The 72089-nt window shown below is 35.8% G+C and overlaps 2 protein-coding genes and 1 non-coding gene across 11 annotated transcripts; 1 reads left to right on the top strand and 2 right to left on the bottom strand.

Annotated features, from left to right (window-relative positions):
* Window positions 1-1550: 1550 nt before the first annotated feature.
* Window positions 1551-20696, bottom strand: LOC110672738 (uncharacterized). 9 transcript variants are annotated; one of them, XR_009148330.1, is made up of 5 exons: window positions 20513-20696; window positions 20170-20298; window positions 10435-13072; window positions 7057-7256; window positions 1551-1794 (listed from the first exon to the last, which is right to left on the bottom strand). XR_009148330.1 is itself a non-coding variant. In XM_058145906.1 (4 exons), the coding sequence occupies exons 3-4, from the start codon at window positions 11040-11042 to the stop codon at window positions 7217-7219; spliced, it is 648 nt and encodes a 215-aa protein (XP_058001889.1). In that variant the 5' UTR covers window positions 11043-13072; window positions 20170-20298; window positions 20513-20696; the 3' UTR covers window positions 6896-7216. The 9 variants fall into 8 exon arrangements, 1 of the variants encoding a protein (XP_058001889.1); XR_002498358.2 differs by lacking the exon at window positions 1551-1794 and having other exon boundaries at window positions 6896-7256; XR_009148332.1 differs by lacking the exon at window positions 1551-1794 and having other exon boundaries at window positions 6896-7256; window positions 20170-20357.
* Window positions 12414-12520, top strand: LOC131179815 (small nucleolar RNA R71). The gene has a single exon (XR_009148701.1). It is a non-coding gene; the product is annotated as a small nucleolar RNA R71 (small nucleolar RNA).
* A 9963-nt stretch (window positions 20697-30659) lies between the features above and the next one.
* Window positions 30660-37495, bottom strand: LOC110647168 (kinesin-like protein NACK2). Its single transcript, XM_021800872.2, has 15 exons — window positions 37181-37495; window positions 36494-36756; window positions 36179-36268; window positions 35962-36062; window positions 35553-35666; window positions 35380-35461; window positions 34927-34994; window positions 34596-34655; window positions 34396-34520; window positions 33813-34011; window positions 33333-33467; window positions 32827-32916; window positions 31833-32753; window positions 31126-31430; window positions 30660-31025 (listed from the first exon to the last, which is right to left on the bottom strand). Exons 2-15 carry the CDS (start codon window positions 36720-36722, stop codon window positions 30698-30700), a joined length of 2847 nt encoding a protein of 948 aa, XP_021656564.2. The 5' UTR covers window positions 36723-36756; window positions 37181-37495; the 3' UTR covers window positions 30660-30697.
* Window positions 37496-72089: the final 34594 nt, after the last annotated feature.

Below are 72089 nucleotides of genomic sequence, written 5' to 3' on the forward strand. Positions count from 1 at the left end.
AAATGAAAGCTCTTTGTAAGCAAGCAATAGATGAATGCACTAAAATCAGTGGGCGTCAAATTCTAGAGAAAGTACTAAAGTCAATATCTGGTTATGCTCGTGGACTTGGTTATGGGGTGAAGCCAATTAGTTCTAAAGATTTGGAATTTGAAGCTATTCTACAAGCTGAAAAGATGGCAGCTGAAAAACGAACCAATGAATTAACAGAGCAAATTAAAAATCAAGAACAACAAATAAAAAGTCAGCAGGCTACTATCAATGATTTGCGAGAATCACAAAATCAGCTTAAGGCTTTGTTTGAAGAATTCGTGCTACAGCGAAGGAGTGAAGGGAATGCAAGTACTATTGTTTGACTTAATATAAGCATTAATAGTTGAAATTTCTTTAGGATTATTTATACAATTTATTCTATTTTTTTTGACATTTTTTTAAACTTAATTTAAGCATTTGTAGTAGAATTTTTTATGGAATAATTTTATGCACTGTTTCTATGTCATTTTTGTGATACTTTTCAATGTAATAAAGATATTATTTTAAAAAATAATTTAGTAATTTTCAATTAGTTTTTTTTTTCATTATTATTTGTTATTATAGTAACTATGATAAGAAGGTTTTTGTCACATTTTTAATTAATGTCAAAAACAACTTTATCACTATAAAGATTTTGAAAAAATAAAATGACACCATTAAAAATTTTGACATATTTATTTTGCCAATAGTTAAAAAAACTTTTTGTCAGATTAAATAAAATATGATGAAAATAATTTTCACAATAATTATTTTGACAAATAAAAATTAGTTACTTTTTAATTTGTGAAAAACAAGTTCGTTACTATTACAAAATAGTATTTGTTCTAAATTGAATGCATAAAACCTATATTTTGTCACTCTTATAAATTTTAGATGTAATATATTTTGTTATAAAATATTAATTGTGATTAAATATTTTGTCATTTTCCCAGCTTTATGACAATTATATTTTTGTCAGAATTTCAATTGTGATGCACTAAGTTCATCACATTAATTATTTTTTGATAAATTTTTTGTTGTCACTATAAATGTTACAATAAAATATTTTTGTCACATTAAATCACAAGTGATAAAATTTATTTTGTCAAAATAACTATCATGACAATTAATATTTTGTCATAATTACATTTGTGAGAAATTTATTTGTCATTATTAAAATTTTGGCAAAATATTATTTATCACAATATAAAATTTTGTTACTATAAAAGTCAATAATTTTACCTTAAACATAAAAATATTGTGACAAAAGTTGGCTTGTTGTGATAAACTTATCTTCTTTTGAGACAAAGTATTTTGTCAAAATATTATAGTTTTAGTGACATGTTACCTTTGTCACTATAATTGCTAATTTATTTTCACAAAATTAAATTTGTCACCGTTTACTTATTAAGACGAGCTTATTTTGACAAACAAGATGACAAAATAAATTTGTCACAACAGAATTATTGTGATAAAAGAGGTATTTATAATGACAAAATATATTATTAGTATAAACTAAAATTCTTGTAGTGAGTGTTACATACATTATATATAATTTAATCACATATGAACTAACCAATTTATTAATTTACAACATATAAATATTCATTACAATTTTTTAGTTTACATTACACTATAAGAAATATTTATACTATACAAAATACATAAAATGACTAATGTGAGCCCTATCTACATGCATTGTTAAGGAGGTGACAACCTTGAACACTTTGCAGATCAGAACTCTAAAATCCTAGTTTAATATCCGCTAGGCTTTACCTTCAGTATCTGCATGAGGAAATAAATACATCGCGCTAAGCATTGCTGCTTAGTGGTGCGATAATATAATAAAGAAAATAATATACAATAAAGATAAAATCGAAGCAATATTTGAAAGCTCAAGAATTAATTTAATTTCATGTGAGATTTCTAATATTAATTTTCGGTTATCCTAATTTGTCCTTCTTTGAAAATGTTTAGTGTATAAACTTTACAGTAATGATATATATATACAACATTCAATTATTTAACAATATGAAATTTAGTCTTAATTTATTATGAGAGACGCAATTGTAATATTTATTTACGTTCTACTTCTTTTGCAAATCTTCGTATCATTTCACTAATTTATTTCTAGGTATTTTGAATCATTGCATAATAAATAAAATTTTAAAACTAATTCTAGTTTTTTTCTTATTCATTCATTTAATTCACATTATTCTTAACAAATTTCACTGCCCAAGTAACCTATGACAGGCTAATTAAACTGGATAAGTGGGTCGTTGGCACTGGACATCGCAGTGTCTCGGGCCGTCATACCATGGGACGTGTAAGCTCAGTATGTTAACAACGTATGTAGTCAGTATGGCTAAAAAGCCATGATAACATATCAGTATGGCTAAAAGCCATGATAACAAGTAATGGGGCATAAAAGTCATGAGTGCGGGCATAAAGCCATGAATACAGGCATAAAGCCTTATGCAGTACTGCTAAAATAATACTCTATTGGCATGCCAATCTATCCAATCTGACACATGTGTCTAGGCAATACATGGGCAAATAGGTACCATTAAGTGTTATTATGTTTTATTATTTCATTATTTCTTTATAAGCTCGAATAATAATTTATAATATTTCAATTCTATTCCTAGTAGAAATATAAATTTCTAAAATACAATTCTACATAATTTATGCATTCATTACAATTTATACATTCATTTGATCATTTGTATGATCACAATTCACATCAATTATCCTTCTATACCATTGTACTCAAAGTATTTTTCCTTTCTACAATAATAAGAACTAATGCCTTATTCATACATTAACATGATTTATTTATTCATTATACTATTTATATATCTTATCATTTGCAATTTAAGTTTTGGTCATTTGCATTAATATTATTTAGGTTACTATTCACTTAACCATTTCCCTTCAAAGATTGACTTTTTAATTCATAATAGATTTGTTAAGCCTAAGTTCACCAAGATACCACATTTTGCATTTTATTTTTGTTGGCATTGATTGCCAAACTTAATTCCTAGCCTCCTAGGTTTTATTTCAAATTTTTAGAATTTGAGGTCCAAATTCACTGTTCCATTGGACCTGGCTGCAGTAAAAATTTGATAAAACTTTCTTCATGAAAGTTGTTCCTTATTGTGTCTTCTTTAATTCCCTTTTTGAATCACTCCATTTTGAATTTTTTAGCTCAAGTTATGGCCATTTTACCATAACTGGCCGGATTGACCTGTACCCAGAATTCTGGGCAGAATTGGTTCTGCCAGATTTGGTGTCCTGACTTTGTTGCATAATTTCATTACGTTAAGTCTAGAATTTGAGTTTGTATTCTGCATTAAGGTTATTCTAAATTGTCTAAGCTTTCTATTGATATAAAATTCAAGTCAATTGGACATTTCTACACTGAGTTATGACAATTTGAACAAACACTGTTTATTTGGTCAATTGCTAGAACCAGTAGGTTGGTTACCTGAATTTGGTCAATTTTTAGGGTATTCTAAGTTTATTTTCTAGGCAAGGTTTCTTCATCAAAGTTGTGGCATTTTGTGTCTAGTTTCATGTCCAATTAGCTTTGCACCAATTGACCGTACACAACTCAAGTTATAGTTGCCCAAACTTGCTGGACTCACATCCAGCCCTGTAGGTCCTATGAGGTAGCATACCTAACCTCAAATCCAAACACTTCAATTCCTCATCAAACATAGCCAAATGGTCGCTAATTGACCATTAGGACTTCCATTCATCAACACATGAGCAAAACCCAAAATTTTTCCCAAACCCTAACTCCAAAATTCCAATTTTTGACATACACACACCAAACTCATACCAATCACTTTATCTATCATCTATACTCATCAAGAACATAAATAACCACTTAATTTCAGTAAAAACCAATAATTCTCAAACTTTCTCATGGCTGCCAACATTTAGAGGTTCCATTTACTCATGGTTTTCTTTTGATTTCATGTAATTTCTACTTAATTTAGCATGCTTATAAAGATTAAAGAAGGAAGAGAACTTGTTTTATGTACTAACCTTGTGTGAGCAGAATTTTCTCTTGGTTAATCCTCAATTTTCCTTCACTTTCTTCCCACTTTCCTTGGGTTTAATGGCTGGCTATGGAGGTTTATCAAGGCTGCCAACAATTTTGGTGAAGGAAGGTAGGTGTTTGGAAGCTTGGTGATGGTGCTTTAATGGTGGAAAGAAGGAAAAATAAAGGAAATAGAGAGGAGGTGTTGGGACATCAGATTATTGCTGGAGAAGAAGATGGATTTTTCCCATTTTTAACTCATTTATCTCTTGTAAGTAAGCTTGTCTAATTTTGATTGGCCAAGCACTTTTTAATTGCATCATCATTATGTCATTATTGAATTTAAATTTTGTTTTTCTTTCTTTTCTTTTTCTTTCTTTTCTTCTCATTTTTAATTTAATTTTCATAAATTTTTATTCATATTTTATGTTATATAATTCACTTACATAAATGGACAAGTTGGTCAAAAATTGTCTCTGAAGGTGAAATGATCAAAATGCCCTTCGTTTGGCTTAAGGAGCAAAAACAGTCTGTACCAATCTTAAAAATTTTCCTAACCTTTTCTTGGCATTCTAATGCTACCTAGGGCTCCGTAACTCTTCTCTGGTATCCCAAAAATTATTTCACAGGATTTCTCTATGGGTATAGGGTCGACAATTATCTTTACATTCGCTTCCCGTTAGGTTACCCATCACCGGGGCACCGGCTCATTTAACTTTGTTATATTTTATTTCTAAAATTTTTCCTTAATTTTTCTTATACTTATTTGAATCATTTATTACTTCTTACTCTAGTTTATATATAGTTCCAGACATTCTGATTGCCCGGCCTAACATTAATCACTGGAACAGTCGAATGCACGAACTAACTAAAGTGAGGGTGTTACAATGTCCCCCATCTACCAGCATATAAACATCACCCCTTTTTATACAAAATTTCATTTGAGTCATGATAATCCTGTCCATAAAGGACTGGCCAACCATAGATACCATAGCATACTGGTCAGGATTAAAACCAAAAGATTTGGCAATTATAGTCATCATCCCTCCAACAACTATACTACCAGCTGAATGCTTAGACACTATGTGTCCTATATGAGAACAAAGAAAATAAGAACCATTTATCTTTTTCTTCTCTTTCATGCACCATAAAAAGAATAATTCATTTTTCCCTACTACTCCATGACTGTGCCCTCTGCCTAATATAGTGTAAGACATGAATCTTTACAAGTATCTAAGAGCAGGGTCTTGGATAGCTGAGGCCTTAGCAGAACTAGGGTTGTAATATTTTCCATATAGTGCAATTGACTTCCAAAATGAAGGGGGGTCATAAATAGTCATTTTCCACTCAATCACTTTTGCACCATCATTACAAAAACCAAATAAAGCATTCACTTGAGTAGTGTCAAGTTCCCTGTCCTAACCTAGGCACCTGAAGGAAATAGTGTCCCTATGGTTATTGTTCATGGGCTGAAAATCCAATTGCAGGGAGCTTAAAAACTCAAATGTTAGTTTTTTAGAAGCAGGTTCTTGAATTTTAGCAAAATCACTCCAACCTATATTCTCTAAATATTCACTAACAGAGTCATAAAGCCCTATCTCCCTGAGACTGTGTTCATCAATGTACTTGGTGGCTAGAATTTTCTTTTTAGCAAGTGCTTCATAATTTTGCCTCATTTCAAAATCTCTAAAAGTCCATGGGAAAAATAAATTAACTTCTTACCGGATTGAGGGATAATTAGAGTAGTTTAAGACACTGTTGGGGAATGATGCTGAGGTGATTGAACCCTAGTTGGAGCAGAAGAGACTTGCGGTGAAATAGGACTTTGGGTAGCAGAGCGAGTCCTGGTACTGACTGGTTGTGGAGAAACAACCCTAGGTTGTTTCGGTGGAGCAAAGGAGCTAAGAACTGATTTTTTTTTCTTTTTAGTGTCTCATACACAGCTGAAGGGGCGAATTTTGTGTGTTTTTGGGGGGAAGGTGTGGCATTTTGGGTTGCATTATCGAGATTAGGGATAAAATGAGAGGATTGGCGTGGTGGAGAATTAGGGTTTGTATCGGGAATTTAGGGATTTAGGGCCGAAATGGGAATTTCGGGTCTAGCATCAGGTGGTGTAGGATTTAGTGTTAGGGTTGAAGAATTGCTGTTACTAGCCATTTTTATGGCTTGCAGCTTGGGTATATGGATTGAAGGTTGTTTAGTGTGCACCATGGAAGGAACAGTGAAGGTTTTGAATCGTGTTGTTGATGAGATGAAATAGAATGAGATGGCTAGGGTAAAGGTTTAAGTGGTGATATACCTAGGGTTTGACATGAGGCATGTTGAGAATAGTTGGGGGGTGACATGCCCTGTGTGATTTGGTGTAAGATCAATAACACGAGGCATGTTGGAATAAAAGAGAAAAGTGACATGCCCCATGTGATTGTACATGAGGTGCTACATGAGGCATGTGAGACCCCTTGAAACTATCGACAGGCTTTATATTTTTAGCAATTTAGAGTGCAAAGAATAGGTTTTGATGGTGACACTACCCCCAGCATACATCATGTTGAACCTAGTGCTAATGGACCTGATATACAACCCAAAAATGTGATCCTAAACACACTGAAACCAACCTCAAAACACAATTTGCACAAAAATTTCACTCAAAATCCAATTGAAACCCAATTAATCGCTAAGAACAATTAAAATTCATCAATCCACAAAACACAAACTAAAACATTATTCAAGTAATATTCACATTAATAATCACACCACAAGGAATAACACCCAAATTCAACCCCCAAACTCAACATTAAAAATTCATGAACGAGGAATAAAATTCTGTTGCAGACACTGTTCACAAAACCAAATTTCTATAGAATTGTACCATGAAATTTCACAAAATATCCAATGGCAAATATGTCAATCTCAGTGCAATACATCTAAATTAATTACCCAAAAGGTAAACTCAAAAGCATGTTGCTATTGATTACTATGAAAGTTCCTATATTTCTCACCAATTTCCTCAAAATTTTGGAACAAAAATGGTCTTCCACTCCACCATGTTGCTGTAATCAGACATAAAACTCAAATTAGTTTAGATTTAACTTTGTCAAAAACAACATGCACCATAGAAAACAAATATAAGGTTCAGCAACTTCCCAAACACTTATTCCTTCAATTCAGCATGCACATTTGCTTAAAAATCACCATTAATCTGCAGAAAGAAATTTTAATGTCAAATTTGAGTTCAATGGGGTATAAAATAAAACAAAATAAAAGAAAAATTAAGTATAAGGAAAAATTTTGGATTGCTTCCCAAAGAGCGCTAATTTTAGGTCATTAGCTTGACCATCCTTAATTTAGTTAATTGGTGGATCATCAAGGAAACAATTTGTTCGTTTCTCAATTGGCTGGCCTGTGATATAAATCTTGAGCCTTTGACCATTAACTTTAAAAATCCCAGAATTTTCACTCTAAATATCCATAGCTCCATGTGGATAAACTTTGACGACCTTAAAAGGGCCAGACCATCTTGATTTCAACTTCCTAGGAAAGAGTCTAAGTCTAGAATTATACAATAAAACTAGATCACCCTCTTTAAACCCCTTTCTTTTAACATACTTACCATACCAAAATCTAGTCCTTTCCTTAAAAATCCTAGCATTCTCATATGCATTCAGCCTTATCTCTTTAAGTTCATTTAATTGAAGCAATCTTTTCTCTCCAGCACCTTTTAAGTCAAAATTCAAAGTTCGGATTGCCCAATATGCTTTGTGTTCCAACTCAACGGGCAAATGACATGATTTCCCATAGACTAACTTAAAAGGTGTAGTTCCAATGGGTGTCTTGTAAGCTATCCTGTATGCCCACAATGCATCATCTAGTCTCAATGACCAATCCTTCCTTGAATGATTAACAATTTTTTTCAAAATTCTCTTCAATTCCCTATTAGATACTTTAACTTGCCCACTGGTCTGAGGATGGTAAGGTGTAGCTACCTTATGAGTAACTTCATATTTCTATAACATATTTTCAAACTGTTTATTGCAGAAATGAGATCCACCATCACTGATTATAGCTCTTGGAGATCCAAATCTAGTGAAAATAAACTTCTTCAAAAATATTACTACTACCCTTGCATCATTTGTAGGGGAAGTAATAGCCTCAACCCATTTTGACACATAATCCACACATACCAAAATATATTTATTCCCAAAAGATGATAGGAATGATCCTATGAAATCTATGCCTCAAACATCAAATAACTCAATCTCTAAAATTCCTTGTTGTGGCATTTCATTTTTCTTTGAATATTCCCCACTCTTTGACATCTATCACATCTCAAAATAAATTCTCTCACAATTTTGAACATGTGTGGCCAATAAAATCCAGCTTGAAGTACTTTAGCCATTATTTTATCCACATTAAAATGACCTTCATAGTCAGAAGAATGACAATGCTCTAAAATATTTCCTATTTTCGCTTTAAGCACGCACCTTCTAACTAGATCTGTAACACCCTAGGCAAATCCCACATTGGCAAAACACGGGAGAGATGCTGGGTTTATAAGTTGGCGGTTCATAACCCCTAGTGACGTGTTTTGAAATCGTGAGGGCTTCGGCCTAGAGCGGACAATATCACTAGTGGGCCTGGCCATTACAAGATCATCATTACATCTCTTAAATAACAATGGATCCTCCCATGCATAAAATTTCACATCATGCATAAATTTCTTTTTCTATTGATAGCTCAAATCTGGTGGGAGAACTCCACATGACAGGTAATTGATAAAATCTGCAAACCATGACAATGCAGCAACAACAACTAGTAATTGCTCATTTGAGAAAAACTCATCAATTGGCAATTCCTCTTCATTTTCATCTTTACTCTCATAATTAATCCTTGATAGATGATCCGCTATAACATTTTCAGCTCCATTTTTATCTTTAATTTGTAAATCAAACTCCTGTAGCAATAGAACCCATCTTATCTGTCTTGGCTTTGCTTATTTTTTATTTATCAAATATCTTATGGCAGCATGGTCTGTATAGACAATCACTTTTGATCCAACCAGATATGACCTAAACTTTTCCACAGTAAATACTACAGCTGAAAATTTCTTCTCAGTGGTGGCATAATTTACTTAAGCATCATCTAAAGTTTTGCTGGCATAATAAATTGCATAAGGCCTCTTCTCTTTTTTCTGACCAAGTACAGCTCCCACAGCAAAGTCACTAGCATCACACATAACCTCAAATGGCAATGACCAATCTGAAGGTTGCATAATAGGGGCTGTTGTTAGAGCTTCCTTCAACCTATTAAAAGAATCAAAACAAGCTTGGTCAAAATTAAAAGGAACATCATGACTTAACAAATTTGTAAGAGGTTTAACAATTTTTGAAAAATCCTTTATAAATCGTCGGTAGAACCCAGCATGCCCAAGAAAACTTCTAATTCCCTTCATTGAATTTGGTAGAGGCATCTTCTCAATCACTTCTACTTTGGTCTTGTCCACTTCAATTCCTCTATGTGACACCAAATGTCCAAGAACAATGCCTTCTTGTACCATAAAATGACATTTCTCCTAATTTAACACAAAATCTATTTTTTCACATCTTTTAAGCATTTTAGAGAGGTTAGATAGACAATTATCAAAAGAAAAATTATATACAAAAAAATCATCCATGAAAACTTCCATAATTTTCTCAATAAAATTAGAAAAAATGGCCATCATACACCACTGAAAAGTAGCTAGTGCATTATATAAGCCAAAAGACATTCTTCTATATGCAAGTGTGCCATATGGACATGTGAATGTGGTTTTCTCTTGATCACTAGGATGTATTGGGATTTGGAAAAAACCAGAATACCCATCCAAATAACAAAAATATGAATGTTTTGCTAACCTCTCTAACATTTGATCAATAAAAGGCAAGGGAAAATGGTATTTTCTAGTGGCGATATTAAGCTTCCTATAATCTATGCACATCCTCCATCCTGTGACGATTCTAGTCGGTATCAACTCATTATTTTCATTTTTCACAACAGTCACACCTCCTTTCTTAGGGACTACATGAACTGGGCTAACCCAACTACTATCAAAAATAGGATAAATGATCCCAACTTCAAGCAATTTCAAGACTTCTTTATTCACCACCTCTTTCATATTAGGATTCAACCTTCTTTCATGTTCTATGGTGGCTTTAAAATTATCCTCTAAAAGAATCCTATGCATGCACAAGGCAGGGCTTATACCCTTGATATCATCAATGGTATAACCAATAACTTTCCTATGTGCTCTTAACTCTCTCAACAATTTTTCAACTTGTACATCACTCAGACTTGCACTAATAATAACAGGATAAGTTGAATTAGGTCCAAGAAAAACATACCTTAATATAGATGGAAGTGGCTTGAGGTCTACTTGTGGTGCTTCCTTCTCATCTAGCAAAGGTGGTTGTGCAACTTTATGTTTCAACTCTTCAACTTGCAAAACTTGATCTCCTACAACTTCTTGAGTAGCCTTCAAAATTTCAGCAAAAGCTGTAACTTCAGGATTTTCATCCTTTGTTATTCTACTATGTACCAAATAATTCTCCAAAGGGTCCTTAGGATATCTTTTCCTAAATTCTTCTTCCACAATCTCATCAATAACATCCATCCTTAAACAAGGGTCAACTTCATGATGTTTCTTCAAAGCTTGATTCAAATTAAAATTCACCTCCTCTTCTCTAACTTTTAATATCAATCTACCATTCTTCACATTAATTATAGCCCCTGCTGTGGCTAAAAATGGCCTTTCTAAAATGATAGGTATGTGAATATCCTCTTCAATTTCAAGAACCACAAAATCTATAGGAATGAAAAATTTCCCAACTTTTAAGGGCATATTCTCCAAAATTCCTACTGGATATTTGATAGATCTATCAGCTAGTTGCAAAGAAATAGTTGTTGCCTTCAATTTTCCAACCTTCAACTTTTCACAAATGGAGAGTGGCATCAAACTTACACTAGCTCCAAGATCACACAATACCTTTTCAATACTTGTCTTTCCAATGTGACATGGAATAGAGAAACTTCTTGGATCCTTCAATTTCGGTGGGAGCTTATTCTACAAGAGAGCACTACACTCCTCTGTTAATGCCACAGTTTCATAATCTTCTAGTCTCCTCTTATTTGACAAAATTTCTTTCAGGAACTTATCATATGAGGGCATTTGAGAAATTGCATCTGTAAATGGAATGTTGATATATAACTTCTTCAAAACTTTCAAAAATTTCCCAAACTGCTTATCTAGCTTTGCTTTCTGAAATCTCTGAGGATATGGTAATGGTGGCTTGTATGGTGGTGGAGACACATACTTTTCCTCTTCTTCTTTTTCAACTTCCTTCTTCTTATTTGCTTCCTCATTGACTTCATCATGATTTGAAGTAGATTCATTCTTGTCTTCATCTTCTTTCTTTTTTTCCTCTTCTACCTCATCTTTCTTTCCTTCTCCCATAATTTTCCCACTCCTTAGGATCACTGCCTTGCAATGTTCTCTAGGATTCTCTGGTTGACTTGGAAGTTTCCCTTGTGCTTTGCTAGAAAAACTTGTTTGTTGAGCTATTTGATTTTCCAACATCCTATTATGAGTGGCAAACTGATATATCCTTGAAGTTAATTGTTGAATCATTTCTCCTTATTTTTTTGAGCAGCTAAGAAATTTTCTATCATAGACTTCAAAATTGAATCTTGGTCTGAAGACTGAACTGGTGGTTATGGAACAGGTGCATTTTGATTCCTTTGTGGTGAAAATCCAGGTGGTACTCTGTTTAGCTGAAAATTCTACTATTGTTGCTGGAAATTAGGAGGTTGTTAATAATTCTGCTATTGTTGTCCCTGTCGACCTCCCCAAGAAAAGTTAGGGTGATTTCTCAATGCTGGATTTTATGTAGTAGAAAAAGGATTACCAACTGGTTTCTGATTATAATTTCTAACAAAATCAACTTGCACATTTCCAAACTCTTGCCCATAAGAAGGAAAATCATTGACACAATGTATATTTCCTGGAGCAACATCTTCTGTATGACTAGATCCTCTAAATGAAGAATCAACCTTCATGCTTAACTTATCTATTTTTCTCGTCAAAGCATCAAATTTGGCATTGAATATACTCATGGCATCTAACTTATATACACCAGCTGATGGCTTTTTCATTTCATTCCTTTTACAACTCCATTGATAATTGTTGTGAGCAATTTTATCTAATGCTGAATAAGCTTCATCTTCTGACTTCTCCATAAGATCCCCTCCTGAAGATGCATCAATTATACTTCTAATTGTTAGAGAAACACCATTGTAGAAATGCTGGACTAGCATCCATTTAGGGATTCCATGATGTGGACATCTACTTTGAAGTTCCTTGTATCTCTCCCAAGCTTCATAGAGACTCTCATCATCCCTTGGTCTGAAAGAAGTTAATTCATTTCTCAATTTTGTAGTCTTGCTAGGAGGAAAGTATTGAGCCAAGAAAGCTTGTGATAACTCATCCCAAGTAGTTATTAAACCCAGCGATAATGAATGTAACCAGTACCTAGCACAATCCTTCAAAGAAAAAGGAAATAATCTCAACCGGATGGTATCATCTAATATTCCATTTATCTTCAACATGTCACTAATTTCAAGAAAATGTGCGAGATACACATGTGGACTCTCAGTCGGACCTCCCCCAAACTGTGATTGTTGAACCATTTGACAAAGTGAAGGCTTGAACTCAAAATTATTCGCTTCCACTCTAGGCCTTGTAATACTTGGTATAAAATCTTCAAAACTAGGAAAAGCATGATCATTAATTAATCTGTTATTGTTGTTTGCCATAGCTTCTATCACTTGTTGCTCTTAATGTTGCTCTTGCTGTCTTTGAATTCTGAGTTCAGTTTTTCTTCTTTTAGACTCTGCTCTCAAAGCTTTAGCTATCTTTTCAATCTCAGGATCAAAAATTAAATTAATTTCTGCACTTTTTGTTCTTCTTATATAAAAGATATATACCTGAAAAATCAAAACAAGAAAATCTCAAAGTAAAATATAAAAGCAAAGGAATTAAAATAAAAAATAAAATGCCCAAATTAACCAAACAATCAATCGTCTAATATCAAACAAAAACAAATCTCCGGTAACAGCACTAAAAACTTGATGCGTACTTCGCAAGTATACGGGTTATTCAAGTAGTAAAGAAAAAATATTGTCCCATAGAGATTTATTGTTTGAGTACCAAACTATAAAAGTCACGATTATTTAGGCTATCAATAATTTGTGCCAAAAATAGAGTAAGAGATGCAGCAAATTAAATTTAGAAAATAAGGAAATTATAATGAATTAAGCAATTAAAATTCTAAGCATTATATTAATTTACTAAAATTTCAGCAAGTAACTAAAACTTTAATTAATTAATGGCAAAATTGATTTCAGAGTTGAGGTTCATGAAGTAAATTTCATTGGGATTTGGATAGGCAAAACTAAGATCAAGGGAAATACAATTTTGAAGTAAGTTGATTCTGATTTCCTTTAATTTCTCTTTCAAGCAAACTAAAGAGTGTTTTAAAGGAGATTAAACCTCATTCTCTTGCGATGTTTAATTACCCAAAACCCTTTAAGCACTTTAATCAACTTAAAATTCCTCTTAACACTAGTTTATTTCTACTACTAGGTGATTAAGTTCATTATCTTTATTATCTATTATAGATTTTCACCTCTCGATCCTTCAACCTAAGATTAAGAACAAAATTCAAAGGGTACCAATAATGGGTATGTAAATAAGCACACAAGATAAGAATCAAAACTTATATATACTAAAATCTGGTTAAAACCAGTCTAAATTCACAAATAAAACTTAAATCATTACACCCAACTCTGAAATCCTAGGTATCTACTCATTCATGCTTGTATTTACAAGTGGTAAGTATGAAATAGAGAAAGAAAACATGAAAATAAGACTAAAAATAAAAGAACCCAGAAGAAGATGATCTAAATATCTGAAAATGTAAGCTGAAAATGTCACTCTGCAGGTGTTCTTTCTCCAAAAATAGTGTGGTTCCTTCTTTCCTTCCTCTTTTGATTTTTCTCTTTCTCCTTATGGTAAAAATGAGAATATGATGCTTATATATCCCCTCAAGGTTTGCCCTAAAAATAGTCTCTAAAGGTATAAAGACAAAAGGAGTAAAAAGTATAAAAAGAGAAAATTTTTCTATGTCAGCAAATCTGCCAGTGCCATCCCACATGCCTCATGTTGATTTAAGTTATTTTCAATATGCCTCATGTTGATTTGGAGGAGGAGCCTTTAGATTCTGCACGACCAGCTACATGAGGCATGTTAAAGTCCTTGAAACTTTCAGCGTGTTTTATTTCAAAATCTTTGTTTGCATGACCCAGTGTTGAATCTATATGCCTCATGTGGATTCCTGCTAGCTGACTCATATCTTTACACGACCTTCAACATAGGGCATGTTGAATCCTTTGAAAATCTCGACTGGTCTTCTTCCTTAGGCAAATTTTCTTCATTTTTCACACTACTTTAAGCTTCCAAATCACTTTGAATTTCTTCTATATGGATCTTTTTGCCTTTAAACCTTACTAAAACCTATCAAAAATATTAAAATTCTAAAAATCAAATATAATGAAATTAAAATTAACAAATTAACTAAAATAAGTATTAAAAGCATAAAATTACTAAACTAAAAAGGGCAAAATGGATGTAAAACTACCTTAAAATACCTATATAAAATTGGTTTATCAATAATTACTCCAATTTGTATCACAAAAGTACTGTAACTTTAATTTGATATAACATAAATTCCCTTTGATCTGTTTCTAATGGAGACTCTGGCCAAAAGTTAACGTGGATATGCTAGGTTGGCTTTAACAAAATAAAAAATTCTTCTCCCTCTTGATACGTGGCTTTAACATTCAATTTCTCTCTCATGTCATCTCCTTCCCTTCTCTCTCTCTTTCTATTCATTAACATGCTCTCTATCTCTCTGTTCATCAAATAATCCAAACCCTTTAAACAAAAAATAATCAACAACAAAACTAAGAAGTTGAATTTCAAGAACTCGATCGAGGCTGTAACACCCCAAAATTTTTAATTTTATGAGCATTTTTGGAATTTTAATTTTATTTAAATTTTAGGAAATTTTTTTTGAGATTTTTCGGATTTTAAAAATCGGGTTCGATTTTCCGAAAATATAAACTTTGATGAATTTTAAAAATTAATTTAAAGACCACGTGGCAAAACTAAAAATATATTTGGAGTCTACGTATTTTGAGTTTAAATTTTTAGGAATTTTTGGACCTTGTTTAGTAAAAATTCAAAATTTTGTATTCGAATCGAGCCGAATCGAGCGATCGGACCGGTCGAATCGGACCGGTCTTCTTCTCTTTTCTCCTCTCTCTGACCCTCTCCCTTCTCTCTCTCTTTTCTCTCTCCTCCCTCCTCCCCTTGCTGCGCCGCCGCCTCCCATGCGTCCCCACCTCGGCCCTTCCCCACGGCCGCTGAAGCGGCCTTGGAAGGGCGATCCGGCCACCAATTGGACGGGTCTTGTATCTAAAATCATCTACTCGTGAGAGCTTTCCATAGACACCAAGAACGCAGAAATCCATCGAGCGGTTTGTCCGATTTTTGCTCGGAAGATTTTAGCCCATTTCGACTTTTGGGCTAGATTTCTAAAACCGTGAATCACGAGAAAGCGAGGCTACCAGACGCTCCACTCGTCGAGAGCTTAACAACATAAATTTCAAATTTTGTTTTTGGTGGGTCCCAAGGAACCGCGGTGTTTTTAGAGCATTTAATGAGCTTAGAAAATGAAAAATTTATGTACTACCCCGTGTTATGGGCTTCGTGTAGGTATCCTCGATTCGCGGAAATTCCAAATTGGAAAAGTCTCGAATTGGACCGAGGTTTTGGCTAGCCCCATTGTCGGGCGTCGAGCGCGTTCGAAGTCGGAATCGGCAAAGGTAAACCGAACCTTGTTTTTACGTAATTTTCTATTGCTTAAATAGGATTAAAAATCGTAAGATATTCGTGGTAGCTTAGAAAATTACGATTCTTTTTGCAATAGCTTAGTAATATTGCTAAGGCAAAGTTTTAGAATTTTTAGAGTGATTTGGGCGCTTTTTGCAAAAATGATCAATTATAGGGACTAAATTGAAATTTTACATATTGTGATGGATGATTAATTTGATGGGCGGGAGGTGTGATATGATTGAGTTGTGGATATATGGATTGTGAGTATAGAAGTATGTTTTGAACCCTTTTGCGGGTTGGGTAGGTCCTAGGTATAGGGAGACTCTGTAGGATTTTAACACGACTTAGGGCGTAATTGGTCTTTTTCTTTGTTTGTATTGAGTCGATTATATTAAATAATTGTAATATAATTGTCGGACCTTCTTCCTGTGATTGTCGTCAAGTGCGTGAGTAAAATATTAATTTTAATTGTAATTTCGATATTATTATATGTTCAACATGTCTATGCATCACTTATATGCATATATTTATGTAGTTAAACTCTAGGCATGATTTATGATGCATTGATAAATGTTAAAGTGCCATGATGTTGTTGTGGTAATTTGGAGCAGTGTGCGTGCGTTGGCGTGCGTGTGATGTGGTGTGGACTATGGATAGGACGGGTAGTCACGGCTTGAGTTCTGGGACCCGATCCTTGAGGGTAGTCACGGCTTGAGTTCTTTTTGGGACCCTCGATTTGGCTTATTAAGCGAAAGTCGAGTTCTTGGCACCAAGTTGGATTTAAGAGAGCTGTATAGGGGATCAGCTTCCATATGTTATGATTGATGCTACAGGGTGCGTGAGTGCTCCAAATTACCTTTTTGATGTTATGATGTGAAAATGATGTTGATGTTGCATTTCACTCTACAGGGTGCATTAGTTTTAGATAGTTATAGAGATTATGGTTAAAATTGCTATTTTACTCACGCTCACTCTGTTCAATATTTTTGGAGGATTTTATTCTGGTTAACCTGCTTTTCTCCTTCGCAGGTTATTTATCAATATTTGTGTGATTTTATTTACTCCTAGAATTTCCGCATGTGTTAGAAGTATTTATTTGATTATGGTCTGTAATATTATTATCATGTTGGACCTGTAAACGTATAATGATATGCATGTTTGATGGATTGGATGAGGGAGCTGAGCTCCCATTTATTTTTATGAGGATATGAGTATGTGGAGGGTGAGCTGAGCTCCCCAATTGAGTATTTATTATGTTTACAGGTCGGGTGAGTCGAAAACTCCCCGTTGGAAAGTCCATTTTATGACCGGACTCTGTCCGTTTGTTTTCATGATATTGGGCCCAAATGGGCCTTAGAGTTGGGTTAATGAACAGTTAGGCTTACTACGGGCCTCGGGGGCTTTAGGCTGGCCCAGGTCCTAGTGCCGGTCCGGCCCATAGGTTGGGTCGTGACAGAGGCATCTGCACCATTGGCTTAAACATCCAGGACATGCAGCCTTAAACATGTCTGAATAAATCAATAGGCTACACATTCTGGGAATGTTAGACACGTAGCTACACTATATTTTCGGCTCCCAAAGGCCTAACATGCACTTTTGTGCACATCATTATCACCCACCCTTAGCTTTGTTGGGCACTATCTGTTCAGATTTATTGAGCAACCCATAAAAGTGCACATATTGTTGAGAATTGCTCTACCACTAGTGGCGATATGGTGTGTTTATGCAGGTATTTAATTAATAGACATGATTCGACCATCATGGAGATGGCCCAAGAACACAGAAATTTTGCGCTTTAGGTTGAAGCAGTTGGTGGAGGATTCCAGCTCCTTATAGGTGATACAAGGGGAAATAGATTAACAGAGTGGTGGTGGGGAAGGAATAAGGTTGTCGGGTCTTTTTCAATAGCTAATGATCTCAAGCACCTAGATTTGTAGTCGCTGTAACAAGCAAAATGATGAATAATAAGCACAATATTGTGAAGACTGAACATGAAATGGCGATTCGATTTGAATAATCTTCGTGAATCCAAGGAGGTGAAAAGCGAGATTTAGGCTAAAAATAGATGAATCACTTTTTTGGGTTTGAAGAATTGAAGCCGCAAACTGCATTCTTGGATTTGCAGTCTCTGCAATTTGAGAAGTTAGAATCTTGAAATTATCATACTCAACCTGGAGCCTATACGTTAAAAACTTGTCAAGAAAGCCTAGATGTCAAATTGATAAGCCTCTTTAGAGAGATGGAGGTGAGTAGATCCACAATCATGGATGAGTTGAGCTAGGTTCTTGATGAGCTTACATTCCCAAGGACAATGACTGTAATTGAGGAGATTTGGAAAGGAATAAGAGTGAACAATAGAGAAAATCGAAATGGCAAACTAAAGAGATGATGGAATGGGTAGGAACGGAAAGAGAAGTACAGTTGGTTTGAGTAGATGTTTTGGTGGATGTAGAGTGGGTTTAGGAAGAGAGAGTGCTGATGAATCGTAATGGAGGAGCTTGGGTTCTTGCCGTCTCCATCGATAAACAAGGCTGGGTATTGTGATAAATTGAGTTTAATGGTATTGCATTTGGGTATTCTAATGAATGATATTTATATTACATTTGGGTTTTTTTTTTCTTTTCAATGTTGATTTTCATTTGCATTTGGGTTTCATTAAAACAAATGTGGTTTTGTTTTGCAATTGATTTTAGTCTATGGGATGGAATGAAGAGTGAGAGAGAGAGAGAGGGATAAAGAGATCAAAGAGAAACTTTTTTATTGTTAAAATGCCATGTGGTAGAGAGAATATTTTTTAATTATTTTTATTTCACTTAAGCATGTCCATGTCAACTTTTGGTCGAAGTCTCTATCGAAAATCGGTTAAAGGGACTTTATGTTGTGTAAAATTAAAGTTAAGAGTACTTTTGTGATACAAATTAAAATTTAAGGATGATACTAATATAACCTCTAATTTCCAGGATGGTGGATGAAAATAGTCGTTAATTGGTTATATAATAGGAGGAGGTCTCATTGCTACTCGTATGGACGTAGAAAGGAATGAAAAAAAATAGACACTTGTCTTCTTACTAGATTTAGCCCTTCTCATTGACAAAAAAGTCATACTCTAAAAGTCTTATTAGATTTCTTGGATGAGAATGCCACAGTGATTAGGAACTCTACTTGTTATGTTCTTCAGTCTAGTTTTTTTGGAACCATAGCAGTTGACGTTCCAAGTGCAAGGTCAAGGATGTTGGGGATAAAGGCAAGAGAGCTAAGTTAGATCAATTTTAAGGTCTAATTAGGGTAGGTTTGATAGTAACACTAAGCAGACCATCTTCTGTCAATTAAGTTTTATTTTCAAAGAATTACCATGTCCTACTTACTCATATCCTCCATTAATTCACTCCTTTCTAAATAGAAGTATATAACTCACTTACCCCTCTTTATTTTTATTTACTCCTCCTTCACTTTCATCTAAATAGACCTTAATGAGCTAGCAAGGAAATATTCTCATACGTTATGAATGTATCCAGAGGAAAGAGGCTTACCGTAAACTTGAGAAGAAGCTTTGGGCTTGGTGTTAAAGTGGGCTAGGAGGAGAGTTTGGAATAGAGGTGAATGATGTAGATTTATGTTATCTTTGGGCTAAGATTCAAATGTGGTGGAAGTAAGGGCATTGATATGTAGAAGCTTAGGGCCTAAGTTCTGAAGTAAAAGGGGTCCACTATGCTGAACAAGTGTTGGGCTTAAATTGAATTTTAAGATTATTTTGGTAGGTATGTGAACTGGAAGCCTCCTTTAATATTTCTAAAGCTTTGAGGTAGAGAAAACAAAAGTATGATATCTTCTGATGTTTGAAATTAATCCAAACATTTTTTTCCTTGATCATGTTAACAACATTACAAAACGAGTTGGGAGGGGCTTTTAACACATTGACATAGGCTTAGTAGCTCTTATTAGATGTTACTGCCATTAGAGAAATAAATGTCCTTTATTAAGATGTTAAGAGCTTACTGATAAATCAATGCCATTAGAGAAATCAATGTCCTTCGCTGCCAAAAGCTTGTTACTGATAAACCACAATCAATTTTCCATCACAAAACAACATTAATCTCATGTTCAAAGGAAAATATATACAAATTACCTGCAGATTTCTTTACATTAGAACCTCTTTTGCTTTTCCATGAGTGAGTTACTGCGATGCACGAAAATAAGGAGAGCCAGCGTTTCCCCATTTTGAAAATGTTTCTTCGTCGAAAACACACGAACATGCCTAAGAAACATATCAGGGCCGTTTCCATAAATCATTGAAATCGAAAACATGTTTCCCTTCTTAGACACACTTTAAAATCTAAAATCAAAACATAAAACAATCATGCAAGCCAAGCAATAGTCAGCAGATTAGGTTTAAATTAAAGCGTCGCAAAAAAAAAAAGAAGAAGAAGATAAACAAGGAAGAGGAGGAGGAGGAGGAGGAGAAGGAGTACCTGGCCGCTACTAGATCTGACCTGGGGCGGTGACTGGATCTGAGGTAGTGACGACTCTGGGCTCAGGGATGTTGCCGTCTTGCCCTGCCCACGCTCTGCCTCCCTCTCCCTTCCCTTATCGATGCGAGCAAAAGCCTCCCTTCCATGCCATGCTCTATTTACAAATATGCTCTATTTACAAAATTTTAATAGATCGATACTTGCTATTTAAATATCCAAAGAGTTATTAAATTTTTTTTTAAATAGTTATTAATTTTATTTATTCAATTTTACATTAAATTTTTAGAATATGCTCTACTTTAACCCTTTGGTACCAAAAAAATTAGTGATAAAATGAGTTTGATTAATTTTAATTTATTCTATATATTTAATTAATTTATTATGCTATATATTTATTGTTTCAATTATTATAATTATAAATATAAAAATTGTCTAATTAATTAATCAAGTAATTAAATTAGACATGTATTGATTATTTTATATTGAAATAGATTCAAGAATAATTTATTATTTTGTATTAATTAATTTACGCATAAACTATGAATAAATTATTTTGTGTTAATTAATTTAGGCATGTATTATTATCAATTATTAATTAATTTGCTTGAAAAATTGAATTGATTGTATGAAGTTGCTTTTTTTTTTCCTTTCCCTTTTTCGATAGGATAATATTTTAATAAATTATTCGAATTCTAATTTTACTTAAGCAAATAGCACGAGTAGTGTCACTTTTTCAAGAATTAGGGAGGACGAATTTAACCCTTTATGGAGATTCGTGACTAAACTTGAGAAAATGGGAGAAGGAAGGGGTAATTGTAAATGGATATGTAATTTTTGTTGAAAAGAAAAGTAAAGAACTTATACTAAAGTGAGGGCTCATTTATTGAAAATCATTGGAAAAGGGATTGATGTGTGTAAAAAAGTGGGGAATGATAGTATTTCTGAAATGAGAAAATAGGAGGATGAAGCAGCAAATAGAATTAGCAATTCGCAATCTAGACAAGTTTCTTTGCCTAGTACAACTTTTGCTTCTTCATTGAATATAACTGAACCAAGTGTTTCGGCAGCTTTAAAGAGAAAAAGAGTTAATGATTCTCTTCTTGGTAGGACTTTTGACTTGCAAACTAGAGCTCAATTAGATATAGAGATTGCTAGAATGTTCTATGCTGGGGTCTACCTTTTAATTTTACTAGAAACCCTTAATATGTGAGTTCTTATTCTTTTGCTGCTAATCATGCTTTGAGTGGTTATGTGCTGTCTGGTTATGACAAATTGAGAACCACATTACTTTAGCAAGAAAAGATAAATTTAGAGAGGTTTCTTGAACATATTAAAAGCACTTGGTTGGAAAATGGTGTTAGTATTGTGAGTGATGGATGGAGTGACCCCCAAAGGAGGCATTTGATTAATTTTACGGTTATTTCTGAGTCCAGCCCTATGTTTATCAAATCTATAGATTATTCTGGTGAAGTGAAAGACAAGCAATTCATTGCTAATTTGCTAAATGAAGTAATAGATGAGATTAGTCATCAAAAAGTGGTGCAAGTGTAAGGCCCCCACTTTAGGTAGTTCCGTACATTCTACTATTCCGGCGACTAATGTCTATCTGGACGATTGGGATGTTTGGAACTATCCTTAAATTTAAGTAAGGAGTGATAATTTAAATTGATAAAGATCAAGTGAGATTGAAGAAAAAAAAAGTGGAATATAAATCAGTTAAATGTGCACAAGTCCCGACAATGGGTAACACCACTAAGAAGTGACTATGGGTCTAGTTGTTACTCTAATTCATGTAGGACCTTGTAAAATTCTTAATTAAGGCATAACTAAAGTATTATTATGAATTAATGAGTCAAAGAAATGAAAAGAAATAAGTTCAAATGAGAAGATTAAAAACTAAAGTGAAAAACGGAGTTAAGGACTTATCGGATATCATGGAAAAGATGAACAGAAACCCAGTAAGAACAAAATTGGTCAGTTAGATTTAAAAGTCAAATATTGACCAAAAAAATAAGATTTATTAAGTTAATGAAGTTGGATTAGTTAAATTAATCAAGATTAAAAAATTAAGCATCATTAATTAAAAAGTCAATTCTAATTATTAGAGATTTCAACATATTTACAAGTTTGCCATTTTAAAATAATTACAAGTTTGTCATTAGGGATTAAAATAAGGTAAATATCAATTGAAAGATGACAAAGCATCATCATCTTCTTCTTCTTCTTCTCCATGGCCGAACCTCCTCTTTACCCTCTCCTCCATTTTTGTTTTTCCCAAGCTTGAAATCTCACCTCTTTCTCACATTCCATCACTTAAGATAGTTGAATTAAGTTTCAATTTAGTGAGAGCATCTCATTTAAGCAAGAAATTTCAAAGATTTAGGAGGGTTACTGCAAAATCAATTCGGGAAAAATTCAAGGTAAGGGAGAATTGAACTTAGCATGTATGAATTCATGTTATCATGTTATAATTATGGCATAAGTGTGATTTATGAAGAAATTGTGATGAGAATTTCTGAAATTTTTAAAGAAGGAAATTCGGTCCATGCTAACAAGGGGCAAGGGAAGGATAATAAGGTTGATTAGAGGTGATTTTGAAGGGCTAAACAAAGATTAGAAGCTTGATTTTTGATGTGTGCACTCTCAATACCTTAATTTCCTCCTTAAGTTGTTACTTAGGGTTTTGTATACCAATTAGGGGTTTTGGCTAAATTGAATGTAAATGTTTAATTTATAGTTAGAAAAATGATGTTTAATGTGTATAAATGATGTTGTGCCTATTTGGAATCATGTTGCTTTGTTTGTGTTGAAGTATGCATTGTGAATGGGCATGTTAAGCAATCTAGCCAAATTTAACCAGACTAAACTTTTAAGTCCATATCTTGATTGATAATTTCAAATGACCTGAAACTTGTGGCAAATTACAGTTAAGATATAATTTTAAAACTTTCATGAAGACAAGTTACTCTAATTCTGTGTGTAAATATCTTAAATAATTACTAAAATTTGAGTCACAAAACCTAGAATCTAGGAGCAGGACACCCTGACCAGTCTGGAGTAAATTGGGTATAACTCATCCTAGGAAACTTCAAATGAGGTGATTCTTAATTTGTTGAAAAGCTAAGATATAAAGAAACAGCTTTCATGGAGAACAAAATGATAAATTCTGATTAGAACTGGTTCAAATCCGAACTCCAAAAACTATTCAGAACCTGTCCTATGATCAATGAAGCAGTGCATCTGAATATACCCTATTTTTTTGGACATAACTCACTGTATAAAATTCCAAATGAGGTGAATCTTACCTTGTTAGAAAGCTAAGACACAGAGGAACAACTTTCATAAAGACTAATTTGATAAATTATGATTAAAACTTGATTGAAATTGAGTTCCAAAACCTATCCAGAAGCTGCCCTATACTGTAGAAGGAAAAGCAGACATGACTAGATCCTGCTTATTTAGTCATAACTTGTGATCTATAAATCATAATCAAGTGATTCAAAAACCAAATGAGAGTTAAGACACAAATCTAAAAATCTTATGAAGGAAGCATAAGCTAATTCTTGCATTTACTTGGTCCAATTTCTATTGGAAAACTATATATGCATTCAAAAATTTGCAAGATTGTGCCATGTTAATCATTATTGCAAATTGCATATGTATTTAGTATGCTTGAATGCAAGGAATATACAAATATGGAAATGGTATGAGTATGATGGCACACACATCTTGACATTTATGTGAACAAAGAATGCTGAATGAATGTTAATTATGAAAGTTGAGCCAATTAAGCCTAGACAATGAGTATAGGATTGGATAAGTGGGCATACGACTGGTCAGAGCCACTGAGTGGTCAGTATTGAGAATGAAAGTCAGTGTTATACCGATCAGAGCCACTGACTGGTCAGTACCGAGAATGAAAGTTAGTGTTATACCGATCAGAGCCACCGATTAGTCAGTACCGAGAATGTAAGCCTGTGCTAAACCAATCAGAATCACTAAGTGGTTAGTGTCATGAGTCCCATTATCCAATCTATATACCGTCTGTCATAGGTTACGGTGAGTACTGGAGTAAAGTCTCCAATAAAGACAATAGTTTCAAATAAAATGTGATAAAAGCTAACTGGTGAACATAAAGGATGGTTGATTTGATAAAGTGCATTTAATATCATTCAATGGTATGATTAACATGTATGAAATTATTGGCCTCTATGTATATCATGATGTTATATTATTGCTTTAAAACTTTTAATTACACTTGTATGAATATTATGAGCTTTTTATGTATTAATGTGTACACAAGGAAAATTATTTTGTTTTAAATTAAGCTTAGCGTGAAGATTTGTTATATTAGCTTAGCGCGAAGATTTGTTTCCTCACACAAGTATAGTAGACAAAGTGTAGATAAGGGTTGACAGGAGGTAGAGTGGATCTGTAGAAAAGTCTAGAGGCACCATATCTTGGACTTTTGGGTAGATGCATCATCATCATCCTCATTGTATAGTTTTACTCAAATGTGTGTGTACCTTATATTGTGAACAATATTTTATAAATTTCATTTTTTGGGATTTGTAATCATAAGTATGTAAATTCAATTTAACCACATGAGTTGGTTAATAGAGTTGTAAATTAAAGATATCTCTTGTGTTTATGCAATCTTGGATGATGAAATTTGGTGCTTATTGTATGATAGAAATGATATAATAATTGAGGATTTCACAGGTTTTGAAAAATATTCTAATAGGTGAATAGTTAAAATTTAGGGAAAACTCTTGCAGTTTCTCCATTAACATAAACAGGTATATTTTTGTAATTACATTTTCAAGTAAATGAATGAAAACAATTAATAGACAGAGATAGGTGCTCTGTGCACCGAATGTGACATCTCCTTACTCGGTTTCACTGTAGATAAGGTAAAGGGGGTGTTACAACAAGTCATTACTGATAATGCTTTGAATTGTAAAGGTGCTACAGAAATTATTGAGGGACTGTTTCCACATAATTATTGGACTCCTTGTGTTGTGCATACTCTTAATCTTGCTTTAAAGAATATATATGCACCAAAAAATGTGGAAACTAATCAAGAAACTTATGATGTGTGTCATTGGATTACTGAAATTCATGGGAACCTTGCAAATCAAGAACTTTATAATGAATCATTCCATGAGGCTTGCAATTTACAATCAGTTTAGCCCTTTGAAGTTACTTTAAGTTGCTGACACTCATTTTACTTTTATTTTTATGATGCTTAAAAGATTTAAATTCATTATGCGTACTTTAGAACAATGATTATGAGTGATCAATGGGCACATTACCGAGAAGATGACCAAGGTAAAGCTAGATTTGTTCGTGACAAAGTGGTGGATGAGGATTAATGGGAAAATGTTAATTACATCTTTGCTTTTACTAGACTCATTTATGACATGATTAGAGTTTGTGACACATACAAGATATGCCTTCATTTGGTTTATGAGTTTTGGGATTCTATGATCGAAAAGGTGAAGAAGGTTATTTTTTATCATGAAGGAAAGCGAGCAGATGAATTTTCTCCTTTCTATTATGTGGTTTATTGAATTCTTGTTGATCATTGGGCAAAGAGCAACACTCCTCTTCATTCTTTGGCTCATTCATTAAATCCAAGGTAAATTTCTAAATTATATACTCATCTTCTTCCTATCAATTTTTTACTTTTTTTTTCTGTTTCATGAATTTATTTTCTTGTTTTTGAAGATTTTACAGTGAAAAATGACTTCAAGAGGGAAAAGGTAGAGTGCCTCTTCATATAGATGGAGAAGTATTCACTGAAAATATTAAATGCTTTAGAATGATTTTTTTTCTAATGAAGATGATCGAATTAGAGCAAAAGATGAATTTGCAAATTTTTCCCTTAAAAGTGAGCCATTTGCAGATCTTGATTCTATTGGATTTCATGCATGTTTGATGTTTTTTCTTCCACCCTTTTCAAGAACATCAATTTCCTCTCCATAGACTCTTTATATTCAAAATCATCATCCTCATCCTCGCCTCCTTCGGGTTTGCAACAAATTTCCCTTTGTTTTCCGACAGAGTTCACAGTTTCCTTAGACATTTGTGTGACCTAATGCCTCTCCATATTGCATTTATAACATTTAATAGGAACTGGTTTGGCATAGGGATTTTACCTTTGGAGGATTGGAACTTGTCGCCTTATCAACTCCACCTATTGGATTCTTGTTGCTTACGTTCTCCCCCTTGGGAACATTAGAAGCACCACGGGAACCTTCCTCTTCCTCTTTCCCAACTACAACCCATTCATTGTCCTCACCATACCTTGGATAAGAATCGTGGTGCACCCTTTCATCCTTCATCATCTGCCTTTAAGAGGGTAGCTCCATTTTAGAGATGGTTGGATAGTGAAACAAGAGAAATGACAATAAAAGGAGATTGTGGAAGTAGGGATCTTTGCCTTCCCTCAAATTAATCTACTACTTGCTCAAATTAATCAACAAAGAATAATCAGTTTATTCTGTTCTAAAAAACTCGCGACCAAACTAAACTCCAAAAAGCAAGATTGATTAAACTTTCAAACCAAATTAACTGGTTTCTCAGCGGTCCTTTTTCCCTTTTAAATCATTTGAAAAGCAGGAAACTATTTTTTTTTAAATATTACTAACAGAAGACTAGAACCTCCTATTCTGTAGTACTTGGTTTTGATGATACCTACCTCAGTGATCAAAGTGGGATAATGCAGTTTCAAGCTGTTGTGGGGTAGAGAGCCAGTATAAAAAAGCAATAGTAATAAAAAAATACCTGACCTGTGCCTTAATGCCCAGTTTTCCATCTGCAGATCATTAAAGAAAACAAAGTTAGAAGAAATCCAGAAATTGCTAGTTCAATTTACAAGATGACAAGCTAGAAACAAGCATATTGCATAACATATTTTCCATAAGTTATCTTATGAAAGTTCCAACAAATTATAAATAAAATACACTTTGCCTCAAGAATCATGAGCTTTATACCTTGTATAATCATATCTGAGGCTTCATTTATGTACAAGGTAACATATTCATAATCGAATCTACATCTTTGTCCCCTCAAGTTTACCTTTGCATCAACACAAACATTAGAAACTCAATCACAGCTGTGTCTTAATTCATCCTCATATTGTTCAATAAACATATATTTCCTTGGCCAAAATCCACTAGCTCAGTTGGTGAACCAAAGAATTTGAAATTTCACAGCTGTGAATCTGACTTTTATTTGGATTTGATGTAACAAAGCATCTCCATATCTAATTTTTAGCAGATGGAGCCATTTTTTCACTAGACAAAAACCATGCTGACCTTCACATTAAGCTGAAACACTAGTTCACACTTTAGAAGAATTTCTTTCATAGTCTGTTATACGAAAAAGTTATAGATAAGCTGGCCATTAACTCCCAAAGAAGGTTAATCAGATATTATGCAGCCTTCCTTTCACAAAACCAAAAGCATGCTGACCTTCACAATAAGACTGGACCATAAATTCACACCCCATAGGTATTTTATTTCTATTTATTTGTAGCCACTCTCTACAGGTATCCACAGATTGCAAGTCATCAAGGTAGTCTAGCTCTTTTCAAGAAAACTATAACTCCCAAAGTTTATCTTCGATTAAAAAATGTCTAAAGAACAGATGACAGAAAAATAATCAGACATTAACTTGTATAATACTAGGCATCTTTCTCAAACCAAAACTAAAATGGCAAAAACCTAATAAGTTACGAAGTTCAGCATTAACCACCCAATCCACCAATGTGATTGGACTGTACATCCTGATAAAGGAAAAAAAATCTCCAGTCCAAATTAATCATGTCCATTGCAACACGTTACGCCATACAACTACCAGAATCAACATTCCCTTATCCCCCATTTCATTCATACAGAACCTCAAACAACATTCAAACAGAAGCTTTCCCACTTTTTAGTTACTCCCCCATGGTTCTATAGAGGAAATGATTTACTTTAGAACACATCAAATCAACTAGTTAGATAACTTAAGATCCTTTCAAGTCTGCCTCATGGACCATTCCATTTGTACATTCTTTAAAGAAAAAGCCTAAAATGTTGTCTAGTATATCATAAATTCTTCCAAGTCCTTGTAGATGTCTCAATAAGCATCAAAGATAATCATTATAACCTCCTATTATCCAACTACACAATAACAGAGCCTGCCAAAGGGATGTGGAGAAATTGCAGAAAATGGTGTGTCCAGCAGAGTGTCACAAAACAGTGCACGCCCTCTGCATGCGGTCCTCTGTCCCATGATGGCAGCTGCATTTTTTTTTTATTAATTCCGTCTTCCAGCAGTCCTAGAAACAGCTGCATGAATTGTTTTAAAATTAATTAAGAGGATTTACTATCCTATCTAGGACTCTATAAATACCCCAGGTTTTATGTATTTCATATCACATTTTCAGCAATAAAAAATCTAGCAGAGGTTTATCTCTATTGTTCTCTCTCTCGCATGTGAGTGTTTGATTTCTTTAAGCTTTACGTTGTGTCAGGTAGTATCAAAGTGGGAAAAATAACCCCAATCAAGATGGCAAACCTTGGTAGAGGTGGTGATGATAATAGTTCTCGCAACGGTGATCGGGGAGCTAGAGCCCATGAACAAAGGGATGACATGTTGCAATATTGGGAACAACGTCTAGAGCAAAGGGTGGACCACAGATTCAAATGTATAGAAAGAAGTCTTGAAGAAATTGCGGGCCATCTTGGTGCTTCAGAAACCAATGCAAACAGGGATCGAATGGTAAATAAAAGGTCAAGTGATGGTGCAGCTCATGGTGACCTTATTTACCAACCAATTTCTGCTCGTAGATAATATGTTTACGATGAAGACTTGGAAGAGTAGGACATCTATGACCCCATGATTATCCTAGAAATTGGCAACAAGGTAATTATAGGAGAAGGGGTGTTTTTGTATATGATGAGAGGGGTACCACAAAATTCAAATTAGAAGTCGATATTTCCAACTTCGGTGGGATTTAAATATTGAGAAATTCTTGAATTGGATGGTAGATGTAAAGAGATTCATTGACTACATGGAGGCAACACCGGAAAGACGAGTCAAAGTAGTCGCATGTTGGCTCAAAGGTGGTGCTTCCGCTTGGCTAGAAAGTTTGCAAGCTAAAAGATACAGAGAAGGAAAGGGTTTGGTTCATACGCGGTATAGGATGAAGTACCTATTGCAACAAGAATTCTTACCACTGGATTATGAACAAATTCTCTTCCAAAAGTACTAAGGGTGTCAAAAACGAAATTGACCAGTCATTGAGTACACAGCTAACTTCATGAGATAAGTCGAGAAATAATCTTCATGAATCCAAGGGGCAACAAGTTGCAAAGTATTTGGAAGGATTGTGGCTTGCAATCAAGGATCGAATTGGCGTTCAAGTGCTAAGAGCTTTGTTTGAGGCATAGAATGGAAGATGTGAAAGTTCTTGAATTTGTCGATCTTTCATTAGATGAACCAAAGTTAGAAATTTTTTTTTTTATGATAATACAACTCAAACATAGAGAAGGAGAATGACAATGAAATAGAAAAAATGTCATAAATTTTATTATCTTTTTCTTTTTTTAATATCTAAATGTGTTGTAGTTTATATTTTTTTTATAAGTATAAAACTTCTAAACATATTTTTTTTTATAAAGTTGAATTTGAATATTGATTTAAACTTTATTTATTATTAAATATCTTTCATCATATATATATATATATATATATATATATATATATATATACCCTTATATTTTTTATATTTATGTATTTTCCTAAATTTTCATTTCCTATATTTTTTAAAATCCCATTTCCCTTTCACAATGCTAGCGTTGAAGGATTTGCTGGAGATAATATTATTGTCCAGAACATGATTGGGAAGGAGACCCGTCTCCTCAGCCGTGAGCAAGTCCAAAACCGGTTCATTGCAGTTGAGATTATCAGTTTAGTCATTAATGGTGCTCTTGACTATACTCATGATTTGAGAGCAAAGGGGTTGGCGTAGAGCATTAGGACCGAGAAAGACTTGAAACGAGTTTACCCCCATATCTGCTGCGGAAGTAACTACAAGGCATTGAAGAATTCTTACACTACATGTACATCCAGCTGTAGTGACAAAATGCTCATCTATTAATACAAAGAATGAACTCTAAAATTGATTTTTAGCTACAAATGTAGAAGGTTCGATATCAAATTCCAGCCCATCCATGTCTTCTTATCACAAGGGTTTACAAAGTTCAGCTCAAACATCTCCCTGCTAAAATGTTCACCAGTTTCGCAAAAGCCCACAAGCTTAGCAACAATTTGAGCACTCTCTTCTACGTGTTTCATGTTAAGAGGGTCAGTCCATAACTTGTTCACCAGTTGTAGCCTCCTTTGTTTTCCCACTGGTGGGATTTCCCATTTTGCATAAAGCATTTCTCTTTCCTCTGCTGTTAGCTTTGAACTCACCCTCTTTGCTAGATATTCCCTTTCTTGTTTAAGAGCTTTGATGCTGTATTCAACACCAAGAAAAAACAATCGGCTATTATTATTATATTGGCACATTTAGCAGGCCTGGATCAATTCTGAAAAAGAGATAAAGAAAGAAATACCTTGATGACACTGAACCTGCAGGTTCATCGCCTAACAGTGCTGGGCTTGCATTGCCAAGTTCTGACAAATGCTGCTCCAGCCATGACAATCGTCTAAGCTCAACTTCCATATATATCTGATCGGAAGGATCACCTTTAAATAACAGATAAAATTGTGTTCTGTGTATAATTGAAACATGGCATAAATGCCACAGCATCACAATTTGCTTTCTTTGATCCTCAAAGAGCAAGTGCCAGGCCACGGGGGACTGTTCAGTAGCATCAGCCTCAACAGTTGCAGCCTCATTTGCCTCTAGCTCCAACACCTGATCAAGATACGAGATAAAAATGTATGTGAAACATAAAGAACATACCACAATTTAACTTTCACATATATTATGAAAATCAGAAATCAAATATGTGGGTCAATGTAAGTAGCAATCCACAGTCAGTGGTTTAGTATCTAACTAACAAAAGGACTGAAACGTACATCAATAAATGCATGGATGTTTTTCTTTCTTAAAATTTTGTGGGAACAAGAACATAAGATTTAACTTTCACATATATTATGATTTATCCAATTGAAACAAATATTTGTAAATTCAAAGAAACAAATATTGTTTAGAACATAAGATTTCCAAAAGAAACACCAATTACTTATGACGATGAGAAGTGTGAACTAAGAGAAAAAAAAATTTGTAAATTGTAAGGCAAACAAATATTCTCACCTGGCAAACCAGAAGCTGCTTTTGATATTGTAGCTTTGCTACCCTTTCTTTTAACTCAGTAACATAAGCTCTAATGCTTTGTATATTATCTTCAGCAGCATTCTTGAACATTCTCTGCATTTTCTTCACATTAACTGAATTTGACCGCAACGTTGGAGTTCCCTCTCTTGATGAGGCACAGCAGTCACTTTTACTACTCTTTAAGGGAGTAACCTCAGATGGCTTAGGCAATCTATTGTCACTAAACAATAGATTACTATTCTCAGGAACTCTGTTCTCAATGTCATTCTCCACGACTCCTCGAGAAGAGGACAGAGGTGAGCATGGGGACCTTATGATATTTTGCATGTTTGAACTGTTGCTCAATGCAAAAGGAAAGGTTTTCTTCTTCTTCAATTGGGACTTGAAATCTGGAGTCTCCTCATTAATTGGAAAAGAGGAAACTATCATGTCTATAGATTTCTGAACATTGTCAAGCTTCCTTTCTAAAGATGCAATGGTGCTTTCTTGAGAGTTTAATCGAGTGATCTCTTCCTTCAGATTGGCCTTGTCCCCAATCACAATCTCTTCAGGAACAGAGTTGACTACTTGCATGTCCTTAATCTCGGACAGCATCTTCGCTAAGGTTTCTGTAGTTGCTTGACTTCCCATTCTGTGAGAAGCAACCTCCTTATGAAGTACTTCAAGTGCTCGATTTGCTTCCTCACCTAGTTGCCTCTGCAGCTGCTCAAGCTTACGTATTTCGTGAACAAGCATTGATGGATCTGTAGAAGTGGTTGACTGTCTAATCATTGCCTGTCTTCCAACTACATTTCTTTGTCTTGTTTCCGGAGTATGTTTGTCTTTGCATGGTTCATCCTCAACAGGAAAAGAAAGACACCTGGCTACTTGGCTAGAGGGCCCACACTGGTTTCTTTGCACCTGAAAAAGTCATTGATTAGAGATGAGCATTAGAACTGTTAGAAAATAAAGGAAATAGTAGTTAATATGTTACCTTCTGCTCCTTGTGTGCTTTCCTTTCTTGTTCAAGCTGGGATTGTGCAATGTCTCTCTGCCTTTTGAGCTCTTTCATTTCCCTCTCCATCTGCAATTCAGAAAAGTCATTTACAGATAAAAACCATATGAAGATGAAAAAATAGCATATGCACGTCTGGCACTTTTTTGACCTCTGATTGCTAGTTAGATAATGATAATTAAAGATAAAACAATTATACCAAGCAAAAAATAAAATAGAACTGGTGCTTCAATTAAAGAAAAGACCTAGCATATGCTTTGTGTGTGTTTTCAACGTATTTGTTACGTAAAGTGGAGATGCCAAAGCTACACAGGGAACAAAAGCACTGTGTTCAAGAAATTTAAGTTTCTAGAAGAATCTCCCTGCAACTTAGAGATCAACCAGTAACAGAATTCTTAAAATTGATTAAATTTTTAAACTAAACAAGGAGCTAAGTGCTTAAGATGAAGTAGAATTTACTTAAGAATTTCCCAAGACACACAAACCTCCTCAATTTTCAAATTCTTTTCCATCAACAACGTTTTTAAACAAGAAGCAGAAGGCTCTGGACTTCGTAGCTCAGCTTCAAGTCTGGCCACTTCTTTCTGCAAATGCTTAACTAAATTCTTATCTGAAACAACCTGAAACAAGCAAATTACTTTAGCATCAAAACAAACTCCGTAAATAATATAGTAAATAAGCCTGACATTTTATTTCATGACATACAAAGGAATTCCAAATTTTACATATGCACATGCATGATAAAAATTACACACACACACACACACACACACACACATGAGATTTGCTTAAAATCACTAAAATTCAACAAAAATAGCAGCTGGCTGTTAGCAACACAAACAACTATAAGCCAAATTCAATTAATGGCAATGCCATTAATGGCCATTCAGCAACTGTACATAATGCAAGGCTTTATTTTGGCATAATTGATGCATAATTATGACCTAAAACAAATAAGAGCATACCATGTTTACTTGAGCATTGTTGGTAACCTCCTTTGCACTAGTTGCAAATGAAAGGGTATTCTTTGTTTGCTCCACATGACTTAAAGCTGGACTCATGGTACATATAATTGCAGTTCGAGCATTACCCCCAAGTGAATGCTGCAATATCCGTGTGAGTTTTGAGTCTCTGTATGGTATGTGACCGCTCCTCTTTCCACCACTGCAAACACAAATGGGTAAAGACCAAGAACACAATTCACCTGAGTTTTCACCAGTTCTGGCATCTAAAGTTCTCCATCATTACCAGTGATCATAGAATAATATTGGCAAACAGAGTACACCTCAAGGTGCACAGTAACAGAAAATTGCTCCGATCATCTTTGTTTCATAAGAACCAAAGCTATTTTACAAAAGTTTTAGTAAGGTTACAATAAGCTTCCACCAAACAATGTCAAAATTCATCTTTGCAAAAAAAAAAAAAAAAGAGCAATAGAGAAAATGCTTACGATAAGCTTACTTTGGAAATGCAACCAGAATCTTGGTAAACGATTTGAAGCCCTAATGTATCTAAAATGTATAATTTCAGACTTTGGGGCTAACTGACCTCAGCTTTCTAATCACTGTTGTGAGTGTCAACAAGCTGCGGTTAATGTGACTGCCTTCCTTCAATCTTGTACCACCTGCATTTGTTTGAGAGGCGCGTTCACTTCCAGCAAGGTCCACAAGATTCTGTTGAGTTCCAGTCCCTCAGTGAATAAATCTTACTTTCAAGAACCTTGGTTACTGAGAAAGTTATGAACATACCAAACTAGCTAGAAAGGACTTCACCCGTCCTGAATTTTCCCGGAGAGTGCTCTCAATGGTCTACAAATCACAAAGTAATCCATGCAGCATAAAATTTTAGTGTCTTGAACATTTGGCTAGAAAATAACAAATAGCTACAGGGAAAGGACTGTGATGGCCCATGCCAGCCACATGCAGGAGATAAAACTATTTAAAATACTTGAAATAAATAACAGGGCAATAGTTAAAGAAATAGTTGAACACAAAGAGACCAATGATTGAATTGATTGATAGGCAAAGATGTGAAAAGAATGCCCCATCTCAACTTTATTATAATATTAATTAAGCTCACCAGTCGTATTATCTGATGCGATCTTGAGCTTTTATCATTCAAAGCAGTTTCTCCTACTTGCCTTTGAGCTGCAGAGGGAAACAAAGTAAAAGGACTTATTATTAGTGTGTGCACAGCAGGTTTTCAAGTTCTGACAGAAGTTTTACATGATACCCGACAAGGCACAAAAGACTAAATTGGTAAGTAGCTTGATAGGACTGGACTTAATAGAGACTATTTACACGTGTATGTATCTGTATGCTTTTTAACCGATGCGAATCATATGCGAGTTAAAAAAAGCATACAGATACATACACGTGTAAATAGTCTCCTGCCATGAACTCAAATTCTGCTTTGCAACACAGCTTGATTTGGCCTTAACTTATCGAAACAGGATGCCATGGATATTGATAGAGAATTGAATTAATGCACCTACACTAATGAGTTATAGCAGACATAAGTAGAAAAAATTACCTTCACAAATTCCAATCAAGTGCCTTAAATGTTGGCTATCCTTAATAGTTTCTTCAACTAGCTTTTCCACAATGGTTCCTTTCTGTTTTCACAAAGGGGAAAAAGTTAGCATTGAAATAACAAAAAACTGCCTCCGAGAATTTTCTTAAAATTTAGATATATTTTATACATACCTCAGGATCATCCAAAAGCCTAAGGGGACCAGATTCACGATTCAAAAGGTCTATAACAGTTTCATTGTATATCTCCAAGGCTGATATTTTTAGGATAAACTCCCTCTCTTGAGTCTGTTAGATAGAAGGAACACAAACTCAACAATTTCTCAAATCCTAACTATTAATGCAATGAACTAAATATTTTGCAACATGGAGATCCATTGTTACTAATTGCTACTAAGAAATTATTAGGCCTTTCATGCATGGCCACTAAGAAATTATTAGGCCTTTCATGCATGGCAATTGTCCAACAGAAAAAAAAAAAGTGGTAACTAGTACCACTGAATATTTTATGCTATTCTTACACAACACACTCAAAAAAAAAAAAAAAAAAAAACAGAAGGATACAGTATAAAGCATGATTTACATTTTTTATGTGCTCATAGATGTCCTTGACAGCATTTTCTGTGATTCCTCTCATGGTAAACGTCTTACCACTACTAGTTTGCCCATATACAAAGATCGTTGCTGCAATAAGTTAAATATGCAACAATCAGAATTCCTTAGCAAAATTACACAAAGAAAACACTCATCACAAGCAACAAAATTAACAATTTCAGATTCAGAGCTAAATTTGGCATTACCATTAATTCCCATAAGAGCAGAGAGAGCAACATTCTTAGCCCCTTCTTCATAAACCCTTTGAGTTGAGCAAGTAGGATCAAAAACTTGATCTGTCACATACAGATATAAATATGCAAGTGAAGGAAAAGTCAATGACAAACTGACAAAAACAGAAGAAAAAAAGATATAATATCTAACATCTATACTTATTAAGAAGCCTTGATAATACAATGCTTGTTCTAACATCTAAACAAAGTTGCAAAAAATTTGGCTCAAACTAGTAGGAAATAATAGAGGCACAAGTACAACAACCCAGAAAGTCATATTCGATATACCAAAAGTGTATGCTGTTGCTGGCCGCTCATGATTTGGATTCTTGAAGACTATTGTGTGATCATCCGGGCAATCCCAAGCGATAAGATCATACAATGCTTGTTCCTTCCGGCTCAAAGGCCTAATCCGAACTGTCACTAAAATCTTCTCCTCACGAACCTTTGAGCCACCTGGAGTTGAGGAAGGGGTCCTCTGTATCTTAGATGCTGGCGTGGCCGGGGTCCCAACCATTGTTCTTCAGTACCGATTCCCTTGCATCCAGATTCTGAACATTTTATAAGTTCAAATTTAATTTTAACAACATTAAACAGGTAGATTCTTCAATAGGCAATTATCGCTGATTAATTAGGGAAACGTTACATGTAGTTTCAGTTAAAGATATTTCAAATTTCTTAATTCAAATTCAAAAATAGATTTGACTACAAACCCTAAGCTCAAATAAGAATATTATAATCGAAATGAAACTTCTTATTATTATTATTGTAGAGAAACCATCAAGAAAATGCAGAAAATTTAGAAACCAGAAGACCTTATCACTTGGAAAAATGCCACATCGAACTAGAAGAACTCAAGAAGTGTACATTACAAGATTTCTTTCCATTTTTAGACGACATTTAAGAATCCAACAAAAATCACTTGAAGCAGAAGTAGAAAGGAAGAAGCAGAAGTAACTCAAAGAAAAAACTTACAGTAAAGTTCCAGTTCCTCAAGAACAGAAAGAGCAGCGTGAGTTCTTGAACGGGGCTTGAGAATCAAGAATACGGTGGTAGTGACACCGAAATAGTAATGTACAGCAAAGAATACAAACCGCTGGCTCGGAATAGCAAGAGATCCTCAGTAGAGAGAGAGAGAGAGAGAGAAGCAGGTAGGCGTGCGTTGTTTCAGAATTTTGATATGGTCGAAGAGAAGATGTAACGGCTACTTCTGTTACGTTTTATATTTTCTTTTCCCGGAGCGCACCTTTTCCAGTATTTTTGAATTGAGAGAGAGATGTCTCGTCATCGGCTAGGGGATGGCCACCGCCGCCGTCGACATCATTAGTATGTACACGTGTATGTCATTATGTACGTACACGTGACCTGCGCCTGAAGTTTTTAACTATTATTTTTTAAAATAATTGGTGTACGATTTAGTAACAGTTTAGTTTTTGAATAAAAGCGCAATCATAAAATGGTGTTTTAGGAACAGATCAATCCTTACTTTTTTTAATGGAAGGAATTTAGTCAAAGGTGAAATAGAGTTGAGAGATTTTGGGGGCTCAAAGGTGGAATAGAGTTGGGAGATTTTGGGGTGGGAGCCTTGCGGACTTTATCAAGGGATTTGGGGTTAGATGTAAATGTCAAATATATTATTATACGCTTGAATTATTTGAGTTTTATATGAACTATTTTTGTGACTTATTGAATGCTTGAAATTCAAAAAGATATTACTGATAAACCTGTAAAATCTATAATTAAAACATATAAATTAATGAGCAATAAGCTCACTTACGTGTCAAATGACTCTGACCTAACATTCAAATTTTGGAAATGTATGTTTGAAAGAATATAAAACAGAAACTCAGTAACACAGAATCATGAAGTTCATAGTCTCCCGATTTGAAAACGTCGGTTATTACCTTAGAGCTTTCTATAACACTACCAGCAAATACATGGATTTGAAGATAATTAATATAAACAACCCTTCTCTTCTGGTCTGATATGAACACTTTCTTCATCTACTTTCTCAACCCATCCCTTATGGATTGCTAAACACATATCATAATAGTGAAGTGAGTTTCATACTCAAAAAGATTGTGATTATCTAAAATATATTGATTAGTTGGCAATCTCCCCTAAAAATAAAAATGAGAAGTACCACTTGTATTGTGGATAAACAATATGTTTAAACACAAAAGGATATTAAGAATGATTTTTTTTTAGCTATTGTCTGCAATGTAACATAATATACACTATAAAAAATAATCAGTTTTATCGATTATTACAACTGACTAAAATTGATTGCTATTAATAACTAATTTTACAACCGATTTGTGATTTTGATTTTCTTTTTAGTAAAATAGTTAATTTTACAAAAATTTAGCAATCGATTTAGAAATTGATTACTGAATCAGTTGTTATTAGCAACCGATTTATAATTGTTGCTAAATTGATTACTAATCGATATTAGAAAAGCCTTAAATGTAATATTAATAACTGATTTTAAAATTGGTTTCTAATAGCATCGATTTAAAAAATTGATTGCTAAATTAAAAAATTATTTTAATTGACTAGCAATCGATTTGTAATTGATTGTCAAAATCGGCCATTATTTGCAACTAATTTCTTGTCGATTGATAATAATAACTGATTTTTGTAACTAATTGTAAATCAGTTGCTAAATTTTTTTCACCCAAAAAATTTACACCCAATTTTTTTTTATTTGTAACTGATTTGTGAATCAGTTGGTAACAGCAATTGATTTTTGTGATCGATTTTTCCTCCAAAAAATTCTCGCTCAATTTTTTATTTTCTTATTCTGATTTGCAGCTGGTTTGTAAATCAATTCCTAATAGCAACCAATTTTTGCTATTGATTTTTTCAGTCCAAAAATTTCTGCTTAATTTTTTTTTTAATTTTGTAATTGATTTGCGAATTGGTTGCTATTAGCAAACAATTTTGTAACCGATTTTCCACTCAAAAATTCTCACCATTTTTTGTTTTTTTTTTGTTAGCAACTGACTTTTGCAATCAATTAAAATTAGTTGCTGTTAGTAACCGATTTTGCAACCAATTGCGAATCGGTTGTAAAATTTTTTCTCTAAAAATTTTTTCTCAATTGTGGTTGATAATTCGCTTATATAAACTAATACTCATTTTCTTTCTCCATTACGCATTTTCTTCTCTCTTTCTTCTCTTTTTTCTCATTTTTTTAATTATTTTTTCGTCTCATCTTTTTTATTTATATTCTTTTCTTTTCTAACATATTTTCTCCATCATTTTTTCTTTCTCATCTATTTTCTTCATTTTTTTTCTCTTTCATTTTATTATTTTTCTTTTTCTTTCTCATGTATTTTCTTTTTTATCATCTCTTTCTTTCTTATCTATTTTCTTTTTCATCATATTTTATTTTATTCTCTATTTTCTTCATCATCTTTTTTTTTCTCATCTATTTTCTTCATCATCCTTTTCTTTCTCATCTTTTTTCTTTTTCATCTTCTTTTTCTTTCTCATATTTTTTATTTAATTTATTTTTCTTTGGCATAAAATAAAAATTTTTATACAAATATATTTTTTCTTATTAAATTATTTATAATATTAATTTTTAGTATTTTTTATAATATATATATGGTAATTTTTTTTAGTAATTTGTCTTATAAATATGTTTTTATATTTAATTTTTTGATAATAGTCAGTATTAGTAATTTTTTATAATATTTTTATATTAATTTTTAGTACTAATTTTCATTAATAATTTATTATTTTAGTAAATTTTGAAAATTTTATTTATTTGACTTTTTTATTTCTTATTTGAAAATTTAAATTTTTTTATAATTTTTTTAAAATTAGCAACTAACTTTTTAGTTGTTAAATTAGTTGTAAATAATAATTAATCTATAAAATAATTGTAAAATTATAAAATTAAAGCCAGCAAAATTGCTGATTGTGTCAACAGATTTTGATTGCTAAAGCGGTTGCTAGTAGCAACCGATAATTTTTTTACCAAAAGTTTTATTTTTTAAAATTTAATTAATTTGACAACCGATTTTATTATTAAGACTCATTGCAACCAAATGAATCAGTTGTTAAATTGATTAATAATCGATTTTAATAGATTAGCAATCAATTTGGTAAGTTGTAAGCTTATTATTATTTTTTTTATAGTTATAAAATTATGTTCTAGGTCCTTAGGATTTACATTTTGCTTGTAAATCAGAATGGTTTGTGAAAACGTCTGTCTTACTGGTTTACTGGTAACAAGGAAGAAAATAATGTGGAAGACATAAATTCAATTAAGCAAATCCAAATTGTATGGAATTTGTGTTTGAGGTGGTTGAGATGGCGAAAACACAATTTGTAAAATAATATTTTTTTAATTTAATAATAGAATAATTATATTAATTTAATATAAATTACATATCACTATCATTTTATAGGATTACTCGCTTCTCCGCAATTGCATTTACAAAACTTGTTAACTGTATTAATTTATATTAAGTTAGTATGATTTTAGCAAGTTTAAGTGTTTAATAATAATAATAATAATAATAATAATAATAATAATAATAATTCAAGTGCGTAATAGACAAAACTCAAATAGTTAATGTGTTTGATAATGTATTTGAACAAAATAGAGCAAAGAACATGAATTGAAATTCTTAAGTTTCATTCAATAGTAAAAATGAAAGAAGATGCGTTTTACAATTTTTTTTTTCTTCTTTATATACATGATCAGTAAAAGAAAAAATAAAAAAAAAGAACTAATCTATACCATTCATCTTAACTAATGCCACGGATTGCCAACATGGATTCCCAGTTGTGTTTCTCTTTGCCGCCATGTTATCCATCTTAACTAACACATGAAATAGCACAAAACAATCCTCTTCCATCTCTTCCTTCTATAACTTAAGTCTGTTTCCAAAACGCCCCGTTTCATTAACCTGCTCTTTTCTTTTGGATGTTGCACAGCATTTTATACTTTTTCTTCACTTCATTTTCCCAGTAACATAATCAATAATCTTTCATGTGATACCCCTTACCCATCTACAGTATAACCGAGTACGATATATCACATAGTGTACTTGAACACCCTATTTTATTTCAATCATTTTTATTCTTCCTTAATTTATTTTTATTCATAGTTATGAAGTACAATTTGTGAAATATAATTCATTTAAGTCATTAATTGAAATTATAAATTTATTTGAGGTTTCGCAAATTTTATAGAAAATCCGGCAAAGTACCGGCCAAAAACGGAGAAAACAGTTCTTCGGAACCTGTGAAAAACACTTTCAATATGTTTTTAATTATTTCCAAACTCCATTTTATCAATATAGTCTCAATATTTTTCAACAATATTTCCATTTCTCATTCATTCATTTCATATGATATCCATATACAAGTCATAAATAAATATTCAATTTTTCATTCATAAACACAAATTTTCACTATTTACATTAATACCAAAACACATTACAGAAGTCTCAATTACACATGAGAAAATAAAAGTTAATTACAAATACCAAAATGAAACCTAGTGTCCTATCAATGCACTGAAGTCGACGAGGTGATACGGACACTATGCAGAGCTGCAGATGGTCTCACCTAGTCTGTGGTCTACTGGGCTCTCTATCGGTCTCTCCAGAACCTACGCGTGGCAAAAATGCAACGCGCTAAGCAATAATGCTTAGTAGTGCCAATAATAGAATAAAAAAAAGAAATAACAGAAAATAAATATGCAGTGAATGTATTGATGTCTTATACAGACAGATTTTCGATAATTATATGTAGTCTTATTTATTTTGTACTTGTTACATTCATTATTTCATTAAATTTATCAATTTTCATTTTTGGTTGCCCGAGTAACCTATACTGGATGACTGGATTGGATAAACGGGTAAACTAGCACTGGGTACTAAGTACCTCGGGCCGTTACACCATCGGTTACATATGTATCTCCCGGTGTGCAACAAAACAGCTGATAAGCTATAATAAACATTATGCACAGGGCCAAGTATTATCATAATATCAGAATGGCTAAAAGCCATAAAATCACAGAATGGCATAATGCCATGTGCAGTATTGCTAACTGAACCCTATTGGCATACCAACCTATCCAAACCAATCTTACTAGGTGTACTAAGGCATATTACACTTTTAAATTTTACAATTCTTGAAATTTAAGTTTAAGTATAACTATTCATTTCATTAGTCAACTAAAATATTGACTTTTGCATAGACAATAGGTACATTAGTTCTATACTCTCAACATACCACATTTTGCATTCTAAAGTTATTAGTATTGGTTGCCAATACCATTTCTAAGCTTAGTGTTAGTTATTCACAATTTTCAGATTTTAAGCATTATGTTTACTGTTCCATTGATCATTTGTACAGTAGGAATTTGGTAAAGTTGTCTTCATGAAAGTTGTTCCTTATTATGTCTAGTTACATTTCTTTTTTTGAATCACTCCATTTAGAGTTTTGTAGCTCAAGTTATGGCCTAAACACCATAACTGGCCGGGTTGAAAATTTCCAAAATTTTCTGGACAGAACCAAATCTATAGTGTTTTGCACATTGACTGCAGATCAATTTTTGAATATGTTATGATCAAAATTTGGGTTTGGTTTCTTCATGGAAATTGTAGGTCTATGTTTCAAATTTATGCTAGTAAAATTTCAGATCAATTGGACCTTTCTACACTGAGTTATGACCAAATGAATAAATACTGTTCATTTGATCATTTTGCCCAGGCAGAATGCAAGTCACCCGGATTAAGGCAATTTTTTTGTCAACTTGATTTGGTTTTCTGGGCAGGGTTTGTTCACCAAAGTTGTACCATTATGTGTCTAGTTTCATGTTCAATTGGCCTTGCACCAATTGAACCTCTACAACTCCATTTATAGCTGCCCAAACCTGCTGGACTCACACTCAGTCCTGCAGGTCACCAAGGGCAGCACACCTCATTTCAACTCCAACACCCTTACTCACTTCAATTCCTTCTCACACACATTCAAATGCTCACTAATTGACCATTACAAGGTTAACATACCATTGCATGAGCAAACCCTAATGGTGTTCAAATGTTCAATTTTTTTCATGTTCATACACGCATAATCTTTGCATTTCACTTACACAACTATGTTCAATTACTCATTTAATACCAAGGGCTGCTCATCACCACTTTGCTATCAAGTAAAATCACCAAACCATAACCAACCCTAGCTGTCGAAATTTGTAGGGTGCATACACACACATGTTTATTTTATTTTCTTATAATTCCTACACAATTCATGCTATTAAACATGAACTAAACCAAAAATGGTAAGAGTTAGACACTAACCTTGTTGGAGCTGAATTTCTCCCTTCACAAACTTCAGTTTCTTGGCTTTTCTTGGCAGCCAAACATCTTGCCAAGTTGTATAAACAAGTTTTGTTGAAGTGAACTTAAGGTTTAGTAGAGTAGAATTAAGGTTTGGAAGAGGTGAGGAAACTTCTTCAATGGAGATAGGGGAATGGCAGCCGACTGGTTTGGGAAAGACAATCTGAAGTTCTTTTATTTTTTTTTTTTCAATTTAATGAGGCTTTATCCTTTTAATTAGCTTGGCAATTTCCCATTGGTTTGAATTTTATTTGTTGTAATTTTTAATTCATGCATTATGACATCATTACTTAGGTAATAATTCCACTTAAATTTTCATTTTCTTTTCTCCTTTCTTTCTACTCATTTTCAATTTAATTTTTAGCAATATTTATTCACATTTTATGTCATAATAATTATTTACTTAACTGGACAAGTCGGCCAAAAATCATCTCTGAATACGAAATGACCAAAATACCCTTCGTTTGGCTTAACAGACCAAAATTATCTGTACCGATTGAAAAAAATTTTTAAGCATTTTCTTGGCATTCTAATGCCTTAGAAACCTCAATGACCCTTCTCTAGAGTCCCAAAAATTATTTTATGAATTTTCCCCCAAGTCTAGGGTTCCTAGTTGCGAGAACCGCAATTTCCCACTAGGTTACCCATCGCTAGGGCACCAGCTCATTTAACTTGGTTGTATTTTATTTCTAAAATTTTTTCTAAATTTTTCTTATTAATATTTGAGTTAATTATGATTCCTCACTTTAGTTTAAATATTTTTCCTGACGTTCTAGCTATCCGGGCTGACACCGGTCACCGAAACAGTAGAATGTACGGAATTGCTACAGTGAGGGTGTTACAACTCTTTCCCTCTAATTTAAATTTCGTCCTCGAAATTTACCTGATGCAAACAGTTGAGGGAACTGTTGCCTCATTGTCTCTTCACTTTCTCAAGTTGCCTCCTCGGTGTTGTGGTGCCTCCAAAGCACTTTCACCAGTGGAATCTGCTTATTCCTCAACTCTTTCACTTCCTGAGCAAGGATCCGTATGGGTTCTTCTTCACATATCAAATCCAGTTGTACTTCAATTTCTTCCATGGAGATGACATGTGAAGGATCTGAGCGGTATCTTCTTAGCATAGATACATGGAACACATTGTGGATCTTATCCAGCTCTGGTGGTAAAGCTAGCCTGTAGGCCATTGGACCTACACGTTCAATGACTTCATATGGGCCAATGAACCTAGGGCTTAACTTACCTTTTCTTCCAAACCTCAGTACCTTTTTCCATGATGACACCTTAAGAAACACTTTGTTGCCAACCGCATATTCTATTTCTTTTCTCTTCAGGTCGGCATAGGATTTTTGTCTGTCTGAGGCAACCTTCAGATTGGCTTTGATTAGTTTTACTTTCTCCTCAGTCTGTTTCACTAGGTCTGGCCCTACCAGTTTATCTTCACCCAATTCAGTCCAGCACACTGGAGTTCTACATTTCCTCTCATACAGTGCTTCATATGGGGCCATTTGGATGTTAGCTTGGTAGCTATTGTTGTATGCAAATTCTGCCAGTGGGAGGTATCTATCCCAACTTCCCTCAAACTCAATGACACAACTACTCAGCATATCCTCAAGGACCTGACATATATTTCATGTTATTATTATCATTTCAGTTCAATATTTGTATTAGTTCAATTGGTTTCAATTGTTTACCTGGATTACTCTTTATGATTGGCATCCATCTGAGGATGGAAAGCTGTGCTGAAGTGGAGTTGTGTACCCAAGGATTCATGCAACTTCTTCCAAAATCTCAATGTAAACTTTGGGTCTTGATCAGATATGATGGAAAGTGAAATTCCATGCAGTCTAACTATCTCACTAATATACAATTCTGCTAACTTCTCCAGTGAGTAGTCAGTCCTAACTGACAGAAAGTGTGATGACTTCGTCAATCTATCTACTATCACCTATACTGCATCATGCTTCTTCTGGTTGAAAGGTAGACCACTTACAAAATCCATGGTGACCCAATCTCATTTCCATTCAGGTATGCGTATAGGTTGTAGCAAACCCGATGGAACTTAATGTTCTGCCTTGACTTGCTGACATGTCAAGCATTTAGTCACATAGTCAGCTATGTCCTTCGTCATACCAGGCCACCAATACTGAAGCTTCAGATCATGATATATTTTTGTACTTCCTGGGTGCATAGCATAAACACTGGTGTGTGTCGCTTTCAGAATATTGGCTTTTAATTCCCCATTATCTGGTACACATACTCTTCCTATATAGTACAGACACCCATCTGCTTTCACCTCATAATCAGTTACTTTCCCCTCTGAGATTTTACTCACAATCGTCATTAATTTCTCATCCACCTTTTGCCCATCTAAAATCTGCTGTAGCAGGTTTGGCCTCACTTGCAACTTAGTCAAAATAGCTCCATCTCAAGCCAAGGATAGATGGGCATTCAATAATCTCAAAGCTGTGATGTATTTTCTGCTCCAAGCATCGGCAACTACATTCGCCTTCCCAGGATGGTAATCAATCACACAATCGTAGTCCTTCAGGAACTCAATCCATCGCCTCTGTCTGAGGTTGAGCTCCTTTTAGGTTGGCAAGTATTTCAGACTTTTGTGGTCTGTGTAAATGTAGCACTTTTCACCATACAAGTAGTGCCTCCATATCTTTAGTGCGAAGATAATTGCTACAAGTTTTAGATCATGGGTAGGGTAATTCTGTTCATATGGCCTTAGCTGCCTGGATGCATAGGCGACCACCTTCCCCTCTTGCATCAATACACACCCTAACCCATTATGAGAGGCATCACTGTAGACCACAAAGTCCTTTTCCGACACTGGCTATGTTAACAGTGGTGCCTCTATCAACATAGCCTTCAACTTCTAAAAACTGGCCTGACACTTGTCATTCCAGTCAAATCTAACATTCTTGTGTAACAACTTGGTCATTGGAGCAGCTATTAAAGAAAATCCATTAACAAATCTTCTGTAATACCCAGCTAGCCTCAAGAAACTTCTGACCTCAGTTGTATTCCTAGGAGGCTTCCATTTCATCACTGCTTCTATTTTCTTGGGATCCATTCTAATCCCATCAGCTGACACTATATGTCCAAGGAATGCAATTTTATTCAACCAGAAGTCACACTTGGACAACTTAGCATACAGCTCCCTTTCTCGTAGGGTTTGCAGAACAATCCTCAAATGCTCATCATGTTCTTCCCTGGTCTTGGAATACACCAAAATATCATCAATAAAGACCACTATGAATTGATCTAGGTATGGATGGAAGATATGGTTCATAAGGTCCATGAATGCTGTTGGTGCATTTGTTAGGCCAAAGGGCATCACTAGAAACTCATAATGCCCATACCGGGTCCTGAATGCAGTCTTTGGCACATCTGCCAGTGGGAGGTATCTATCCCAACTTCCCTCAAACTCAATGACACAACTCCTCAGCATATCCTCAAGGACCTGACATATATTTCATGTTATTATTATCATTTCAGTTCAATATTTGTATTAGTTCAATTGGTTTCAATTGTTTACCTGGATTACTCTTTATGATTGGCATCCATTTGAGGATGGAAAGCTGTGTTGAAGTGGAGTTGTGTACCCAAGGATTCATGCAACTTCTTCCAAAATCTCAATGTAAACTTTGGGTCTCGATCAAATATGATGGAAAGTGAAATTCCATGCAGTCTAACTATCTCACTAATATACAATTCTGCTAACTTCTCCAGTGAGTAGTCAGTCCTAACTGACAGAAAGTGTGATGACTTCGTCAATCTATCTACTATCACCTATACTGCATCATGCTTCTTCTGGTTGAAAGGTAGACCACTTACAAAATCCATGGTGACCCAATCCCATTTCCATTCAGGTATGCGTATAGGTTGTAGCAAACCCGTTGGAACTTGATGTTCTGCCTTGACTTGCTGACATGTCAAGCATTTAGTCACATAGTCAGCTATGTCCTTCTTTATACCAGGCCACCAATACTGAAGCTTCAGATCATGATATATTTTTGTACTTCCTGAGTGCATAGCATAAACACTGGTGTGTGCCGCTTTCAGAATATTGGCTTTCAATTCCCCATTATCTGGTACACATACTCTTCCTATATAGTATAGACACCCATCTGCTTTCACCTCATAATCAGTTACTTTCCCCTCTGAGATTTTACTCACAATCGTCATTAATTTCTCATCCACCTTTTGCCCATCTAAAATCTGCTATAGTAGGTTTGGCCTCACTTGCAACTCAGTCAAAATAGCTCCATCTCGAGCCAAGGATAGATGGGCATTCAATAATCTCAAAGCTGTGATGTATTTTCTGCTCAAAGCATCGGCAACTACATTCGCCTTCCCAGGATGGTAATCAATCACACAATCATAGTCCTTCAGGAACTCAATCCATCTCCTCTGTCTGAGGTTGAGCTCCTTTTAGGTTGGCAAGTATTTCAGACTTTTGTGGTCTGTGTAAATGTAGCACTTTTCACCATACAAGTAGTGCCTCCATATCTTTAGTGCGAAGATAATTGCTACAAGTTCTAGATCATGGGTAGGGTAATTCTGTTCATATGGCCTTAGCTGCCTGGATGCATAGGCGACCACCTTCCCCTCTTGTATCAATACACACCCTAACCCATTATGAGAGGTATCACTGTAGACCACAAAGTCCTTTTCCGACACTAGCTATGTTAACAGTGGTGCCTCTATCAACATAGCCTTCAACTTCTAAAAACTGGCCTGACACTTGTTATTCCAGTCAAATCTAACATTCTTGTGTAACAACTTGGTCATTGGAGCAGCTATTAAAGAAAATCCATTCACAAATCTTCTGTAATACCCAGTTAGCCTCAAGAAACTTCTGACCTCAGTTGTATTCCTGGGAGACTTCCATTTCATCACTGCTTCTATTTTCTTGGGATCCATTCTAATCCCATCAGCTGACACTATATGTCCAAGGAATGCAATTTTATTCAACCAGAAGTCACACTTGGACAACTTAGCATACAGCTCCTTTTCTCGTAGGGTTTGCAGAACAATCCTCAAATGCTCATCATGTTCTTCCCTGGTCTTGGAATACACCAAAATATCATCAATAAAGACCACTATGAATTGATCTAGGTATGGATGGAAGATATGGTTCATAAGGTCCATGAATACTATTGGTGCATTTGTTAGGCCAAAGGGCATCACTAGAAACTCATAATGCCCATACCGGGTCCTGAATGTAGTCTTTGGCACATCTGCATTCTTCACCCTCAGCTGATGATACCCTGACCTGAGATCAATTTTGGAAAATACTCTTGGTCCCTTCAACTGATCAAACAGATCATCAATTCTAGGCAACAGATACTTATTCTTTACAGTCACTTTATTCAACTGCTGGAAATCGATGCACAACCTCAAAGTCCCATCATTCTTTTTCACAAACAGCACTGGAGCTCCCCATGGTGACACACTGGGGCGTATGAACCCCTTATCCAGTAACTCCTGTAATTGGATTTTCAGTTCCTTCAATTCTGTGGGTGCCATCCTATAAGGAGCAATAGAGATTGGTGCTGTACTCGGCAGTATTTCAATAGCAAATTCAACTTCCCTTTCTGGTGGCAAGCCAGACAATTCTTCAGGGAACACATCTGGGAAGTCTCTTACTGTGGGTATGTCACATAAATCTGGCTTAGCCTGCTTAGTATCCACCACATGTGCTAGGTAGGCTTCACAGCCTTTTCTCATCAGTTTTCTTGCAATTGTGGCTGAGATGACATTGGACAAGAAATCTGTCATTTCCCCCACAACTGTAATCTCATTACTCTCAGGAGTTTTCAATGAGATCCTCTTCAACTTACAATCAACTATTGCTTGATGACGTTACAACCAGTCCATTCCCAAAATCAGGTCAAACTCATGGAAAGACAACTCAATTAGGTCTGCCTAGAATTTATACCCTTGAATCCTTAACGGGCAACCCTTGTATACTTTTTTTACCACTACACTGTGGCCCAATGGATTAGTGACCAGAATGTCTTGGTCACTCTCCCCTACTAATATACCTCTTTCTATGGGTAAGTTGATGCAGATGTATGAATGAGTGGATCCTGGATCCACCAATGCATGCATAGATGTATTGTAGAGGGAGAACGTACCCCTGATGACGTCCAGGGCTTCTTGCTCCTCCTGAGCTCTTATGGCATAGGCTCTGGCAGGTGCTCTGACCTCTGGTCTCTCTGCTGGCTCAGATGCAGGTCTCTGTGATGGTCCCACTGCCTCAGATTTGTCAGATTTCCTACCCCTTTGTGGTGCAGGAGCAGGTCTATTTGCTTGTGTTGGAGCAGGTGTAGCAGTTATACGTGGATAGTTCCTTAACTAATGCTCTGTTGACCCACACCTTAAGCAGGCACCCGTCACTCTCCAACACTCCCCCTTATGCCACTTCAAGCAATGCGGACATACAGAAGATGCTGGAGCTGGTCTCCTGAACCCCGTCCCTAGAGAGCTGCCCATTGTTGGTGTGGACTGACCTCTCCTACGGGTGAACTGTGGCACAGGCCTGGGGTGACCACGACCTTGAGGTTGGCTTGAACCACTGCGAGTAGACCTTTGAACTTCTTCCCAGGTGCATGACATGAGCTAGACTAACCTGGGCCCCTCTTCTGCTGTCTCTCTCTTATAGTCTGCTCACTTATTCTAACTTTCTCAACTTTTAATGCAACTTCCACTAACTTGGTGAAGTCTGTGATTCCCAAGGTAGTAATCATTATCTTTATATTGTCATTTAATCCCTCTTCAAATCTTTTACACCTCTCGACTTCATTTGGGACTATCTCCCTTCCATAACGACTCAGTCTGACAAATTCTTTTTCATACTCGGCCACTGTCAGTTGTCTCTGCTTCAGGTTAATGAACTCTCTTCTTCTCTATTTTAGGCATACACTACTCACATATTTCTTCTTGAATTCTGAGAGGAAGAGGTCCCAAGTTATTAATTCTGGCTGCACTTCACTAGACACTGTATCTCACCATTGGTAGGCATCATCTTGCAACAGAGATACAGCAGCTTCTAGATTTTACTCTGGAGTATAGTGGAGTTGTTTTAAAACTCTCCCTGTTCTGTTCAACCAGTTTTCGACTGCAACAGAATCATCTTCTCTCTTACCAAAGAAATCCACTGCTCCAAATTTTCTTAATCTTTCCAGATATGATTTCTACTGTGGAGGTGGTGGTGGTGGTAGCATTACCATAGCCATTTGTTTGAAAAACTCGGCCATTTGCTGGAACATGGGCTGTGGAGGCTGAGCATGCTCTGCTGAAGCTGGTGGAGCAGGTTCTCCCCTACCCCCAGTCTCAGCTGCTGCAAGTGGAGCATGACTCTCCACTTCCTCCTCAACTGCCTTCCGTGATGTGGGGTTCATATCCTAATCAAAATAACAAAGACAAACAGATCTGCATTAGTGTCACCTCAACTCTTACAGATGCAATGCATGGTATGGACTCGATCTAGACCCAGAAACGCCTAAACCGTGCTCTGATACCACTAAATATGACACCCCTTACCCATCTACAGTATAGCCGAGTAAGATATGTCACACAGTGAACCTGAACACCCTATTTTATTTCAATCATTTTTATTCTTCCTTAATTTATTGTTATTCATAGTTATGAAGTACCATTTGTGAAATATAATTTATTTAACTCATTAATTGAAATTATAAATTTATTTGAGGTTCTACAAATTTTATAGAAAATCCGGCAGAGTACCGGCTAAAAACGAAGAAAACAGTTTTTCGAAACCTGTGAAAAACACTTCCAACATGTTTTCAATTATTTCAAAACTCCATTTCATCAATATAGTCTCAATATGTTTCAATAATATTTCCATTTCTCATTCATTCATTTTACATGATATTCATATACAAGTCATAAATAAATATTCAATTTTTCATTCATAAACACAAATTTCCACTATTTACATTAATACCAAAATACATTACATAAGTCTCATTTACACGTGAAAAAATAAAAGTAATTATAAAATACCAAAATGAAACCTAGTGTCCTACCAATGCACTGAAGTTGATGAGGTGACACGGACACTATACAGAGCTGCAGATGGTCTCACCCAGTTTGTGGTCTACTGGGCTCTCTATCGGTCTCTCCAGAACCTACGCATGGCAAAAATGCAACGCTCTAAGCAATAATGCTTAGTGGTGCCAATAATAGAATAAAAAAAAGAAATAACAGAAAATAAATATGCAGTGAATGTATTGATGTCTTATGCAGATAGATTTTCGATAATTATATGTAGTCTTATTTATTTTGTACTTGTTACATTCATTATTTCATTAAATTTATCAATTTTCATTTTTGGTTGCCGAGTAACCTATATTAGATGACTGGACTAGATAAATGGATAACCTGGCACTAGGTACTAAGTACCTAGGGTCGTCACACCATCGGTCACATATGTATCTCCCGGTGTGCAACAGAACAGCTGATAAGCTGTAATAAACATTAGGCACAGGGCCAAGTATCATCATAATATCATAATGGCTAAAAGCCATAAAATCACAGAATAGCATAATGCCATGTGCAGTACTGCTAACTGAACCCTATTGGCATGCCAACTTATCCAAACCAATCTTGCTAGGTGTACTAGGGCATATTACACTTTTAAATTTTACAATTCTTGAAATTTAAGTTTAAGTGTTACTATTCATTTCATTAGTCAACTAAAATGTTAACTTTTGCATAGACAATAGGTACATTGGTTCTAATACTCCCAACATACCACATTTTGCATTCTAAAGTTGTTGGTATTAGTTGCCAATACCATTTCTAAGCTTAGTGTTAGTTATTCACAATTTTCAGATTTTAAGCATTATGTTTACTGTTTCATTGGTCATTTGTACAGTAGGAATTTGGTAAAGTTATCTTCATGAAAGTTGTTCCTTATTGTGTCTAGTTACATTTCCTTTTTCGAATCACTATATTTGGAGTTTTGTAGCTCAAGTTATGGCCTAAACACCATAACTGGCCGGATTGCAAACTTCTAGAATTTTCTGGACAGAACCAAATCTATAGTGTTTTGTATATTGACTGCAGGTCAATTTTTGAACATGTTATGATCAAAATTTGGGTTTAGTTTCTTTATAAAAGTTGTAGGTCTATGTTTCAGTTTTCTGTTGGTAAAATTTCAGGTCAATTGGACCTTTCTACATTGAGTTATGAAGAAATGAATAAATACTACTCATTTGGTCATTTTGCCCAGGCAGAATACAAGTCACCCAGATTAGGGCAATTTTTTGGTCAACTTGGTTTGATTTTCTGGGCAGGGTTTCTTCACCAAAGTTGTGCCATTATGTGTTTAGTTTCATGTCCAATTGGCCTTGCACCAATTGAATCTCTGCAACTCCATTTATAGCTGCCCAAACCTGCTGGACTCACACCCAATCCTGTAGTTCACCAAGGGCAGCACATCTCATTTCAACTCCAACACCCTTACTCACTTCAATTCCTTCTCACACACATTTAAATGCTCACTAATTGGCCATTATAAGGTTAACATACCATTGCATGAGCAAACCCTAATGGTGTTCAAATGTCCAATTTTTTTCATGTTCATATATGCATAATCTTTGCATTTCACTTACACAACTATGTTCAATCACTCATTTAATACCAAAGGCTGCTTATCACCACTTACCAAACCATAACTAACCCTAGCTACTGAAATTTGTAGGGTGCACACACACATATATTTATTTTATTTTCTTATAATTCCTACGCAATTCATGCCATTAAACATGAACTAAAGCAAAAATGGTAAGAGTTAGACACTAACCTTGTTGGAGCTGAATTTCTCCCTTAACAAACTTCAGTTTCTTGGCTTTTCTTCATAGCCAAACACCTTACCAAGTTGTATAGACAAGTTTTGTTAAAGTGGACTTAAGGTTTAGTGGAGTAGAATCAAGGTTTGGAAGAGGTGAGGAAACTTCTTCAATGGAGAAAGGTGAATGGCAGCCAACTGGTTTGGGGAAGACAATCTGAAGTTCTTTTATTTTTTTTTTCAATTTAATGAGGCTTTATCCTTTTAATTAGCTTGGAAATTTCCCATTGGTTTGAATTTTATTTGTTGTAATTTTTAATTCATGCATTATGACATCATTGCTTAGGTAATAATTCTACTTAAATTTTCATTTTCTTTTCTTCTTTCTTTTTACTTATTTTCAATTTAATTTTTAGCAATATTTATTCATATTTTATGTCATAATAATTATTTACTTAACTGGACAAGTCAGCCAAAAATCATCTCTGAAGACGAAATGACCAAAATGCACTCCATTTGGCTTAACAGACCAAAATTGTCTGTACAGATTGAAAAGTTTTTCTAATCATTTTCTTGGCATTCTAATGCCTTAGAAACCTCAATGACCCTTCTCTGAAGTTCCAAAAATTATTTTATGAATTTTACCCCCGGTCTAGGGCTTCTAGTTGTGAGAACCGCAACTTCCCACTAGGTTACTGATCGCTAGGGCACCGGCTCATTTAACTTGGTTGTATTTTATTTCTAAAATTTTTCCTAAGTTTTTCTTATTAATATTTGAGTTAGTTATGGTTCCTCACTTTAGTTTAAATATTTTTTCTGACGTTCTAGCTGTCCGGACTGACACCGATCACCGGAACAGTAGAATGTACGAAATTGCTACAGTGAGGGTGTTACATTTCATCCCCCCCCCCTCCCCTCAAGCTGGAGATGGGGAAAAGTCTACCATTCCAGCTTGGAAATAAATGATGAAAAGAAGGGAGTAGTGAGGCACTTTGTAAAAATGTCTGCTAGTTAAGCTTTGGAGATGAGATGAGCAGGTTTAATGAACCCTTTCACTAACTGATCACGCACAAGATGGCAATCAATATCCAAGTGCTTGGTCCTTTCATGGAAGACTAGGTTCGCTGCAATATGTAATGCAGCTTTTTTGTCGTAGTATAATGGTATAGGTAAAAGCAAAGGAATGTGGAATTCCTTTAAAAGATAGGATAACCATTGAAGTTCACATACCGTAGAGGCCATGCTACGATATCCAGCCTCAGCAGTAGATCGACTAACTGTACTCTGCTTCTTTGATTTGTAGAAAACCAAGGCTTGTCCTAGGAAAATACAGAAGCCCATGATCAATTTGCGAGAATCAATACAAGCAGCCCAATCCAAGTCACAATAAGCAGTAAGAGACAGAGTATTTATAGCTGGGAAGAAAATACCCCGTGTAGGATAGCCTTTAAGGAACTTGAGAATATGCATAGAGGCATCCCAATGTGGCTGCCATGGATGCTGTATAAATTGACTCAGTTTGTGGACAACAAAAGTAACACCAGGGTGTGTTGAATTCAAGTACAAGAGACGTCCAACTAGCCTTCGATATTTCTCAGGTTCTTAAAGAAGCTGGCCATCATCAGAAGATAATTTTAATCCACGAGGAAGTGGAACAGTAGCTGCTTTAGCATTAGACATGCCCGCATCATGCACAATAATAAGGATATACTTACGCTGATTCAAAAACATACTAGAAGAAGATCTAATTCTAAACCAAGGAAGAACTTGGCATACCCAAGATCCTTAATGGTGAATTTCTGGTCAAGAAATTATTTTATAGCAATTATATCAGCCTCGTATGCACTTGTAAAAAGGACATCATCAACATATACAATGAGTGCTTGAAAGGTAGAAGCTGATCCTTTTGTAAATAAACAGTGATCATATGCAGATTGTATAAACCCAAATTGAACTAACTGGGTAGTAAATTCCTTGTTCCACTGTTGGCCAGCCTGTTTAAGGCTGTAAAGTGACTTTCTAAGTTTACATACTTGACCAGAATGGGCTTTAGAGTAACCCTGGGGAGGAATCATGTACAAATCTTCATTTATGTAGCCATGTAAGTAGGCGTTATTTATGTCAAGTTGATGTACTGAGTAAGATTTGGCAACAGCTACTGCTAAGAATAAACAGACAGTAACCAATTTTGTGACAGGATCTGTGTAATCAATCCCTTCCAGCTGGTTGCAACCCTTGGCTACAAGTCTGGCCTTAAACTTATCAACAGTACCATCTTGCTTATACTTTATCCGATATACTCACTTCGACACAATTGGCTTTTTGTGAGCAGGATAAGGAAATAGTTCCCAAGTCTGATTTCGTTTAAAGGCATCCAATTCAAGTTTTATAGCCTCTTGCCGCTTAGGATCATCTTTAGCTTGGTTATATGAAGCTGGTTCTCGGGAAGAAGTAATATTGGCAACAAATTGAGAATAAGCAGGTGAGTACTTAACATTAGTAACAATTAGAGAAGAATGAATTGTATGATCAGTAATGGACATTGGAGCATGAGGAGACTCAACACAGGCAACAAAATCAGATAGCCATGAAGGTTTTATGGGACTCTAGTGGACCTGCGAGGAGGAATGGACGATGCTGGGATAGGACCGTAAGATACAGATGGAGGTGATTGAGACACAGAAGAAAAGTGAGAATTATTATGAGAGACCAAGACTAGAGAAGGTTGGACAGGACTCGATGGAGAAATGGATGGCGAAGAAGGAGTAGTAGGGATATCAAATGGAATGGGTAAAGGACAACTAGGAGAAGTATTGGAAGTGTCATTGAGAAATGGAAACGTTGTTTCATAAAACTGGACATCACGAGAAATACAAATAGTTTTACTTTCAAGATTATACAATTTGAATGCTTTGTGGCTAGGTACACTTCCCAAATAGATGCACTTGATTGCTCTAGGTGCAAACTTTGGTTTATAAGGTTTGACATTAGTTGCATAACACAGGCTACCAAACACATTTAAAAGGGAGTAATCAGGAGATTTGTGATACAGGAGCTCAGATGGTGTTTTCCACTTAAGGACAGAAGATGGTAGCTTATTTATGAGGTGTGTAGCATGTAAGATGGCTTCACCCCAAAACTTGATAGGTAACCCAGACTAAAATAAAAGTGCTCTAGCAACTTGTAACAAGTGCTTATGTTTGCGTTCCACTACCTCATTCTGTTGAGGAGAATATACATAAGATTTTTGGTGAACTATCCCATTTATAGAAAATAACTTATAGCAATTTTGATTAATGAACTCACTGCCATGGTCAGTTCGAATAGTTTTAATGGAGGTTTGGAACTGATTTTGTATTAATGATAGAAAATTGGACAACAATTGACAGACTTGGTGTTTATATCACACCTTATCCCTCTGTAAGGCATAACATGATCCCGTAGAATACCTAATGAACTATCGAACTTCACCTATAGATAACTCATTAAGTACCCTACAAGGGATTTTAAAACCATTTTCTTAATTTTTAAAAGTGGTGAGCATTTTCTTACATTTAATAGAAGTTTAAAAACTAGTTCAAATTTTTGTCCATTTTATTTTTACGCAAATTTTTGGAAAAATTTCGGCACAGTGCCGTCTGTATTTTAAGAAAACAATTCTTCAAAAACTTGTAAAAACACTTCCTATAATTCTTTCCATTCAAATCCATCACTACTACAACAAACTCAACATCAATTTTTCCCAAACTCCAAAATTCAAAATAATTCTCATATCAATTGTCTTCAAAATATATCACTAAATAACTCCATTCATTTTTCATTAAAGTAAAATCAAATTACATTCATCATCCAAAATATACATGAGAAAATCCAAACTAATATTATTACAAACTCTATACAACTGCTCAAAGCCAATTTATATATGTACATACGGTTACATACAAAAATATAAACATTACATTCAGGGTATAAAATTATACCCGATAAAACTTCAGGGATGTGGCTCCAAGATCCTCAGCAGCTCACTCTGTTGCTGCTCTAGTCTCTATATCTGTGACAGCAATAACAGCCATCGCTGAGTACTATAACTCAGTGATGCACAACATACTAAACAACATTTATGCATAATTCAAAACACGTTTATTCAAGTACAATATAAAAAATGAAAGACAGATACAAAATATGATTTATAAACTTTTAATCCAAACAATTTCATTTAGGAAATCTCAAAACAATTTCATAAAAATACACAGTTATATCATGTCATTCGAAACAATATTCATCTCAATAGCCAAAGGCTTATGAGAAAACACAAGGCTAGCTAGCTCAATCTATGGGTACCCATTCAAATTTCTTCCTCTACTGGCACACACCTCAACACTTCAGCCAGAGAGGGAATCAAAATTCAAAACTAATTTCTCCCACTAGTCATGCTAGTGAGACATTCAAATATATGGTCATGACACTGTGGTTTCAAAACTATCTTATCAATTTGCCAAACATTTATTGACAATTAAATCACATATCATCAAATTTTCAACAATTTAGATCAAAAGTATAGTGTACATTTCAATCATTATTTTGCAATATAAATAAACCACAAATCGTTTCATGCACTTTGCAAAGAAATTATAAAGAATATTTATGTTATGCACAAACCTTATACGAGTCGCCTCTTGGCCTTGACTTAATGCTTCGGGTTCTTTCCCGGTATTCTTTTCCACTGAAACACACAATTTTACAGTATTTCAGTACCATAAATTATCATAAGTCCAAAAATAATTTCAAATCTAACTTTATTATGCTTAATTTTACGTTCTTTGAAATTTGTATTTCGGAGTTACTATTCAAGTCAATTTGTTGACTTTCTAATGCTTAATAGGTATAAGAATTCTAATTTCACTTACATACCACATTTTGGTTACCTAACTTGTTGGTTTTGGTTGTTTTCCTCAAATCTTAAGTCTCTTAGGTGAAGTTCCAAAATTTCAGATTTGGTGCCTTATTTTGCACTATTCCATTGGTCATGTTGCTATGGTAATTTGGCTAAGTTTTCTCCATAGAAGCTGTTCCTTATTGTCTTAACTTTATTTCTGTTTTTGAATCACTCCATTTGGAGTTTTTTAGCCCTAGTTATGGCCATTTGAACATGGGTAGCCAGATTTAGTGTTACTCAGAATTCTGGGCATTTACTGGTTAATGGCAGTTTTTGTGGGTTGACTGCAGGTGAGTTTTTGGATAGTTTATGGTCAAATTTTAGGTTTGTTTTCTTCATAAAAGTTGTAGGGATATGTCTCAGCTTTCTTTTGGTCTAAAATTCAAGTCATTTGGACCTTCCTAGACCAAGTTATGGTCATTTACATAACTAATGTTCATTTGGTCATTTTTGTACAGGTCAGTTTGCCTAATTCCGAATTTGGCCTAATTGTTCACTAAGTTATGGTCACTTTATGGGCATGATCCTAAATGAAAAATGTGTCATTTTGTGTCTAGTTTCATTCTCAATTTTCCTCACACCAATTGGGTTAGTAAATTTTCAGTTTTGGTCCCTGAAAGGGACCTAGGTCATGCTACCTGTAGATTGACCTTCACCGATCCGAATTGGAACTTGGTTCCAACAATTCATACACATTACAAATGGTCATAATTAACCATTTCTCAACTCAAATAAGATCAATAACATCATTTGGCTAATTCTCAAAATTTTCTTTAATTTTTCACATGTTCAAAACCCTAGCTACACATAAAGTTCAATCTAATGCATTTCAAAGTATACATTCATGATCCACACACCTAATTTACCTCAAATAACCATTCAAAACCATCAAACTCATTCATATCAAACCCTAATCCTAGCTGGACGAATTTTTATTTGATCCCTCAACAATTGTTTTGTTATGATTTTAAGTTACTTTCAAAGTTAATTAAACTAAAACATAAACATTTAACTAAAATTTTCAAGTTTAGATTACTAACCTCAAACTTTGATTTTCAATATCTCCAAATCTTCTAATTTCTTCTTTATTTTTGTTCTCAATAAGCTTGCCAAGATCCAACAACAAGATTTATATAAGAAAATTATGGGATTTATGGGGTTGATTCAAGCTTTGAAAGCTTGAATTTCATGGCTATGGAGGAAACTAAGGAGAGAAGAGAGAGGGAGGAGAGATGGAGGGCTAATGAAGAAGAAACTCTTTTTTTTTTTTTTTTGCATTTTTTTCTAACTTTATTAATAAATAATTATCCATAATTTCAAATTTTTAAATATTAGGTTTATTACATCTTGCTTATGTCATGCATGATGCAAATAAACTTTTTCTTTTCTTTTTTTTTTCTTTTCTATTTATTTTTCCATTAGTTCTTTAATTTAATTCTTGATCCCGAAATTTTTTTTTCCTCCAATTTTATTGGACAGTTAGGTCAGGTGTCAGCTCTAGGGGTGAATTGACCAAATTGCCCCTCGCCGGTTTGATCCGGTTTGCAAGTTATTTGATATTTTTTTCGGATCCCTGACCTAATTATTTGACCTACTTAACAACTCTTTTTCGTGATTTTCTCTTTTTCACTGTGTTCGCAATAGTCCTAAGGACCGCAATGTCACATTTTACGATTCAAAATTTGAGTTTAAACTGACCTCGCAATCATTTCCGAGAAGGTCACCCATCGCTGTGACTCCCGGCTCATTTAACTTCTTGTGTTCTATTTTTCTTCTTTATACTTAACTATTTGGCAATTACTAATTATTTGTGTTCAGGGCTTAACTAGATGTCTTAGATGTAGTTCTAATTCTCTTAATTGTCCGAATCGACACTGGTCACCGAAACAGCAAAATGTACCAGGCTATGCAAATAGGGGTGTTATAGTTTATCTTTGAGAAGATAGGTCCATTTTGCCCTACTGAAGTCATCAAAAAATGTAAGAATATAGGATGTTCCATTTAGTGTTCTATCTTTATAAGGACCCTAAAGATCAATGTGCACCAATTGAAAACATGCAGTAGAGGAAATAACACTTTTGGAAAAACTAGCTCTTTGTTGTTTAGCTAGATGACAAACATTACATGCTGTTTTATTCTCAATATAAGGAACTCCCTGCAAATGTACAACTTTAGAATGAGATATATGACCCAACCTTGAATGCCACAAGTAAGGGTTTGATATAGATGACTCTGCATTATTACAAATTTTGGAAGAAAAAATTTTGGGTGAAATAAAAGATTTGGTAGACAGTCTATACAGACCCTGCTCCAAATGTCCTTTTGCAATGACACTATTAGTCCATTGGTCCTACAACAAACACTTGGTATGAGAGAAATGCACCGAAATATGGGAAGTTTTCAATAGTTGACTATAATGGCCCGGCCCACAAATGTAATGGCCTGGCCCACTAATGATATTGTCCGCTCTGGGCCGAAGCCCTCACTGTATTAAAACGCGTCACTAGGAGTTACGAACCATCAACTTATAAATCCAGCATCTCTCCCGTGTTTTGTTGATGTAGGATTTGCCTAAGGTGTTACAATCCACCCCCCTTATGGGACTTAGCGTCCTCGCTGAGGTTTGCCCCACCATCGTTCAAGGTTGCACGCGAACCTGGCTCTGATACCACAAATGTAATGGCCCGGCCCACTAGTGATATTGTTCGCTCTGGGCCGAAGCCCTCACGGTTTTAAAACGCGTCACTAGGAGTTACGAATCATCAACTTATAAACCCAGCATCTCTCCCGTGTTTTGTTGATGTGGGATTTGCCTAAGGTGTTACATTGACTGTAATAGACAACAGGTTATACTTGAAACCAGGCACATATAGAACATTATAGAGAACTAAGGATGTGTGCAACTTAATTTGACCAGATTGTTTGACAGATAACACATTTCTGTTTGGTAGGTGGACAAAACTAGGAAAAGGTAAATTAGTGAGGGATAAGAAAGCATACTTAAATGGACACATATGTGAAGTGGCTCCACTGTCTACTATCCATATTAGATCGTCTTCATTATGATTCAAGGAGGCCATAAATGTAAAATCATTACCTGCAAATCCAATATATTTAGCATAACCAGCTTCGTTAACCATTTTACCTTTCATGAATCTCTTAACCTCCTGTTGAATCAACATAGTAATGTCCTCCCTCTTATTCTCATTATTCTCATTTGCAACAAATGATTCTTCCTTGCTCATTTCATCAAATACATGATCAGCCACGTTTATGAACTGTTTCCCTTTCAACTGTTTATACCAATCTAGATACCCGTTCAACTTAAAACAAGTCTCCCTCAAGTGACCTGAATTCTTACAATAGCTGCAATACCTATCATCCTTCTTGTTTTGCCCTTTCTTCCTATATTTTGCCCTTTCTACGGATTCGGATCCATAATTAGCATTTTCTTTCTTAACAGTGCTACTTTGTGCCAACATTAGTACAGAATGATCCACATTATCTGTCTTTATGCTACTTACTTCCCTTTGCTTTTCAACTGCCAGCATCATTGAGTACGCTTGATTAATGTTTGGAAACGGATCTGTTAACAACATTTGATTCTTCACATGATCATACACATTGTTCAAGCCTATAAGAAATTGCATTAACTTCTCTTTATTTTCCCTTTCAACTAAATCTTTTACAGTACCACAATTGCATATAGGAAAAGGATTAAGACAAAAATCTTCATCCCACAACTTCTTTAATTTGCTAAAATATGCCACTAAAGACATATTTTTTTGGTTAATAGAGCAGATCTCCCTTTTAATCTGGTATAATTGTGGACCATTACTTTGGCCAAACCTTTGAGTTATTTCTTCCCAAAGGCTGTTAGCAGAATCAACATACATGAATGTTTCAACAACATCTTTACTAATTGAGTTTAAGATCCAGGAAGTTACCATTGAGTCCACCTTCATCCACTTATCAAAATCCGGCGAGGTTTCTTGTGGCTTCTCGCATTTTCCGTTAATGAATCCGAGCTTATCCTTGGCTCTTAGAGACAAAAGCACAGAACGGCTCCATGTGAGAAAATTATCACCGAAAAGAGAAACACTAACAAGAGTTAGTCCTGGATGATCAGAATTTAGTAGAGTTAATTGCTCTTGAAAAGTAATTTTGGCCTGAGATTCATGATTTTCCATTTCCAAGAACCTAACAGCAAATAACTTTCAGAACCAAATCACAGTAGCTTGCTGGAAAAGATCACTTGCTTTAATACCATGAACAAAATAGAGCAAAGAACATGAATTGAAATTCTTAAGTTTCATTCAATAGAAAAATGAAAGAAGATGCGTTTTACAATCTATTTTTCTTCTTTATATACATGATCAGTAAAAGAAAAAAAAAAGAACTAATCTACACCATTGATCTTAACTAATGCCACGGATTGCCAATATGGATTCCCAGCTGTGTTTCTCTTTCCCACCATGTTATCCATCTTAACTAACATATGAAATAACACAAAACAATCCTCTTCCATCTCTTCCTTCTATAACTTAAGTCTGTTTCCAAAACGCCCCGTTTCATTAACCTGCTCTTTTCTTTTGGATGCTGCACACCATTTTATACTTTTTCTTCACTTCATTTTCCCAGTAACATAATCAATAATCTTTCAGTATTTACCTATATGGAAATTTAACTTCAGAAAGAAATGGACAAAGGCAAACATGAGTATTATGTCTGTCGACACCATATTTTGGCCGATCCCCAAAATCAACAAGACTTTGAAACCGATCCCCAGCACTAGGTCTCCCTGGGCCAGCCAATGACATTTCCGACTTCTCTTCATTTTTCTTTACCAGATGACCATATTTCCGAACTCTCCTTAAAAGGAATTGAATCAATGCTAAGTCCTAACATTCGTTAAAGCCCTGCCGATTTCTCAAATCATTTACCGATCTCTTGGGTATATCCCTGATCTCTGTTGATAAATGAAGTGAACTAGCATTAGATCTTTTCTTACCAGTTTTAGTGCCGATCTCCTTTTCGGAAGATTAAGAGCTAAGGTTTTGGTTCGGTTTAACGAGGGTTCCGATCTTAAGTCTTCAAGTTAAATTTTCAATTTTAATCAAGTCCCGTTCAGCATTTCTTCCCCACCGATCTAATGCTTATTGTGCTTTCCGATCTCTTATACTTAGATTAATAATTGCATTTTTGTCTTGCTGTGCTCATACAATCAAATACTCAGACAAACAATGGTTTAAAATTTTTCGATCATAACCCTTCATTGAACAAAGAGGCATTCCATTTCATTTCATAATTTGTACAGTTATTCGTGGGGATCACCCCACTGATTTACATTCTGCTCACTCTCTCTCACCCTCGGCTTCACTGTCCTCATCGCCGCCTCAGAGCCGTGTCGGCCATCCAGAGAAGTCCTCTTGGTAGCGCTCGAGTTCGGCCAAGAGGTCCTTGTGAGCATTCACATAGGCTCCGGCTATCCTGTCACCATCTCTTCATCCTTCTCTTTAAGCTCCTCATCCTTCGCCTTAAGCTCCTCGTCTTTTCCTTAAGCTCCTCGATGAGTTGGGCTGAGCAGGCGACCGTTGGCGTGAAGCGCTGGACTTCCCAAGAGCACGGTCCCTCTCACCAAAATATGATTCTCGCCACACTGTCTTCATGGAACTTTGCCGTCCCTCGACTTGAGATATATAATCCCAGTGGATGAGAGTTGGGATCGGAGGGAAGCCAATTCCGATTTTTCTTCCCGATCTCCTTACCTGCACGCTGGACCTTTTCCCAAACCATGGTCCGATTCACTGTGCACTCCACATTCGCACTCATGGAGTGAGTCAATATGTCATCAAGGTCGCTCGAGGATAGCCTATCCCGATCCTCCCAAGAAAGATGGAAGACCCCAAGACTTGGGCAAAACCGAGTTCTCCTGCATACCCGGTTATTCTTCAAAGACTCCATTAACTCGGGCGCCACGAGAGGAGGTCCTCCTGCAGAAGATTGAGAAGGCCCCTATCCGTGCTTGGGACAATCGAAAGAGTCGGAGGTCGCTCTTCCGTTCTAGGAGGAGATCGGACAGCTTCCGAGGTCGGTGGACCCGAAGGTTGAGGCGGTCTCTTTGTATCTCCCTGTGCTCATGACCGGTATTTGAAGTCGTTCAACGCTTCATCTCCTTTATCTTCCGAGATCTCTCTTCCTTCTTCCGCTTCCTAGAACCCTCACCACCCGCCATACCGCATAAAGAAAAGGTTAGTGAGATCGCTAAGGTCGTGAGAACCGAGATATAGAAAATACCAATGCCGAGGTCGAGCGGAAGTTCGCGGTCTTGGCCATGAGCAATTGAATAGTCCAGGTGCACTTTCGGCAAATACCGCATCCAAACAAGAATACTTTTGAGTGGCGGCCCGACTCTTGGATCCATCACTATTAAACTTTCCTCCCGACTCAGGTAATGTGCCTCTAAGCAAGGGCCCTGGTACCACCAACTACGAGGGAAGTCCTCAAAGCATTCGGATCTTTGCTCCTCGTAATGAAGAAATGGTTCTTCCAATTCTTAAGGGATGAGGGAAAATCGAAAAGAGCTCGCAATTAGGCTTCGCTGAAAGAACCATTGTTCGTCATCCTTTCTGAGTTAGTGCATGCATTCGGCGAACACCTTAGCCGTAGGGATCGATTCCTTAGAACGGCATAGACATCCTAAGGCTACCAAGATCCGCCACGAGTTGGGGTGAATTTGAACAATGCATGCTCGGTGAAGTTTTAAGACCTCCTTGTAGAAATCGTCTAGAGGGAACCTCGCACCGCCTTTAACTGCTCGTACACCATAACCATGTCATTCTCTTCAAAGGAGTGATCGACACGAAGATCGCCGTGGCACTTGATTAGCTCGCATTTAATCAGCCGAATATTATATTCTTGGTGAACGATTGCAGATCGGATTCTCAAGAACCGACGGTAGCTCGTCTATAGGGAGAGTCTCTCCTCAAGAAGGTGCGAGCCTCGATGGTATGACCCGCCCCGAGTTGGAGCGAGGCCCCGGGAGGTTCTTGTTGAACGCTTGGCCCGATCGCTCTTCTTCATCGACGATGACCACGACAATCGAATCGAAGGAGGGCTCGCCGCTCTCGACCTTCTGCACCATTCATTTTCAAAAGAAACAAAGAATTTAAATTAAAAGAGGATCAAAGCCCTTACCGAGTCCGATCGGCGTCGGAAGAACTTGAGAAAACGAGAGAACTTGAAGTTGTGAGCAGGGATTGAAAATGGAATGAGAGAACAATCGCTAACCCTCCCACCCCTATTTATACTAGTTCGAGCATTTAATGCTCGCGAGGTTCTAGGCAACAGATCGATTGGTGGAACTCGAGAATTTGCTCGACACTTCTCTCAAATATCCGAATGTTCAGGGATGGGTTAATTGGAGATCGGCATAATAAGTTAAATATTTTGAATAAAGGATCAGTTAAGTATCATTCAGGTAAAGAACCAGATCGGATAACCACATTAGAGATCGAAAAAATAGTCAATAAGATGATAACCGATAAAATAAAGTCTTTATTTTCAAAAGATCGGATTACATCATTTGGGCGATCTCTAGGGATCGGATTACACTAACATTGGATCACATCATTTCTGCGATCTCTAGAGATCTGATTACATTTTAGGATTACATCATTTGGGCGATCTCTAGAGACCGGTGGAACATCCTATCTAAAAGGCCTATGTCAAAGCCTAGTCTTGTGGCTGAATCAAAAGATGTGTTTGACCAGGAGACCGGCTGTTGGCATCGGATAGATGTGCAGCTCAGATGGGGTGACTATGACTCCCATGAAGATGAGAGACATCGTCACCGATGTTACCACCCGAAACCGACCCGCTGTCGGAACACCCAATGTGGAGGAAAACCGCTGTCGGAACACTCAATGTGATGAGAAACCGAATGAACTCAGTTGAGCGACTCGAGATCGCTACAACCAAGGTCCGCAATACAGATCGGTCAAATCCAGTCCTCTCACCATCGCCGATAAGGTCATTCGATCACCGGATCGTGAATTTTCATCGGTGAGTAAAGAAGTTCATCGGAAAGATCAAAGCCACGCTTATAGCCGAACTTCCACCGAGCAATGAACAGGAAAGTAAGAAAGGAAGAGAGGAAAATCAGATGAAAGAAATGTCTCTGTCAACAGGAGTATATATAGGGGAAAATGAGCATTTATTGTCGAAGCGTAAAACGGCTTAACGCCGGAATCGAGGACAATTAATACTCCGACTGCACTCGACCAAGAAGGGAAAAGATCGGAATAATAGATCGGAAGGTGGGAGACCAGCATGAAAGGTCGGAAAGAACATGTGAAAGAGATCGAAAGAGGAGGGATCGGTAGGCAAAAAGAATAAGACAAATTCCAATAACCGCCGCCGAATCGTGAGCGAGGTAGTTAAGGCGTTGCATTTAGATCTCCACCGCACGCCTAAGAATCGCCGCAATCTCGACAGTGCTGTGGTATGTCATGACACCCAGACATCCCAATCTCCACCGTTGATCCCACTTGTAAGGACAAACCCGAACCCTTAGATCAAGAGAGAAGACGACAATACCGTCTTTCGCTCTTAGCCCTGGATCGTTAGGACAAGGAAATTTGGGACCGCGGATGGAAAGAAGAAAAGGACAAATATTATGAAGAGTGATCTCAACCATTCATTTTGATTCTCTTTAATTCCCGAACCTCCGATCATGTCCTTCGAATCTCGACCCTCCATCTCCTCAAATAAATCGACCCTTCACGAAGAGCACCCGATTCCTATAAATACCTGCATAAAAACTGCTCAAGGGGGCAAGAAAAATAGACAAGAGGTCTGTTATTATAGCAGAGGAACTCAAATTTCATTTAGTTTACTACTCTACTTAGAAGTGTCAATCAAAAGACTTTTGAAACAAGTTTTCAAGTGTTTTTCTTGAAAAGATTCGAATAATCGGAACTCTACATTTCCAGCTTGTTCATTATCCGTCACACTCTCACTTTCTCGCCTTTTATCATTTCTGTCCAAGCTCAACTTCATTCCATTCGGTTCTTTTCATCTTGATCCGATCGCATTTTAGCTAATCACCCTCCAGCCACGAGGAACACCACCCTCGTGCCAATCAATCCTTGCCTTATCACTATTTGGCACCCCATAGTTATTTTAGTAGCTTTGGCTCCTCACGGTAAGAGCTCATACTACTGCTTTATTAAATGCTTACATTTACTTTCTGCATTTTCTTTGTTCTTCTCACATCCGTGACTTTCTACTTTTGCACAAACGATCCCCAAAGAATGTTACCGTAAGAGCTCATATCACTGCTTTATCGAGTGTCTACATTTACTTTCTGCATTTTCTTTGTTCTTCTCACATCCGTGACTTTCTACGCTTGCACAAACGATCCCCAAAGAATGACACTCTCAAATCATCTATTTAGTGATCGTTCATTTTTATTAATCTTCATCCTTTTGAAAGTAAGTTTTCTAACTCCTAGTAGTATGTAAGTGGTTGGGTAAACGTAGGTAATCGCAACTTAGGGTCTCTTTAAAAGAGAGAACATGAATAACACGTCAGAAGATAGCCAAACTATTAGGCCGACGAAACAAAGAATTCGGCAAGATGTCATAAAGCGAAATAGAACCAAAGTAAACATAATGTAATAGATCGGATGTTAATAGATATTGGTAAAATGACTACATGAAAAGGTCAGTGAATCAAGTCTAGTGTTCCCCGTTCAGCCACAGGGTATCCAGAAACCTTATCCCCAGCATTTTTGAATGCCAGAATTCTTAGTTTTAGGTTCTTAGGACCCGTAGCTGTGGTTAAATTTTTAAAGGTCGAAAAAGTCTTTGTCCGAGTCCCGTCAAAATAGAAGAGGTCGGAAGAGTCCTTATCCTATCCTTGCCTAAAAGTTTTAAATCAACTCTTAAAGGAGATCGGAGGAGGGTTCTTATCCGGTCTCCCTTCAAAATTTTGATAAACATTAAATAGGGATCGGAGGAGAGTTCTTATCCGATCTCAACTCAAAACATTAATAAATAACTCTAAAAGAGATCGGAGGAGGGTTCTTATCCGGTCTCCCTTCAAAATTTTAATATTAAATAGGGATCGGAGGAGAGTTCTTATCCGGTCTCAACTCAAAACATTAATAAATAACTCTAAAAGAGATCGGAGGAGGGTTCTTATCCGGTCTCCCCTCAAAATTTTAATAAATAACTTAAAAGAGATCGGAGGAGAGTTCTTATCCGATTCTCACACCTGCTCACCGAGGTTGTCTCATTTACTTATGTATCCGTGATCCAAATTTAGTGAAAAATCAAATATTCCTTCTACCAAAAGGATTAACATTGCCGCCTAAGCCCTCCTAACTAATTTATAAAGGACGCAGAATTAAATCTACTTACCCTTATTAAGGGACGAGGTGGGGTGCCTAACACCTTCCCCACCCGTTTACGGACCCCGAACTTAGAATCTCTGTTTTGAAGTGGTTTCGTTTTTAATTTAACTTCTCAAATGGTTTTCTTTAGTTTCCCTCAAAACTAAGGTGGCGACTCCTCACTCTTTCCCACTTCGGTGAGTGATCGTCCAGCGACCGCAAAAATCTATTGCATACCTTGGCGACTACTGGGGATTATACCCGTCTAGTGGTCCAAAAGTAGATTTAATCTTGTCCGATCAAATTATAGTTAGATGGGTTCACTCGCGATGTCTTATATGTTAATTATTATTATGCTAACTATTTTGTTTTGCCTGTTCTATCTCTTACAGTGCTCTTCATTTCAAAAAGGAAAAATGGAAAAAAATGGAAAAATAAAATCCCCCTAAATTGGGAAGAGGTAAAGGTGTCCCTTCACACACCGAACACTCACACAATGTCCTCACACACTATGGTCCTAACCCGGGCTTTCTTACCCTTTTAGGAAAAGTAGGAGGGCGTCATGTAGCTGCACGTGGGTTTTACCCGTTAGTATCCGTGAAGGCTTCGCTCAAATTGAAACTCGCTCTATCCACCGTGATACTCGTGGAATTTTCCCGATAACATCATGGGAGTAGAATGGGGCTCATTTCATGAGGGGCAATTTGGGAACCTGTGGCTTTTAGAAAATTAGTTCCTGAGCTAAACTATCACAATAGTTGAAGGCCGTAGTAAACTACCTCATAAGATAGAACTATCCAGGTAGGTAGCACTCACCCGATGTTAGGAGTCTCCCTACTATAGGACAAAAGGGGCATACTTTCTCTTACCTTATTCTGCTTTAATTTCCTTTTGTTCATTTCTTTTGAGGGTAATCTTGAATCCTACTAGAACACCTATACATTTTCCTACTTTGATAAATGTGTACGTGTCACTCACAAAGATGATTCAAAATTACCCTAATTTGTCTTACTAACGAATTTTCTCAGTGCATTACCAAACCAAGAGTCCGTAAAAGGATAGGCATCATTTTTATCATGGCATCCTCGAGTCGATCGTGAAAAGGTCTGAATGCTAAACTTTGGTCCAAATCAGCTCATAGTCCGGTACCCTCGCAAAATGATGCTTCCGAGGCACCTGCTAGCTCGCTACCTTCGCTAGATCTGAATAAAATAGAGGTCAGAATGAACAGCCTAGAGGGTCTGTCTAACGGATGGAGGTTGCTTCCCGATCAGGCCAAGGTACGTTTTGAAGAGAAGTACGGGAAGATTGCAACCTTAATGCAAGTCAAGGTCCAAATCCCGGCATTAAAAGCCATGTTGTCGATTTGGAATCCTAAATATGGGGTATTCTCTTTCAATGACATTGATACGATCCCCACTATGGAAGAATATCAGGCATTGCTGGGGATCCCATACTCATTGCAAAACCGGATCTACTTACACCTCGAGCATAGGCAAACTCGAAACGGTTGGCACATATGTTGGGTTCTCCCTGCAGGAAGTAAAGTCCAAAGAAAGCGCTAAGGAAAAACACATGGTTGGTATTGGACATATCTCCGAAATGTTTAGATCAATGCCTCCAAGAGAAACAGTGGGACCGGGCTCGTGAGCTCTCGCTTGGGAATCTACTGGCCTGATTCTGTTCCCGGGACCATTGGGAATCATAACTTGCAACGCGGTGGAAGTGTTCTGGACGGTGGAAAGGCAGCAGATTAATCCAATACCTGCAATCCTTGCGGAGACTTTATTAACCCTTACCTCTGCATAACAGGCAGAGGATCCCTTAAGTGTTGTTCTCAACTGTTATACCTCTGGACTATCAGTCACATGTGTCCTGTGGAGACAAAAGGATTGACTTGGTACCTTGACCAGCCTCCCATTGAGAAGATGATCCGGTTAGTGATCAGCCCGAAGAATGAAAAACAGTGGTGGGAACGGATTTTGAGTTTCAATAGCCATGATTACTGTTGGAGGAAGCTGTGGACGTCAAGCCAACCCGTTTTGATCGGTACAGGGGGTATTCAGTCGGTTTCCCTGATCGGAGTAACCGGATACACAAGTTACACTCCGGCATTGGTAATGAGGCAGTTCGGCTCAACACAGTCTGTGATCAACATTGAAGAATACCACCAAGGTCGCTTCTACCACGAGCTCAAAGGAGAAGAAGGGTTGAAAAAGGCTCGCAAATCTTGGGAAAACGTCACTCTGATGGAGAAATCGCCTAAGGGCCCAAGCACCTCGGGCGATTATCTTAAATGGAGAGCTGACAGGGACCGAGAACATTCAACTGTGAAATTCGAAGACAGTAACCCGCTCCGAGATGTCCTATTAGAAGAAACGAATGGCCATCTGGATGACTCACTACGAGAGGCTAATACTGAGAACTCACAACTGCAGGAACAAATAAAACAGCTGAAGGACCAACAGCAGAAACTTAAAAGGAGAGTAAGAAGACTTAAGGAAGAGGTAAGGGCCGAAAGGATGGGGTTCGAGGAGCAAGAGGTACAGTGGGAAAGGGAGAGAGACTCTCTCCAAGCTGAGGTAAAAGAAGCGAAAGTACAGAATAGCAAGTTTCAGGAAAAGATGAAATACCAAGAGGTACTCGCCGAAGAATATAAGCAAGAAAGTAAGAAGAAGAAGCTCGAATTGAAAGAACAAGCACTACTCATCAACGATATCTTGAAAGAGTGTGCTAAAGAAAGGAAAGAGAAAGAAAAACAAGCTGCTCTCTATCAAGGACTGAAAGAGAATGTTGACCAGCTGGAGAGAACAATAGCACAGGGAAAACGAGAACTATTACCTGAATCCGAGTACGCTCTGAAAGCATTCGACCCCGCCAAGCAAGAAGAAAGGTTATATGAGTATCTCAGAAAATGTCATCTTATTATAAAGAACCTTCCAGAGCTTAGGCCAATGTAAAAGATACGATGTACAAATTACTCAGTTAATGAAGTGATTTTTGGACCATTGTTTAGCAAAATTTGTGAATGAATAGTATGACTCCCGTAGGAACTTCCTCGCTAGGGTTATGTGAAAAATTGAAATGCGCCATATGAACAGGTATCATAAATGCGCATTCAATCCCGTCATTCACAGTCAGACTATCGAACGATACCATGATAAAGCTGAGGCGATTATCCTTTTACGATTTCAACTCGCTCTCAAATGCCATCAGATCCTTCGGCCCGCATCAGGACTTTTAGTTTCTTTGCAAAATTCAAGTTTATTTAAAATTTTCTTTTTGCTCCTCACAGGAAATCAATATTGCTTCTAACAACGCAAGTCTGACCAAGCACACGGTTCAACCCCAGCGAG

The sequence above is a fragment of the Hevea brasiliensis genome, chromosome 4 (genome assembly GCF_030052815.1).
Source record: "Hevea brasiliensis isolate MT/VB/25A 57/8 chromosome 4, ASM3005281v1, whole genome shotgun sequence".
NCBI classification, from domain to species: domain Eukaryota; kingdom Viridiplantae; phylum Streptophyta; class Magnoliopsida; order Malpighiales; family Euphorbiaceae; genus Hevea; species Hevea brasiliensis.

Coding starts and splice junctions, on each gene's coding strand:
- LOC110672738 (XM_058145906.1), bottom strand. CDS start 11,042: ATGCCACTCTCCATTTGTGAAAAGTTGAAGGTTGGAAAATTGAAGGCA. Junction 7,257..10,434: donor CCACTTCCATCTATATTAAG/GTATGTTTTTCT, acceptor TTCTTTCTGCAG/ATTAATGGTGATTTTTAAGC.
- LOC110647168 (XM_021800872.2), bottom strand. CDS start 36,722: ATGGTTGGGACCCCGGCCACGCCAGCATCTAAGATACAGAGGACCCCT. Junction 34,995..35,379: donor CTTGATTGGAATTTGTGAAG/GTAATTTTTTCT, acceptor TTCCCTCTGCAG/CTCAAAGGCAAGTAGGAGAA. Junction 34,521..34,595: donor AGTCCTTTCTAGCTAGTTTG/GTATGTTCATAA, acceptor GGAACTCAACAG/AATCTTGTGGACCTTGCTGG.